This window comes from Condylostylus longicornis, unplaced genomic scaffold (assembly GCF_029603195.1).
Source record: "Condylostylus longicornis isolate FDR11 unplaced genomic scaffold, ASM2960319v2 ptg000015l, whole genome shotgun sequence".
Taxonomy (NCBI): Eukaryota; Metazoa; Arthropoda; class Insecta; order Diptera; family Dolichopodidae; genus Condylostylus; species Condylostylus longicornis.
In genome coordinates this window covers 1070601-1142689 of record NW_026577984.1, presented here as the reverse complement: position 1 = coordinate 1142689, position 72089 = coordinate 1070601, and the positions used below count along the sequence as shown (strand labels likewise).

General features: G+C 25.4%; 1 protein-coding gene across 1 annotated transcript; it reads left to right on the top strand.

The window, feature by feature from the left end:
* The first annotated feature begins 36156 nt into the window (after window positions 1–36156).
* On the top strand, window positions 36157–71558 carry LOC129605836 (probable cyclin-dependent serine/threonine-protein kinase DDB_G0292550). The gene is made up of 5 exons (XM_055515811.1): window positions 36157–36474; window positions 36799–37592; window positions 61007–61164; window positions 66068–66327; window positions 71461–71558. Exons 1-5 carry the CDS (start codon window positions 36194–36196, stop codon window positions 71486–71488), a joined length of 1521 nt encoding a protein of 506 aa, XP_055371786.1. The 5' UTR covers window positions 36157–36193; the 3' UTR covers window positions 71489–71558.
* Window positions 71559–72089: the final 531 nt, after the last annotated feature.

Here is a 72089-nt window from a genome sequence, read left to right as displayed (position 1 = left end):
ATAATAAAAATTTTTTTTTTCCTATTCATCTCTTATTCTCCGTAATTTCTAATTCTTTTCTTCTTGATAATTTAATTCCTTATTTTTATGTTGAACTCTTAAATTTGGCTAACAGACATATATAATTTTTATAGTTTTCATTTTCTTTCTTTTGTAATTTCTTGTAATTTGTGGGAATTCTTGCTATTCCAGTTATAGTGTAATAAAAATTTTAAAGTGAATCAGGATAGAAGAAACAAAACATGAGTAAAAATGAAAATTATACTTTGTATTGTAAATTGTAAATATTCATAACACATAGACAACAACTGCATTAAAATTCAAATATAACGCCTTAAGATATGTAATTTCTTAATGTAATGTATATGTAATTTTCTGATAAATCTTAAATCGCAATTGTGTTACGTGTTATACTTATGATAATAATCTTCTTGTGAGATTGATTATTATGGTATTGATGTTATATTGAATTTATTCTAGGCAAAAAATGCAGGTCGAAATTTGATCGCCGGTATTCATCAATATTTAGAAAAATTTTTTTTAACATTGAGAATAATTAACAATATTAATTATTTATATTATGAATAAAATAATTGCATATTTATAGGCGCATCAATTTTTCAATAATATGTTCGTTGAAACGGAATAAAACAGTCATGGACTAGGAAATAATTGGAGTGCACGTTCGCCATAGTCTCACATTTCTTTGGTTAGTTTAGCCGTGAACATTTCTGTGGTGATACATGCTTTTGTTCCCATCAACACAGTGAAAATGAATATATATGGACACTATGTATCGTGCGCCGACCGCAGGTGGAAAGTCATTTACAATATACACATACAAAAACACAAAATACGACCTTACGAAATCAGATGGGATAGTTAGCATGCGCTTAACTAAGAATGACCTTTAACACGACGTGTCGCAACTACCGGAAAATTGACAAGCAGCAGACTATTTTCTGCAATATCTCTGCAAGCTTCCCAATTTTTCATTTACTAACAACTCCCAAGTACTCCTTGTAGTATAGTACTTCAGAGTGCAATATACCTTTAAAAGCAACTTGGTCTTTACTGCATTCTATTTTTAAATGTTTGCGATGAAAATATGGAGAATATTTTTTTGGAGCAATACTCGTATATGGTAGTTCTGTTATTATATTTAATTTTTATGGAAGCAAGTTATGAATAAAGAAAAGAACTGCCAAAATGTAAAGTATTGGTATAAATGTTTTTCACAAATGTTTTTTTCTCAACAAAATCCAATTATTATGTGATTATAGAAAATTGCATATTATGTAAAATATCCGTATAAAATTTTCATGTTGGAATTGTTGCACATATTAGAAATATTTTGCTACTATTATATAACAGTTAAATGATTTTAAAACATTTAATGATGAAAAACGTTATTAACCTGTTTTTCCTATTTTTAAACATTATTAAATTGCTAAAACGTCTTACTCATTTTGTTTTTCTATTCAAGATACTTAAACAGTTCTCTTATTAGTTGTAATTTAAAAAAAAAACAGGTGAATTGATAATGATATTTAATTATTTTGTAATTGGAAAAATACAGTAAAATATTGGTTTTTTTTAAGAGTAAGTGTAAATATTTATTGTTATTTTTTACAATACATAATGTGATCTGTGAAAAGTTTTCGATGAGAAAATAGTTGGTGAAATTTGAACTTTAACTCGATTTAAAGAAACAGTACATAAGAATATTTGGGTATTTTAAAATAGTTGTAACAAAGTTTGAACCCTATCACCCGCTTTCCAGGTTATTTTCCGTTTATGTGAATTTTTTGTACTGTATTTTAATATAAAAAATTCAATTTATGTACAACAATTATTTAAGTAAGAAATTTAAATTATAGCATTTGAATCGGTACTGAAAATATCTTTAAATTGAATTACTAGGATTTATGATAACAATTGATAGAAGAAAAGTTCTAAATTTCTGATAGTACTTCAGAATTTTATGATTTTATAAAGTTTATTTATTAATTTAATTATATTGGCTTAAATCAAGCTATTTACAAAAAATTAATTGAAAAATATTTCTCTTTTGTTCAGTAAAAAGTTAAACTTGAAAATTAAAGAGAAAAATCCTTGCTACAAAAAAAATAGTAGCCAGCAAAAAGTAATTCTTATTAATTAATGGAGGTCAAAAAATTATTGAAGTGAAATATTCTTTATATGGTAGATGAAATATAATATTGCAATAATATAAAAGTAATAATTATAAAAATTAATATAATATTGCAAAGAGGGTATTCTTAAGCTGAGTTTTCGTTAATGTTAAATCATTATAAGAAAAGCAATATTGTTAACAGAAGCGAACATCCTAAAAATAGGCAAATTAAATTAAAGAATTTAGTAAAATACCGTCTAGAGTTAAGTCAGAGTGGAATATTGAATCATTTAAAAAAGAAATAAAAAATTTCTTAAAAAATAGTACCTAATATACATATTTCAATTCTATGTTCAAACTTTAAACTCTCAACTTTGAGTTTATAAATTGAATAAATAAATTAAAATAAAAATTTAATTTTTGCCATTCAATGCTGGGGGATATTAAAATTACTATTAATACGAAAACGACTGACACCATTCAATCAGGAATCTATGATATCCTTGGCATATGCAAAGTCCAAACAAGCTATAAACACCTGCAAATGAATAAGGTAGCAGTAACAATTCGAAAGTCTATTCCGATCTATTTCCGTATGGTGTGAGAATAATAGGATTTTACCACCGAAAGTCCCGAAGAGCGTTCTTTAAGAAATTTTGTTGAATTACTTCTAATCTATTAATATATAGTTATAATATGAAAGAGTTCAAACCTGAGTTGCAAACTCAAAATGTGGCCGAACCGAAACAACAAACAAGGTTTTTATGACATAATTCTTGATAAACTGCTTTGGATAACGCTTAACGAAACCCAAAACGGAATTAGCATAACTAATTATGGCGTTGTGATATTAATCAAAAGTCAACTTATCGCCAAATAAAGTGACAAGATCTTTAACGCAAACAACTCTGTCAAGTTTTTCTTTATTCAAGATATAGACCAAGGCTATAGATTGATGAGTGCAACTTACTAGATTTCAGGGCTTAATGATTTCAACTGAATTTAAATTTTTACTTTCATCTTTCGCATTCTTTTTTATTACTAACAAATTCTCATAAAAACTTAAATGAAAATAAGTCTTGCTTTACTGAAACTAAAATATTATTTGAACACGTAATAAATTGTTTCAGTGATTTTCTTGGTTTCACTCAAAATTTTGGCAATAGTGATATTTTTAATAAACAGAATCAAGACGCGTGCATATTTTAATTTTTTCCTATTTTAATATTTATGTAAATAAAACTTAATTTCTGGCCGTAATTTTAAAATTATTACCAGAAGGCATTGCTTTTATTCAATAGTAACTGATTTATATGGCAATTAAATAAGACAAAGTCCTAAATTTTCTTTCTTTAATATAAACTTTTTTTAAATAATTGAGGTAAAATTAAAAAAAGTTCATTTAATATAAAAAAAAAATTTAACCGTTCCATAAATTTGAACGCCCTTTTACACGCATTCATAATTTTTTTTTTTTTATTAAACATTTTAATTTTTCTTCTTTGTAACATAATTATTACCTGTGATATTAAACACGTATATATACAAATAATTTAATAATAAAATAAAATTGGAATATAAATCAATTCTCATATGATAATAATTTGAATTCAAGAGAGAAAGTCAATTTTAAATTCGTATTTATAAGGTGTATACAAATTACATTATCAACGTAAAATATTTAATCGAAAATTTCTTTTAATTTAACTTTGATTTGGAGCCAAAGACTAACAAAATTTTGTTTAATTTGCTTTTAGTTATGGTTTCATTTGGCATTTTCTCTCAGTCTTAATTTTCCTCTTATTTATTCCATTTTGTTTTTTTTTTTCTCTGTTTTATTCCACCATCATGACGGAGATGATTTATGATCAGGTGTAATTACACTCAAATACAATATATTACACTTATGAAAAATATTATGTAGACACTTACTCGCTAATAAATTGTTTTAATAATTTTTCTTTTCCTCATATATGTTTTCCTATATAATGCACAAATCCATTTAGATGTATAGTTTTTCGAAAGTTTAAAAATATTGTTCTACTTAAAATTGTGAATACTTGTACACATGTATGCGTATGTATATATAGTATGGTTATTATTTTGCAGAAATTATTCCCCTTTTCTTGATTTGTTATTAAATGGTTTTAGTAAATTTCTTATTTTTACGAAGATAAATTACTATTTACTTTGCAAATGTGTTTGATTATTTAGTTATACAGTTGACTGGAGTGTATAGTTAAAAAAAAAAAAACAAATAAACAAATTGCGTGAAATATGCAGGTATATTATTTGATATTGTTGTAATTGTAAAAGTACAATTCGTTTTTCATTATTTTAATTTGCTAGAGATTCAAAAACATATAATTATATTAAGTGCTGCCACTCCATAATCTAAATTATTTTTAAATAATATATACATTGTATGAATATATGTGCACTTACATGAATAAAACTATCGAACGAGAAGTCACTTTACGTTAACGTAATAACGGTAGCATTTTCTGGTTCTCGATAACTTAGTTTATTTGTTATTCCTTCCGTTTCAACCTAATGAAATCTTAATCAAATAATATTCAGAATTCAGTCAATAACCATTCAGAAAACTTGTCATGAGAAATACCTTCCGTAGTTTTATAAAACCTGCCTCGCACGTTATTGAAAAATATAAACTTATAATATTTTTTAAATTTTCCAATTATAATTTTCAAATACATGGTAATTAAGTAATCAGCCCCGCCATTTTGGTCCGAATGGTTCAAGTAAGACCTATTTAAAATTTAATTTTAATTTAAGAATTACCTCTGGGTTAATGGGTTAATTATACCCTGCACTTCGTGAAGGGTATATTAACTTTGGTATGGAGTTTGTAAATACTTGAAGGAGTCACCTGCGGTATGGACATATATATATATTCTTGCTCAGCGTAAAATTCTGCGTTGATTTAGACATGTCCGTCCGTCCGTCCGATCGCACGATAACTCAAAAACGAATAATGCAATCGACACCAAACTTTCACAAGTTGCTTTTTTTGTGCCAAGGACAAACCCTATTGTTATTGGACCAATTCGGACAACGGGTTCGGGTAGCTGCCATACAACTCAAAGAGTTTATTTTAATTATTTCAAAAACTAATAAAGGTACAAATATAAAATTTTGTATACATGTGTCCAATTATATTCTACATATGCTCTAAAAATTCTAATGAGATAGGTGCACCGGTTCGGGTGGCTGCCATACAACTCCAAAAGCAAATTTTTTATACTCGGCAAAATAATAAAGTCAGATTCATGAAACTTGGCAGTCGTGTGTCCAATTATAGATCAGATATACCTGCGAAGTTTTAGTGGAATTGCTTGACAGGTTCGGGTACCTGCCATACAACTCCAAAAGCTAATTTTAAATATTTGGAAAAATAATAAAGCCAGATTCATAAAACTTGGCAGTTGTGTGTCCAATTATAGGTCAAAGATATTTCTGAAGTTTTGGTGAAATTGCTTGACAGGTTCGAGTGGCTCCCATACAAGTCCAAAAGCTTATTTTAAATATTTGGAAAAAAAATAAAGTCAGATTCATGAAACTTGGTAGTTGTGTGTTCAGTTATAGGTCGGACATATCCGTGAAGTTTCTATAGAATGGTTTCACAGGTTTGAGTAATTGCTATACAACAACGAAAGGTGCAGGGTATAATTCAATCGGTTTATACCGACTGAAACGTTTTTACTTGTTTTAAATTCAAAAGTGCGTAATTTTAAATTCGAATTCCAAATCAATGATAATCTGAACAGACAGACACTGCAATATTTATTTTTGTGTGTTTAATTTTAAATATAAAATTCGAAAAAATTAATTTAAATGAAATTGTATATTTTTCGTGATTATATTTATTTTTTTGTTTTTCAATGTTATACCTAGAAATATTTAATTAAATAAAAGATAAAATTATATACCAATTTTAAATTCATTTTAAATGTTAAATTTTCAATTTTTTTATACACAAGTATGTGTGTATGTGTAGTCGAATATAATTAAATTGTAAATAAACATATAGGTATAAAAAGTAAATATGAAATTGGATTTTTAGAAATCTAACAATTTAATCAAAACTAATAGATTTTTAAGGTATATGTGGGTTAATTAACAGTTTTAAATAATTTAAAAGCAATAGGGAACATTAATAATTCATCAATTATTATTCCTTATATCTGATTCATATAGGTATGTATACATAAATAATTTATTAATACTTAATTTTGTAAATGAAAAATAATCATTTACAAAATTGTACTTAATTTTTTTCTAAAGGAAAATTAAATACCGTTACTGTTATAAATTAACATTTTAAAATGAAAAGAATATTTTGTATACAGCTATAGTGCATAGTTCTCTATATTCATAATTACGTTCTTCAAATACGAAAAATTGATTTTTAACTATTCTTTAAGTGCCGTGAAAAATCAATTATTAGGATTACCGCATATTTGAATTAAAGTAAATCTTCTTCTTTAGCTGCCTATCCTTTAGGATGTTAGCGAATCACATTAATCTATCACCGCATATTTTTGATTATGTCGTTGTATTCTTCTCTGTTAGCTGCTGTTTGTAATAGTTGGGCGATTGTTCTTAGACCAGTCCAGTTTCTAATATTTCGAAGCCAGGATATTTCTTTTCTACCTATGCCACGTCTACCTTCAATTTTGCCTTGGATAATCAGTTGTAGTATTTCATATTTGTTATTGCGCATAATATGTCCAAGGTATGCTGATTTACGACACTTGATAATTTGTAGTAACTCGCGTTGAATTTGCAGCCTGTTCAGCACTTCAGTGTTTCGAACCCTGTCGACCCAAGATATTTTTAAAATTCGTCTGTAACACCACATTTCAAACGCCTCGATCTTATTCATATCTGATACTTTCAAAGTCCAAGTCTCCATGCCATATAAAAGTACTGACCAAACGTAACACTTTATTAACCTTAATCTTAGGCTAAGATCAAATTCCCTGTTACATAGAACGCTTTTATATCTGCAGAAGGCATCTCTTGCCATTTCTATTCTGCATTTGATTTCTAATGAAGTGTTCCATTTTTCATCTAGCCAATATCCTAGATATTTAAATCGGGTTACTCGCTCTACGTCTAAGCCATTCAGTGTTAGTTTGACCGTATTATCATACGTATTTTTTCTGCTTACTATCATGAACTTTGTTTTAGTAATGTTCATGTTTAGGCCAAATAATTTACTATGGTGGTTGACTTTTTCTAGCAGTAACTGAAGATCCTGTAAATTATCAGATAGTAGAGTTGTGTCATCGGCGTATCTTATGTTGTTGATAGTGACACCGTTAACTTTTATACCTTCTTCCATATTAGCCTCCCGAAATATAAATTCAGAATAACAGTTGAAAAGCAGTGGTGACAAAATACATCCCTGTCGAACTCCTCGCTGGATTTCAATTTGTCTTGTTGTTGTATTTTCCATGCGGATTTCAGAAGTTTGGTGCCAGTATAGATTCTGAATACACTGAATATCTTTTTCATCTATGTCCATTGTTTTCAGAATATCGATTAATTTATTATGTTGCACCCTATCGAAAGCTTTCTCGTAGTCAATGAAACATAGGAATACATCTTTCTGTACATCCCTGCAGTTTTGTACCAAAACCTGTATTGAAAAAAGAGCTTCTCTGGTACCCATGCCATCTCTGAAGCCAAATTGCGTGTTGCCCATACATAGTTCCAGTTTTTTGTACAGTCTGCTGTGTATTATTTTCAAAAATATTTTCAATGTGTGGCTCATCAAACTAATTATTCTGTATTCATTGCAAGTTCTGGCATTACTCTTTTTCGGTAAGGTTATAAAAGTAGATTTAAGCCAATCTGAAGGATAGATACCTGTATCATATATTTGATTAAATATCCTTTCGAAAATTTCAATATTTTGTTCTTCAATTAATTTTAATACTTCGGCTGGAACTTCATCAGGACCAACAGCTTTATTGTTTTTTAAATTTCTGATGGCGTGCTGGATTTCAACTTTGGTGATCGGTGGACCCGTTAAGTCTTGGTTTGATAAATGTTCTGGAATTGAAGACCTTTCATTGTCAGAAAACAACTCGCGAATGTAGTTTTCCCATATTGTTTTCTTCAGATCGGGATCAGTCACTATTTCGTTTTGATTATCTACCAAAGCAGAATGATTTACTTTACGATGCGCTCCTGTTATTTCTTTAAACTTTTTATGCAAGTTAAAGTCATCGTGTACTCTTTGCAATCTTTCCAGTTCTTTGCACTCTCTAGTGAGCCATTCTTTTTTTGCGGTCCTAATTTTTGCCCTAATTACTTTCTTTGTATTTTGCGACGTCTCGGTTTTTACATTTACGCCTGCTGCTCATTAACTCAAAAATTTCCTCCGTCATCCATTTTTGCTTTGCAATAAAACGTTTCGGCCCAATTTTATCATTTTTTACCCCATTTAAGATATCTTTTGTCTGCTGCCATAATTCTAGACCATCCATATTTCTCTTAGAATTAACAACTTGAAGTTTATTATTAATTTCTGATGCAATTCCCGATTTAATGGATTGGTTTTTCAGCTTATCAAAATCTATGTTATTTTTGCGGGCAGGTTTTCGAGCTTTTGCTAGCTTTATTTTCAATTTTGCTACAAGAAGGTTGTGGTCCGATGGTACGTCAGCCCCCGGCATAGTACTAACTTTCGTGACTGATGTGCTAAACCTCTTGTTAATTAGTATGTAATCTATTTGATTGCGTACCGTGTTTTGATCATTATCTTGAGGTGACACCCATGTATATAACCTTCTCAGTGGTAAATCGAACAAGGTGTTAGTTATTTTCATGCCTCTTTCTTGACAAAACTGAATTAATCTATCTCCTCTCGAATTTCGGGTACCTAGACCAAATGATCCTGTTACATCACAAACTTTATCGTTGCCAACTTTCGCATTGAAGTCTCCCATAATGATGTTTATTTCATGGGGTTTGGTTGATTTTAATAGTTTTTCTATTTCACCATATAATTCTTCTACTTCATCATCTGAGTGATCTATTGATGGGGCATAAATTTGGATAATATTGATTATTAGCGGTTTGGCGTTAATTTTTATTAGCATAGCTCTATCGGAATTAGGAAGAAACGCTATTACCTTATCAGCTACGTGTTGAGATAATAATACACCTACTCCTTTTCTATGATTTGGCTCTTTGTTACCTGAGAAAAATACTTTTACATTTTCGGAACAAAATTCGCCTGATCCTTTCCACCAAGTTTCGCTAATACCGAGTATGTCTATCTTACATTTTTTCATTTCGACTATAGTGTTTGCTAATTTCCCTGATTCATATAAACTTCTCACATTCCACGTTCCTATTTTAATATGTTGATTTGTTTTACTTCCGGGGATTCTTAGCACCCTCGTATTGCCGGAAACTGAGGGCCGTATGTTATGTGTGTGATTCATGTGATTTGTTTCTAGGGATATTACTCTAGTGGTCTCCCGTTGCCTTCTAGAGGGTTTTTGGTAGTTTTCCTTCTTTTTCACTCAGCCGCCCTTTAAGGGAGACAGACGCTGTTTGTAGCCGCCTACTGTAGGACAAACGCTACGATGAGTAATTCTGGACCTTTAAATCAAAATGTTGAAGTAGCTCGCAGAAACCGCCAGTTTTGTTAGTTCACTGACCCATCTACACCACCAGGGTTAGTTACCTGATCTTTCGAAAGGGTTGCTCAGCTGTAAATGATCAAAGTAAATGATAAAACTAATTTTTATAAAAGTAGATACTGTAGAATTATAACTTTGACGACAAGAAAAATCATCATCGTAACCATATAAGAATAATAAAAAATAAGAGAAAAGCAGAAATATATAATTTTAAAATAGATTTGTGTGTTGCTATCTGTGCAGTTCTATATCTCAGGTTCATTTAAATTGACATTTACGAAAATTTATATCTAGGTCTTATAAATTATTGAATATTTTTGGGAATATCGAAATTCGCTAGGAGTCAATTTTAAATTTTTCACTATATCTTGAATACAGAAATTAATTGACGGAATTTCTTAAAATTTAATACACGAGTTATGGTTAATGATGAAATTAACTGCGCAACTTTACAAGGAAATCAGACAATTTGTACAAAAAAATCTATCGGATCAAATTTTTTTGTACAAATTGTTACAATTTTCTTGTTAACAATCATATTTGTTTGTCATGAGTCTATTGAATTCAATTTATTAAATTTAGGTAAAAATATTTTAAGCTATGTACTTTTTAATAAATATGTAAAAGAATGTATACGTTATTAGCAAACGTTTACAAACGTTACATAAATGAAAGTATGCGTTTTTTTTGTATATATTTTTGACATTAATTCTACAGGTAACATTTTCCCTTTCTTAATTATTATTATTAACCAACGATAAAACTAGAAGTTAACTGATAAAATTTTTTTATAAAATTCATAGTTTTCGGACGCTTCAGTTGAATTATGAATTTTAAAAATTTAACTTTAAACATTACATATTATAGTACATTCGACCACCCTAACAGTTTTAGAAATAGTAATTTGCTGTTTACGTAATTGCATAAGTAAAAACATGGCAATCAATAGCCTTAATCAAAAATTTTTTTTTATTCTATAATTCTTATATTATACATATTATAAGTAGTATAATATAAGTAGACATTATAAGTAGACTTGTGAAATTCATTTAATCGTGCTCACAAAATTAGAATTAATTTGCAATAAAAATATAATATTATTATGTTTATAAAATATATTAAATACAATATGTATACGTATACACATATAATACATACAAACATGGGTAATAAATATAATGCTAGCTTACATAATTTTATATTCAATTACCAGAGTGCACAAAAAAAATCTGCTTTGAAATTTTTAACATTATATTCATTAATGTTAATGTTATGTTATATGCTTGTAGAGTGTAACGTTACAGAGTATATACTAAAATAATATATGTATATATTTGTATAACTATATTGTGTATACTTTGATTTGATGTGTGCAACATTCAATCAATTGAATTTTAAATATTAATTTTACATTATTTGTAAAGTAAACTGAGCAGCTTTTATTAATCATGATTCAATAATATAAAATGCTTTTCAACTGCAACTTATAATTTTGTTCTCTTTTTTCTTTCTTTTTCACTCTTTATATTTCAATTTAAATTATTTTAAATTATGGAGTAAACAATTTATACAATAAATTGTTAAGCACTTTTGAAAAAAAAAAAAACAATACTTTAAAATTGCTTTACTGTTATTTTCTGCCTTAACTTTAAAGTTAATTTCAACGGTATTGTATTTATACAATATCAAAATATACAATTGCAATTTAAAGTTAATTTGCAAATTACATAATTCCTATTAAATTATCTACGTAAATACAATAAGACTGACCGATACTGCTTATAAATTGCTTAAACAGCAATTCAAAAGAAAAAAAATAAAATAAAAGAAGACAATAAAAAGCTTTTAATGGATTTGAAATATGCACGAAATTTAACAGAATTAGGACACTTTAGCTGTTAAACAATCTTATATATGTACTTCTTATTACCATAGTCCATTCAGAATACCCTTCGAAAACATTACTTTGAGAATATCTCAACTGCAACTGAATGATATTTTTTTACTACGTTCTCATCATAATCAGAATTTTTTCAAAAATTTTGGCTCTTATGTCAGTTATTTCGGCTCTTTCAGGGTGTATTAAGGGCATATTATTCTTAAGTTTACATTACGGAACGAATTTGTTTTGTCATTCATATTATATGATTTAAACTTATCTTAAAGCTTAACCAATTTTATTACATAATTTATGCAAAAAATTGCAAAAATTAGTGATTTATAACTAAAAATTTATAAAATGAAAAAATGAATCCATCTTTCAAACTGACATTTTAAAAGATAATAAAGATATTTTTCGAGGTGTGTTGCTCTTTTTCCTTCACACTCAAAACGTTTTTTAAAAAAATACGTAGTTGAATGCTTTGTACCAAATTTCTTAAGTAAAAGCACAGTTGTTATATATGTATACATGGAAATCATCATTTTTTTACAAACTCAAAATTTGCGGCCCCACCAAAATATCAACAAATTTTAGATTCTTTTCTCCTAATCGTTTCTGGTTTTCAATTTCGTATATTCACTTTTACAATGTACTGTGTGTCGACCATCTGTTATCCTATTAATTACTGGCAATAAACAAATTTTATTATTTTCTATGACTAACAATTATTTGATTGAAAGTATAAAAAAATAACAAAAACAATTTTTTAAATTTGATTTAAATTTTGATCAAAAAGTCAAATCAAGCCAGTTTACATTAAAAAACTAATTTAACTTTTAATTTTTTTTTTTTTTTTTTGCCTTACAAGTCTTTTTTACCACATAATTTCAAAGCTTTTTGTGAACTATACAAATCAAAAATTTATAAAAGAATTTTTGATTATAATAAGTTGTAACGATAAAAAAATAATTTTTTTTTTGTTTTTCTTCTCTCTCTTTAAGTAATATTTATAATGAAAACTATTGAAAAAAAATTAACCATGTAATAAGCGATAAAAATATCAATACTTCACCTAATGTAGTGCAACATTAAAAGTAATACGAAAGAGAAAAAAACAGTTAAAGCCAATAAAGGTGAATTAAAAATTGGCTTTAAGTAAAGTGTGACCTTATTGTTGACTACAAAAAAAAATTGTAAATGAAAATAACAAAATCATAAGAAAAAATTCAAAACACAATAGTTGTGCGACTCAGCGGGGACTTGAACCAATTAATTTAAAGTTAATTTTACTATTTTTTTTTTTTTTTGCTCTGAGTTTCTTTTGGCAATTTAAAAACTTAAATGAGCTCGTTATTAATGGTAGTGGTATTTTTTTTGTCTTTTTTTTTGTGATTTTAGAAATTAAAAATTTTTGGGAGAAAAGAAGAAAACAAAAATGCCAAATTATAAAATTAAAATTTTATTAAGTTTATTGTGATCTCGTTAAGAGTTTACAGCTTTTTTTTTTGTGCTTTTTTTTATATAAAAATGTATCTGTGTCAAATATAATTGTACTAAAATGGATGTTAATCAATAGGTCAATTATTTATGAAAAAAAATTTTTAACAAAATGGAGAAAAGAGCAATTTGTATAAAAATTTGTTTTGAATAGAATTGAAAATCGCCATATTGTCAATAAAATCAAAATTGAAGAATTTTTTGGGTTTTTTTTTACTTTTTTTTTTTTTAAATTTACATAAATAGCTTTTTTTGTTAATATTAATTGCAATTATTTTAAGAGTAATTTTCATCCCTCATGTTTGAAATGAAGCTCACGACCCTAAGAAAAAAAGAGTCATAAATGTCAAATTTTTGATAGTTACATAAATGCCACATTTTTAATTAAATTTTACTTCTATACAATGAAATAAGCTTCTATATAAAAAATTTTAGTGGTAATTCTAGAAACAAATATTTTTTCATATTAGCAGACTACCATAAGAGATACTCGAATTATCGTTATAATTTTTTAAACTAATTCACTTTAATCTTTTTGTGCTTCATTTATCGAGTAAATTATATGTGATTACATTGCTTAAAATGTGATTATAGCATATTGTATATTCATTTAACGTAAACGTTTAAAAGCAACTGTCATCTTAAATTAAAGCCTGAAGAATTTTGGAGAATAGCGCAGTCATTTCGGAGAAACCTAACTACCTAATTGGGGAAAGACGTCGAATTAGTATAATTTTTCAAATAAATAAAATTTTTTTTTGACCATTCCTTCACCAGGTTAATTAGTGCCTACTAGCATTACCTTATAGTAGGATCTCTATTACGAAAATGTTTATTTATTTTTTATTTTATATTATCTGAAAATTTTTTAAAGCAGCCGTCAGTTTTAGAGAAAATGCCAACAAATCCGATTCACAGTTGCATACACGACATAGTCAAGTAGTTTTTACTAAGGAGTTTAACACAATGACTCCTTAGTAAGAATTATGTATGAAATGCCTTATTATACTGTCTTCGTTTGAATGATACATTAAATTTTACATGACTTTGTTGATATGTAACAGAAGTGCCTGTACATTTTCAATAGCATTCTTACTCTACAATTTATTTCGTATAACTCAATTTTAAATCGTATAACTCGTATAGGATAGGTAAGTTAATAATTCTTTATGATTTCAATTCATTTGCGAATAATAACATTTCTCAATTTTTTTCATTTAATATTAAAAATTAATTATGCTCCAGATGCTAGAATACCTACATAACTACTTATTCATATTCAGCGACAAAATAATAAAGAAAAATTATTTTCTCAAGGACCTCGTTAATTCTTTGAACTAAGTTTATATATACATTTCAAAATGGTCATTATTAAATAATAATAAAGAAATATTTTACAGACAATTCATATACTTTATATAACATAAATTTGACCCTTTGTACGCTACACTTATGAAATGCATATAAAGCGCTTGTCAAAACTAAGTATAATGTGCATCTAGATATGTATTACTTACGTACATTTCTTTCTTATTTAATGATATTTTTTAAGGATATTTGCAACAAAAAAAATACAAATTAGCAAAAGATTTAAATTTAACAGAATAAATGAGAAATTTGCCATCTGTAAGGGTGTTGACAAGGGTCTTGAGAATTATTATGATTTTAATTTTACACAAGAATCACAAAAGATGCACAATATGAGACAAAATATTAACAAAAGAATTTTTTTTTAACAAAAACTCATCTAAAATTTATTTTCTGCTACAATTTTGCTTTCAAAAGTCAAATAGATAAAAGACGAAAGAATTTTTATTATGTCTCTTTTATATGTATACATAAGTACGAGTATAAATAGTGACCCTCGTAGTTTTGATTTCCTTCACATTGTAAAGATGTTAAATGGAAAAAAATTTGAATTATAATGCTACTTTCAATTATACACTTATTTTATTTGTGCCTGTTACTGCTGATACAGTAAAAATTAATTGTAATTTATATGCTGATCATTTGGACATTAAAAGTTCTCAATTATTTCTAAGAACTTTAGGAACATGTGTGTAGATAAACTAAATTTGGTATTTAGGAAAAATCGCAATTATTGATTAAGCAAGCCAGACTTTGTTTTCAATTTATAGAGCTTACATTAATGCAGCTTAACAATTAATTTTAATGTAACCGAAAACATTTAGTTACTTGTAATATTTGCGTATTAACAGACATATTGAAAATTTATGAAGATGCGCAAGTGTGCAATAGTAGCAACAGCTGAGAAGTTTTAAAATTTCGACATAGTCTGTTAACAGGCTGTTCGAAATAACGGCTAAGCTGTGAATATGCATTCTAAATGTTTATAAAAATTTATTTAATTTTAAAAAAAATTGCTTAAACCTTAATTACCCGTTTTCCGTATAAAATTTATCAATTATAAAATATACGTGCGTTTGTAAATCATTATGCTAATTATGATTTACAGACATATATTGTCGTTAAGTGTTAAGCACTTTTTTACATACTATTGAAATTTAACCTCTATTGAAATAATTCGAAGAAAAGTTCCGTCGGAAACCTTATCGTCTTGTTTATTACTTATAAAGTAAATGAATTTAATTTTATATAAGGTACTCAATATTCATTAATTCAAAAAAATTTTCTTGCCTGCAAATAAAAAATTATTTTGTGATAATTGATAATGATTATTTGAAACAGAGGTCGGCAACCTTTTTCGGACGGCGGGATTTATTCAAAATAAAATTTTTTGTGCAGGTCGCACATTCAAATTGAGATTCATAGTTATCATACTCATTTTTGCATTTCCTGACGACGAAAACTGATTTCTTTAAAACCACATTGCATTAAATACTTGGTTTTCATCATTAATTTTCCATTTCTATGGTATTTTGTTAATTATTCTCATAGGATAAAATATGAATTATGAATTATATTACCAACAAATAAAAAATACCATGTACTTCTCATAATCTGTTGTAGGGAAACGTTATACGGTTCTAAGTTTCCACGTATTCAATGCGCAAACATATTTGAAATATATACATCAACAAATTATCGAAATGAAAGAGAGCTACGCTTTCTGTTGGAGAACGAGTATAAAGCTTCCGCAAGTTTATTGCATTTTTTTAAAAATATTTTACTCGTTTAGCGGCCCACACAAAAATTTTAAAGGCCGCATCCAGCCCGCTGTTAATTAGAATGTTAATTAAACTTCAAAGACACTTTATTTCAACAGTTTTTCTGTCATTTTATACTCTGAATCAAAAGATTTTTAAATTATTATGTATAAATATTTTTTTCTTAGCTCATATTACAAAAAATATCAGGAGATGATCACTAATTAGCTTTTGCTATTTATATTTTGATTTTTACATCTAACAGACACAAGATTAATAATGAATGTAATTGAGGTTCTAATTTTCATTTACTTAACAGTATTATATTTTGTCTATGCATTACGAAAATTCAAAGAAAATAAATAATAATTAAATAAGTTTAATTTTTTTAATACTACAGTGTAAATGAAAAATTAAATAATTGAGAAACTGAGCAATTTTATTCAAGGCAATTATGGAAACTATTCTTTCATACAATATTAAATTTATGAAGACTATAAACAAAATATTTAGTTTACCTTCATTGGTGTTGCTAAAAATTAAATTTTTTTAATTTTTTAACACCCCATAAGCATATACGTGTATGTCATTACGTATTAATTCAAAATTTTTACAAATAGAAACAAAATTATAAGCGAGACAAAAAAAATGAAGGCTAAATATCAGGGAATTTGTTAAATGTCACGATTGACTTTAAAACTTATTTGAAAAACCCAATGGAAAGATTTCTTATTTATTTAGATTGCATTGATAACAGGTATAATTAGAACAATTTTTAATTCTATAAGAAAAAAATTTTGTGTTATAACAGTTAACAAATGATTTTTTTTACGGAGAATTAATTATTGTTATAATTTTACGTAATTTAAGATTTACACTTATTAAATGTTATTAATTACTAATTTTCACTATAATTTGCTAATTGTTTTGATCTAAAAGATTGAAAATTAGAAAATTAATTGTAAATAATGAATAAAAGTTTTAAATCAATTATATAAAATAATTATAGTAAGATTCATTTTAATAAAGATTAATTGACATAAAAATAGTTATACTATTGCGCCGTAACTACATAGAAAAAAGCGTAGAAGTGTTATTGTAGAAAAAAACATACGTGAATCGGACTTTTACTTGCGAAACGTTTTAATTGAATATGTTCAAATGTTATTTAAGTTTAATATTTCCAACTTGTTTAGGTTCATAGTTATAACAGTGATATGAGAGTATTGCTTTGTGTTTTCTATCACAAACTTTCCTTACATTCTAGAGCATATTACTTGTTAAGTAATTTGAAATAGCTCCATTATTTAATTAATCTAATTTATATTGATTCTGCTGAATAGCACTTAGGCTTAATGTTATTTTATATATTTTAGAAAATATAGTGTAACAATTACTTCTACTACATTGTATTCTATATTAGCCGTATTGAAATTTTCCAAATATTGAGCAAATCCTTGCATTAAAATATGAATTAAATTTTATTTTAAATATTAAAAATTGAACAAATTTTTAACACTTCTGTTAACAAAATCATTTTTTTTTGTTATCAAACACAGTTTTATTTTTCTACTCCACAAACAATATTCTCTCTCAATTACCTTTAACATTTTCATGCAATAATTTTCATCGACAACTACATATATGATAAAAAAAAATTATTTATACTTACCTATACATACATTTATGGAATGGTGATGCAGTGAGGTGATGAAGTACTGATGAGATGATGCTGTTATAACAAAAACATAGCAATAAAAGACTGCAAATAATACAAAAAATATAAAATTTTTGTTGCATAAAGAGAAGTATGGCAAAAATAGATATACAAACAACAGCACTAAAAAGTGACTTAACTCAATTATCACTTATAGTTTAGTTCACTAATATTTTCGAAAAGGAAGCAGTTGTTTTGTATCTCATTTAAACGGAAAATCATTTTCATTTTCCTTTTTATGTTGTTTTGCCACAATATATAAGAGCATAACACAAACGAATGATACACATATATTTTACTATTGATTTTTTATTACTATTGTATTTGTTATTGCTGTCATTGCTTTTGCTTAATGTTTTGTTGGTAAATATTGTATTGAATTGAAATTGCTGATGCTGCTGTTATGAATGTATTACATTTTATTTTATACATATAGGCTAATAATATTAATATGTTATATACGCATATAATGAATGTATGTAACAATATATATATTTTTTGCTCAGTCAGAAGGAGGGATTTATTGACGCTGATAATTGTCTTTATTTGTTTAATAAATGAAGGTTTTTATAGCAGTTGTCGTTAGTTTTTTTTTTTGTAATTTTTTGCTGCCAAAAATAAAAGAAGAAAAAAATGTAAAAGCAAAATAATAAAGATTAATTCCACATTTTACTATAAGTGGTTTGGTACGGTCGTTCATCTTCTTTCGAAGTTAATAAACGTTATTTTGAATCGTAGTATATATAGTTGTAAATAATAGGATATCATCATGAGAAGTATATTGAAGCCTAATGCTTTTTTATTTCAAACAATTCTGTTTTTTTCTTTTCACTTTTTTTTCTGTTATATTTTATTATAGATATTATAAATAATGAAGTGAAAATTGTTAAATGATGTTTACATATAGATGGATGTGTGTGTGACTGTAGTACATTCATATTTACACAAATATACTATATACATACACAATATGCTGTAATGTCGACAGTTAATTGTTAACGATGGCTACTTTTTATAAGGAAAAAAAAAAGATTTGTTGTTCTAAAATTTTAAAAATTAAATAGACTTTTTTCAGCATTATTCTCATTTATATACAATAAATGTTTTATACATTTATTCACATTCACATGTATGTATATCCGTAATGCTATAAATATTTCAGTTAACTGATATACATATATATGTACATATTATTTTAATCTATAAATCGTGAATTTTTTTTATTTAAATAAAGATTCTTATTGATATAATTGCTTAGATTAAAAAATTAGATTTATACATTAGGGGCAGATTTATTTAAAATACATTTTTTGTTGAGAACATATATATATATACATATATATATATCACATCTTACATATAAATACGTGATATGTACATATATACTACATTTATATTGGATTTAAATATAATTCAAATGAAATGAACCAAATGAGGGAAGAAATCTTCATTTAAAATATAAATTATTGGTTATTAATATTAGATTTTTACACTTTTTATAATATACATTGTTATTTTATATGTATGAATGTGTGTAATAACCATTACTTTTAAAAATTAAAAAAAAGGGGGATGAAAAATGAAATGTTATTAAAAAGGTATTAAAGAAACACACAAAATATCTGATATCAAATTTATTAAAAGAACTTCAAAAATATTGTAAATTTTGTAGCATGCGGTAAAATAAAAAATCAGAAATTATTGCGAAAATTCATAAAAAAAAATTAGAAATTCGTTTTCGGAAATACAAATTTTTTCAATAAATTTGAAATTATCGGAAAATGCGGCTTTGATTCAATGTTACCAAAAGTGAAGACTTATCTTCAAAATGAAGGCTTTTTGGTCATATTTTTGTGCAAAACTTCAAAATAAGATTTTTAAAATTTTCAAATTTTACATACAAAAATATCCTCAAAATTAAGATTTTTAATGATACTGCAGTTTTTTTTTTCATTTTTTTGCATATTTTCCAAATTTTTCAAAAAAAAAAACATTTTGACAAAAAAATCAATTTAATAGGTAACGCAGGGAAACGCTACATCCATGATAGAAAAATTTTTATATTCTCCACTGCAATTAATGAATTTTATATTAATCTACTTGGCGCATTAACAAAATGCGCATGCGGCTTCACAATCATGTGATAGTGAATCTTATTAGTTTTTCTTTTTGGTGTCTGTTTTGGTTCGAATTGAAATCGTTATATTATGGCTTCCTACTTTTTCAATTTGAACCTTAATTGAAGATGTCGGAGGGTTTGTGAAGATTTTTTTTTTCATCGAATTTTTAAAATTATTTATTTATTATCCTTATTTATATGGCAGCACTACTGTGTCCCAAAACTTAATTCGTCTTTTGATTAAAAATCGAAAATGTGTGTGTGACGAAATGTGTTTATAAGGTGATACGAAACGATTTTAATTTAAATTTGCAAATAAAAATGTTGTCTTAAAAATTTTGTATTTCAAAGTCCAGCCATTTTTTCATGATTTATTAAAATTTTGTATAGTAATTTCACTTTAAAATATTTAATAGTTTTTCCATATAAATCTGATAAAATTTATTAATTAAATAAATCATTTCAAAATTAACTATACATATTTTGAATAAATTTTACCATATAACCTTCTTATATACTAAAATACACATTTTTAGCGAAATAACAACTTATTATAATCAACTAAACTTACATATAACTGCAACTTAACTTATATGACTAGAAAATCAAATAAATAAATAATTTTCTTTTCATTGAATATTTTAAAATACTCATAATTTTCAAAAATTATTAACATCACTGTCATAATAGTAAATATAATAATGTCATGTATATATGGGTATATAAAATTAAATTTTATGATCTAAAAATTATGCATATACAAAAATAAAATAAATAATAATCAAATTAAATTAATTGTTTTCAATCAAAAATATTTTTATAAAATTTTTCATAAGCAATAATTTTTATTTTATTTAAAATTTCCTCATAAATTTAAATACGAAAATTAGCAATGACAAGCAATAAGTATATATATAACAACAACAAAATTAAATGTTTATTTGTATTTATTTTAAAATAAATTATTGTTTATATATGCGCTATTAAAGCCAAAACAAATCAAAATCACTTTAAATTTTTTTAATTTTAAATAAAAATGCCTTGTGTTTCTGTCTATTTTTTTTCTATATTTCTTTAGCTTATTTGAAAATTGTTTAACGCTAATAAATTAATTGTTTAACCTAAAACAGAAAAATTAATTAATTCTAATTTAATAAAGATATGCACGACAAGAAAACAAGAAACAAAATATAAAAAACTCATAAAAATAAAACGCCAACAAACGTTATTACAAAATTTATATAACAATAAAAATATTATATACATACATACATATATAAAAGAAAATATAAACATTTTAAAAAATTAAAAATAAAAATTAATCAAAAATTTAAAAATTTTATTTTAATTCAATTTTTTTTATTTTCTCTATTTTTTTCTTTTTCTTTTTCTAATGGCAACCCACGCAAAATAAATTAGTATAAAAAATAATAATAATCCGCCATTTGAAATTCCGCGTGTGGTTATTAATATTAATAAAATTATTATAAATATTAAAAATAGAGTGACGGTATAAGCACGCTATCATAATCTGTCATTGTATATAAAAATAATTTAATCTTAAAATATGTTCACCTACATAATATATAATTGAGTACATGTATAACATTTACATAACATGCAACTATGCGGGATATATTATATGTTTATTTATAAACTGTAGTGGATTTTTAAAAAATTATAGGTATATAAAATTAAATTAAGATGACTTTGAATTAATTAAGCTTTCTATCTCTTTTCTTATTTCTTTATCAAGATTAAAAATCGCATTGCATACTTTAAGGCGCAAATTAATGCTGAATATTGTTGTTCGACTGAAGCGATTTTCACCAAAATATTTATATATTCTTTGTTTATTTTAGGAATAATACGATTTAGTTAGTTGTGGAATATGTCAGGTCTTAAAAACTGGATCTTTACGAAAGGCTGATTGTGTGTGTTGTTAAGAAGACATTTAGAGAATTTTCTTGAAATTTTATATAATATAATAACATTTTCTAATAAAGCGTCAAATCACACAAATTTTGTAGGAAATCAGATGACAACAAAATTATAAGTGATTGAAAGGCAAATAGTAAGATAGGCAGTTATCGAAAGAATTTTTTTTATGTTCTTTGTCTGTTGTACACTGAGTTTTTTTCTATTTCAATTCATATATTTAAAAAGCGTAAAAATTCGAGTCCATTTCATACATTTACGTCATCTTGACATAAAATTGGTAGCTTACCTATGTACTTGTTCCGCTTGTTCTTCTTGTAGTATAAAAACTAAAAAATAAATCTTAAAGCCAGGCGAGTCTGTTTCTAAAATACACAAAAAAAATAATTTTGTTGTAAAAAATAAATAATTATCACATAAACGTAAATATAAAAACTATAATCAATTTAATCAATAATAGAAAATCAATTTTCTTTATCATAATTTGCAATTAGTCTTATAAGAGTCAATATCATAAAATACGATAATTTTATTTATATGCAAAAAAATTTGAATATTGATAATGGCATATAATAAGATCAGAATTGTATTATTCAACAATAATAGAAATCGAGATATTTGACGTTTGATTTTTTTATAAAATTAAAACGTAAACACAAATATTGGTTTTGAATTGCAAATTTTTAGAGCAAATAAAAATGGTATTAAAATTTGTTTATTAAAACTTTGAGTTAACAAAACAGTTCTTAAAATTATAGATAGCTTTAAGAGCTCCACACTTAATTTCTATAAATACTGTTTTAAAGACTTAGGACCTGATCGTCTTTCTCGTTATTTTACTGGGAAAGTCAAAAGAAAATGAATAACTATCATATACTTTTATAATCTAATTTTTGAGTGAGAAGAATAATTCGGTATTGCGTGCCTCTTTTTTTTCTAAAATGCATACAAAATTTATTCCCTTTGTTTTTGCAAGTGAGACGTTCAGTCGATAATTTGAAAAAATCCAATTAAAAAATGAGTAATCTTATTGGAAAAGTGAAACATCCATTAGAAAATACAGAGAATTCTGATTCAAAAGTGAATAAAAAGTGAGTAAAAAAGCTAGATTTTTGGGCTGTTCGAAAATTCTAAGTTCGAAAATTGAAGTATCGGAAAACCTGTAAATAATAATAAAACATGTATTCGGAAAATATGTTATACACGCATGTTAGAAAGCCTTCTAAAGCGGATAAAATTATCAATGACAAATTTTAAAATTTTTTTAATTTTCACAGAACTACTTACATAACAATATTTTGTACAGTAATTCAACTAAAGTATCCTCCTGTTTTGGAATGTATTTCATTCATTAAAGTCGGATTAAAACTCAATAATATTCTATATATTATTTTCCAATAAATATTTTGTAAATTTCTCTTCATTCCTTTCGGGTTAAAATTATTTAAAATACTTTTGTTTTTGTCATATCAATTTAAAAATTTAAATACTTCAAATAATTTCGATGCTCCAAGTTTTTCAAAAATTTTTAGTAGTCAATAAAAATATTTAAACATATCGACCCGTTAAACAATTTGTTACTCGTATTTATTTCAAAAAAAAAATTTTTATTATTAACTTTGATTTTTTGTCTTCTATTTTTAAGAATTTTTGCATAATTAAGCAATAACAACAAATGATAAAATCATAAAATCTGATCAATATTTAAATTTTAAATTTTATTGTTATTTTCTTATAGAGTTACAAAGCCATTTAATAGTAAAAACACGAAAACATGTGAAAGAGAGAGAGTGAGAGAGGAAAGGGAAAAAAAGATAATTTTCTACTATCACAAATTTTATTGAGACATTTTGGAATTTTTGGAACAGATTTTACAAGATTTTGGATACTTGATATTTCATTTCATCGACTTATAAATGTCATCATCAAAATATTTGGTGTTTTATTTTGTTTTTTTCATTTTTTTGATTATTTATTTTTTTTTTACTATAGTAATTTAGTTTTTTGTTTTATTAAAATCATCGAAAATGCATATCAAGTTACAATCATTAAAAATAATAAAAATATATTATGTAGGTTTATGTATATGTATGTATACATAATTAATAAATTTTATGACTATATTCAAAATTAATTGGATTGTATTGAAATAAAATTTAGAAAACGTGTTCAATATATACACATATACAATACAGGTACACTACATACATACATAAATATGTAATATTAAATTATTATAAAAAAAGTAATAATACCTTAAGTATCTGTTTTAATCCGTAAAGAGAATTGACAAAAGTGTATTGCAGTACAGCACGAAATTTGAACTATTCCGGAATTAAAATTTGTGTGCGCTGTATTCGATTTTAAATTTTGATTTGAATATATTTAATTCTTGTTCTAATTTTGTTCGAATTCCTAAAATTCTTAAAAATTTTTTTGAAATTTGAACAAATTTTTATAAACTTATTGAGCAATCACTAGTGAAAAGGCAAATTTACGCATTTAAACCATAAGAAGATTAAATAAAATTGAAAAGTTTTAAAAGTTCATGACCATTTTACACAGAAATCAGGTATTTGAGGTGTCTTTCAAGTGCAATTACAATATGGTGTTGTTTTGCTACAATTTAAAAATTGTGTTCATTATTATTTTGGCACTCAATACTTTTTTTACTTTCAAAAAATAAATGCAATGAAAAATGGTTTGTTACCTCACTACCAGGATTATAAGAATATTTTATTAAGATTTACAATTGTGAAGTAAGAAAAAGTTTCCAACAATGAAATCGGGGTTTTTTTACGCCTATAAAATAGGTATTTGTTTAAAGTTAAAAACTGGCTATAAAATTATTTTTTTATTAATTTTTGTAAACCCTACCGAACTGTAATAAATAAATGTAGAAAATTTTAAAATCATATTTTTCATGATTTAATTTAGTTTTAGCGGATATGAAATAATTTTAGTGAATCTCGGTAAAGTGCAAACTCTCAAATTTCATAAAATTTATCTCAAGTTAAAAAATTTTCGAGTTAAATCTTGTTTAGAACATTTAGAGATTTGATTGTTCCGAAATAATAATATTCCCAGTTAATAAACAAACTTGTGAGACAAGACAACACTTTTCTATTCTCATCTTTTTTTCAAATCAGACTGAACTAAGATGAAAATTGAAAACCGAAATTTTTGAATTATTATTAAACATTTAGAGAGTTGAGTGGAATATGAGAAGTTTTAATCGATTTTTGTTTTCCTCGTTTTTGCTATTGAAAAAAAGGAAATTTAACAAAGAGAAAGAGAGAAAAAAAGTAATGAGACAAGTTTTAACGTCAAATAAGGCCATAAATATCGCGTATTCGTTTCAAAAGTTGATGTTTTAATTTTTTTTTTTATTATATTGGATTTTTTTTTCTTGTTTCCGAGATTGATTACGATAATGTGAACGAATTCGTTATTATCGTATTAAATTAAAGTGTATAACATTATGCTAATAATCTACATAATTTGAACATACATACAAACATATAGTCATCAAACATGTATTAACATACATTCATACGTAGGTATCAAATCGACTTGAATGAAAATATCAAATTTCATTTTAAATACAAATAAAAATAGTTTTTAAATAAAAATAAATAATATTGTATATTATTATTAATCAAAAACAAAAGAAACAAAAGAAAAAGTGTCATTGATTGAATGCCTTAAAAAACATTTAACGCTCCGGGAATTTAAAATCAAAAATAACTTTTGTTTTACCTTTCCAGTTTTTTGATTGAAATGCAAATTAAATTTATTCATTTTAGTTAATTATATTCTAATTAAAATATTCAAATAATAATAATTGTGTGGGAATTGTGTTATTTATTTGATTTTTTTTCTTTGTTTTAAATTCAGGAAATTAAATATTTTGAAATATCAAAATATTTCAATCAGAAGATTAATCCATATTAGAAAATCAGATTATATTCATAATAGAAAAGCTTAATGAATATTAAATATCGCACTGATACAAAATAGTTATAAATCTATTATGGACGGTAAAGTAGAAATTATGAAAACTATTCTCAGACAGAAATTATAGACGATATTATCACCGATATTCTCAGCTTTTTAAAAGTATTCCGGCCACTGTACCTACAGATACCTTTAAATAACTCGTGTAGATAAATCCCCTGCACATTCGAAATTCACCATTCAATGTTCCATTCCTCGTTAGCATTAAAATTCGGTACCCGCTTTGCTAGTTGTTATACACATCATGTAATCTGTCTCTGAGGTTCATACCATATTTTTCCAAGATCCTACTGTTCTGTATTTTCTCTGTTTATTAGAAAATCCACCGTATGAAGTCTCAAAGAGCAATTAGAAGTCATCTCCGTTATAGACAGCTCATGTGTGTTCAGGTTAAATGCAAGCCGCAGTCTCTGATATGGGTTTGAACACGCTGCATAAGTTTTTCCGAAATGCAGGATTTCTTGTATCAAACTGCAATACTATACCATTGCATAGGCCCTCATAAAAAGACAAAATTTTTGTATGGAGACAACGTTCACAGCTCACCAGCTTCCGAATTACAGAAACTTAAAGTTGATCTCGACCGATTTTTTTACTTTTTGAAATTTTAAGTGTTACTTCGTGCCTGTGTCATTCAGCATTACTAAATATGATCTGGAAACTTCAGAATAAGGACTTTCTCATGAATACATTAATTATAATCTGTTTAGATTTTGGAAGCACGACACTCTAAAGTTCGAAAAATTTCATTTTTAACTTTTCATTTTTAAAAAAGTTTAATTTTTAAGATGGTGCATCGTTGGAACTTAATGTAGCTTCACAGTTCACAGCAGTCATACTAACTGAGTTTTAATTTGGTATAGGAGCCATCTTCCTGTAATTTCCTGCCAACAGGTTCTGTAATATTGTATACCAACAGGAATACATTTTTACTGGAAATAATGTTTTCTCATAGAACTTATTGGCAGAGCTCAAAAGAAATTTAAGAAAAAAAACTGATAGAAGTTTTTTATATAAATTGTGTTGATAATCTTTGTATTTGAAGTAAAAAAAAATAAACATATTTTTATATATTTAACAAATTCTCAGATTAATTAAAAAGTGATTAAATTATGAACTAATGCATAATCAATCAAAATATTAACTTGTCATTTTAATAGAAAAAATTTTTATATACAAACAATAAATTCAATTGGATATTTTATTTTGCGTTATTTTCATCTAAAAGAATTAATAATTACCTATTTATAAATTTATTCACAAACACACATTTACAATGTTATACATGTATGAATGCTCATTATGAATGTATTACAACAATTTTCCTAACAATTAATTTTAATTTTGGAAACTATTAATGGTATAATTATTGTAATTTAATGATAAATTAATGATATATTCTTATTAATACCAAATTTATAAAATTTATATTTTGAATGTTAAGTGTGACACAATCAAGGAAAAATTTTTAAATTATCCATTCATTAAAAACTTAACAAAAAAAAAATAATTCACAAATATTTTTGAATGTGTCATTAATCAAAATTGTTGAATTTTTTTTTAATAATGTTGTTAATTTATTTGCAACAACATAATTAAATTTGTATACTTAATTGTACTCAATTTAAATAATTTATTCAATTTGAAAACATGGAAGAATAATTCGAAATTTTTTCAAAAATATTTGATTACAAGCATCAGAGAGTATTAAAAATCCGAATATTATGTAATAATTACATTAAACTTTAATCATTTTAAAATTAAATATTAAATTAACTAATGTATAATGTAAATAAATGTATAGGTAATTAACTTAATTAAAAATCATTATTTAATTTTGAAATAGGCAAAAACCGGAAATTATTAAATTTAAATTGTTTGGAAAAAAATTAAATTTTTCAATTAAATAATATTTAAAATACGAATAAAGCTTATACGAATGAAAAATTTATTTGTTTTCGAAATTATTTATGAATAAGAAAAAAATAATTAATTTTGTAATTACGAACAAAAGTTATTAATTTTAACGATTTTGCAGTGAGTATTTTAGTAATTACAATAAATTTGAATATGTTTTGCCATTACATCTTTTGACATTTTACAATATGGTGGTTTTAAATCAAAGTTTGGCACCTTAAAATCAATAAATCTGTGACTATACTTTATTAAAATTATACAGACTATACTTTATTAAAATTATATATTTGTGTATAGCAAAATATTGCGCTTGAATTAGAAAATAATAAAATAGCACATTTTACATTATTTTAAATACGCTCATATCAAAAACACATTCTTGCGACTATTTATTTTAAATGCATCAGCATCGAAATGCAAATGTTTTTAATTTTTAAGTAGACTTCTGCACTTTAATTCAATTCACAAGTGAAACTAATTGAAAAATTTGAATCAGTATTATAAAAATAGATGTGTTTCAAGTCAATTCTTTTGCATTTTCTTAGAGATTAATTCTAAGACTTTGAGCATTTTATTTTCAGGTATAAATCAAATCTTAATTCCAGTAAATATAGCCTTGCATTGTTTATACTTTCGGAAATCTAAATCTTACTATACAAATGATTTATTAAGCGATCTTCAAATATTGACTGTAATATATTCTTAACACATTTTAGTAGACTTTTACTTGCAATATATACCACATACATATTTGCATTTTTATGAAGGAAAAATGTGAAAACAATTGAACAGTAAAACCAATGTAACTGAAAAATATTGTGTAAAATTAAAAGTACAGTGATGTGCTTATAACGCAATAGTTAGTGTATTAATTTTTATTATGTTGAGAAAAATCTTCTATGTCTCTTATTTATCGAACTATTTTCGAATGTACACATATTAGTAACTAGTAATTCTTATTTCTTAAGTAACAATTGCGTGGTTCAACTACAACCTGAATAATAATTTTCATAATGAACTTCAAAAATACGAGATAAAAGAAATTTTCTTAATTCATTATAACCATTTTGAAACTATAATTTCAAATTTTGATTAGATAACTCAATTTTTATATATATGTCTATAATACGTACACAACCAGATTCATTTCAATAAAATTTTAAGCTAAATTATTATTGTACATACCTAAAAACCAATAAAGGTAAATGAACGCATACAAATAATAATAATAATTTGTGTATCAGGAAAAATTATTTTTTAAATAATTATTATGACAAGAAATAAAAAAGTGTAATATAAAAATAATAACAATGATTGAAAGAAAATAAAACAGAAAAAGAAAATTAAGCCATTTCGGAAAAAATATGGCAATTATTAAATGAATTTAGCACCCATGAGTGAATGGTTATTAAGTATATTGTATAAATTACATATAAAACCAAAAACAAAGAAAAGAATAAAATAGTTGTATGTGGTAAAAATATTATCATATATGTAAATACATTCATACAGAAATCTTTAACATATGTATAGGCGCATTTTGATATGAACACAATAATTACATGCACATGTGTATTTACTTCTTCTTATTGGAAAGCATCTTATTAATGAGTTTAAATAAAATTTTCATATCATTAAATTTAAGATATGTACACATTATTCCATATCTTAATAATATTCTCAAATACCATCACTATTATCATCCAGTACCAAACCCAATTTATTTTTTATAACAAACAAAAAACTTGGAAAAAGAAAATTTTTATTTTATTTCTCACTAGTTATTTTTTCTTATTTTCTATATTTTAAAATGAATATCTACTTAAAATATAAGTGTATTATAATTTTCTTAAAATCTATATAAAGAAAATCTACTTTATACTTTATTTTTTATTATAAATTGGTAAACATTTTTAATATTCCCTTATTAAGGCAAAATGTGTATGTAAAAGAAAATAAATTTGATTGAGACTATTGTTATACATATGCAAAAATACATACATGTATGTATAAATAATATATTATATATTTAAACTTTTAAACACATAAAAGAAGAATAGGAAATTTCGTATATTTTTACAAAACTTTAATAATATGCTTAAAAGTAAGTATTCAACACTAATACAATATTTTATATAATAGATTTTCCTTTAAAAGAAAAATTTTCCACTACTACCAACACGATTTTTATATACACGCCAACCAATTTATAAAAATATAAAAAAAACTCGTACAATTTCATCTTGCAATGCAATACGAGTAATTTGTTTTTCCATTCTCTTATGTCAATTCTCTCTCAATATTTTTAATTACATTTGTTTTGATGCTCGTTAAGTAGTATTTGTGAGTATATCAAATTCTTACATTTTCTTTTTTCAATTTTGAAATATTCATCGTTTTTTATAAGAGATCTCAATAAAATCATTGGTTTTTATACAGCCGGCATAACACTGATTTTTCTTCATTCTACATTAATTGTGCACATTTTGAATTTTTTCTTTTCTAAATGCACACAGCTCTTCAAAAAAAAAAAAAATTCTCACTACATATTTTTGTAAAAAAACTATTTCAAAATCCATATATAAGTGTATACCTACATATTACATATTAATATACAAATTACAAGGTACAATCCAATCAAAAATATATAAGAAAATTTGTGAACGCCTTCTTTCAAAATGGGGAAAAACTGGTTTTCCCCTAATGGCTTTTTAAATAATTATACGTGTATCTCTTTTTAATACATAAAATAGATTGATCATGGATGTGTGCGAATGTATGATGTAGGTGTGTGTTGCATATGAGAGTGTGTGTGTAAATGATAAATTTTTTAGTTTGCTTAACAATTTAATATTAAAGAAATAGTAGCCCATAGGGTTAAATTTCGATTTATATAAAAATTCACACACACACTATTTTGAATTACTTTATAATCGAATTTGAGATTTTGCGTAATACATTCAAATAAACGGTTAAAAGGTTTTCTTTCTAATGCGGTAAAAAGTGTTACCGGTAAAATTTTTATTTCATACTTAGGTTAGATATGATTACCTATACTTAGATTATCAAAAAAAATGGATTTTTTTTTTTAATTAGGGAAAATTTTTTTAGTGGAAAATATTGAAATTTTTATGTTCTGATGTGAAATATTATAAAATAATAATTAATATTAAAAATTTATTTTTGAATATTTACTTTTAGAAAACATTTTTTGTACTAGAAAGTAAAAATATTTATATTATTGTTGTTAATATAGTAATTTGCTAATTCCTAACTGTTTTAGACTGTGAGGCATTTCAACATTTTTAAAACACACAAACATTTACTTTTAGCTGAATTATCTTAAATGAAATGATATTATTGAGACTGTAAAACTATGTACTTCCATCATCAAATGCTTAGATGACTTGACACATTGAAAATAAATTTTAAAAATCTTTAATACATTTTATCGGCCAACTTTTACACCTAAACGAGAGAATATTTCGCGCAGATCAGTTTTCTATTTTGAAACCATATGAACTCTCGACTCTCTTTTCCATATTAATGGAACCTAAGTATGATTTTTGTGAAACAGTACTTAATTTTTCTATTACACATATTTTTTTACTTTAATATTTATCACCTTTTTTGTCAGATAATATTAATACGTCAGAGAATACCTGAAAACGCCATGCTTTAAATAAATCATTGTAAAAACATTAAACATATCATACCTTATTAAAAAATTTCAGTTTATTCTAGGGATATTAAAAAATTTAAAATTTTAAGTGGAATTCTAATTTGATAGCAATCTAATTTAACATATAGGTAAAGAAAATTAGCGCTGGAATAAAAATTAAATAATTAATTAAGGGTTAAAATTTCAGTTTCAACCAAAGTTTGTTTCATTTAGTAATGAACCTGGCCAGCTGAAATGGCAAAATAATTCTAGCTGCAATAAAATATCACCATTTTTCAATAAATTATCAAGTTTTTTTTTGGCATAAGCACATTATACATAAGATGTTTCTTATAGTTAGTAATAATAAAAATTAAATATTAAATGAAATATAATCGTGAAAAATACAAAGGATCTGCGTACTTAATTATAAAATATAACATCTATTATAAAATAAGTATATACTTAATTAAGTAAAGCAATTTAAGAAACAAAATTGGAGCCAAAATAAATAATTTCTTTGTGTACCTATTTTATAAAGCTGTAATAAAATAAAATAATACAGTATATAATAACAACAAAGAAATTTAACAAAAGAAAACAAAAATAATTTATTACAGAAATTACAATTCATTTGAACCTTTCAATTAAATACAAGAGTAGGACAAATATGTATGTACCCATAGTTATATAACTCTATTTATTTATATACTATTTACATAATTACTTACTCATAATCAAAATATTCTCTATACGTATTATTATTTTATCTTTTTTTTATTACACTAAATATATGAAATTAAATAAAACTCCACCTTATTTTCTTGCAAAAACAAAAAGCTTAAAAAAAAGAGTTTCTTAAAAACTTTATAAACAAGCTTATTTACAGTCATCTTATATATTTGCAAATAATTTAAATTAAATATGTATAATATATTTACCACTACAGACGCATTCATACAAAATATCTACCCCATAAAAAACAAAAAAACGAAAAACAAAATATCAAATTCAATGGCTTAAGTTTTTTTATAGTCATAATTATATATATGAATGAATACAATATAACTATGTACGAATTTGTGCAATTTATTGACATTTAAATTCATATTAGATTACAAACATCAATACATATAAATATTTATATATCCATATTTACTTGAATTCAATATTCATGCAAATAGTGAATGTTAAATTGCCCTAATTTGGAGAAATAAAAACGCCCTATACACCAGATAAATTTAATCTGCAAAAAAAAACCCATATTTTAAATTAAAAAAAAAAAAATAAAAATTGCAATAGTATTGGCAGCCATATCTATAAAATATTATTATAATTTTGAATTGCGATAATATTGCATGTGTATTTCATCGAATAATATAATACAGTGACGGGTGACGTATACTATAAACTTCTCGCAATCTCATAATTGGAGTAATTACAAGCACTCTTTGTTTACATAAATGCCAAAAAAAAATTAAAGAGAAAAGAAACAAAAATTTGAGAGAATTTAAATTTTTTTTTAAAATTATAATCAAACAACAGTAATTGGCGTGCGGGTTGATAAAATTCTATTACTTTAATTAATTATCTGGTTAATTAGATGAGATAAAAATTAAAAATATTTATTGCTTAATTATTGTTATTATTGATATAAAGGTGAAGAATCGAATTAAATTAATAATTATTTTAAGATTTTTATTTTCAAAATATTAATACTTAATTTTGAAGTTCCCAAAATCATAATTCAGTTCTTCGAAATCTCGTTTAATTAAATTCTTTATATTTTATTCTCAATATACGTTTTATCATTGTGTTAGTTCGTCATTTATAATTCTCTCTTTTCTCTCATTTTATTCCTATTATTTTTAATGGTGTTAGTTTTGTTTTGCTGAAATAAATATAAATTGTACAACTTTTATTAAAACATCTGGTAATCCTAAAATGATGCTTTTGAACTCTTTTATTAGTTTTGCATGTATTTCTTATTTTCCTTTTTTTTTTTAATTTAAAAACAAAAAAGAAACGTAATAAAATAAAATGACAAAAGCAAAACAAAAAAAAATTAATATTTTTAAACAAAATAAAAACTTTTGTTGCCATTTTTATTAAGTTCTGAGCATTCAGTGAACAAAGTAGTGTAAATTTCTCTCATTCGTGTACACAACACATTCGCAAGGATTTCTGCTTATTTTTTTTCGTTTGTTTGTTTGTTGATACACGGAACAATTAAAAAAAACACGTATAGTTTTTTACTTACTATTTTAAATCCTTTTTTTTTTATCAATAATTTTTTTTCATCTTTAAAAAAATCAAAAATAAATTTTAGTTTCTCTTTTTTTTTTTTACAAATTGCAAAGATTTAAAAATCGTTTAATCTTTATAGCGATTTTCTTCCTATACAAAGATTTTCTTTTCGTTTCGTTTTTGTTGTGTGTGCTATCTTAGTCGGAATTGGAAAATTAAAAGAAATATTAAGGAGAAAGAAGAGATTCTAATAAATGTATAACAAAAGCATACAGGATTAATATGAAAGAAGAAGAGTATAAAAAATATAATAAACAAAAAATAATATAATTTTCTTTTTTTGAATTATAAAAATGTAAAGTAAATAATAAGAAAAGAAACAGGAAATGTATTATTATTACTGGTATTTTATACAAATATAAATACATACATAGAAAATTCGGTATTGTATAAGCAAAATATTAAATTTAAAAATGTATAACCTACTCCCTAAAAGTATACATTAAGATGAATTTGCATTTATATTAATACAAAAATCTGTGTGAGTGTTTAATAAGAAAAAGAACAATAAAAAATTTTATAAACATATAATATAAAAGTTACAAAAGAATAGAGCTATATTATGTGTTTATATATACATATGTGTATATAATATGAGAACATTCATTATATAAAAACTAATTAGAATTGGTGTTAGATAATTAAAGATTCAATCTTTTATATATATTAAAACAATCACATACAAATATTATGTATACATATATGTATTAAATATATATATATAGCTAGATATTATACAATCAAACAATATCTGTACATATATATATATGTATGTGTTTAAACCTTTGTATATTGTTCAATAAAATAACAAAAAAAGAAACATAATTCAATAGAATAATTTTGATTTTGATTAAGTTAAACTTCTACTAATACAAAAGAAAGAAAAAGGAAGAAAATTGAATAATAATTAAGAAAACATTTTACATATACATATACACAATGTGATTTTTGAGTATCTTATGCCATGAATAATTTAATTTATAAATGATTTTATATAAATCTAAATGTTTATTTAATTAGATAATTAATTAAGATATAATAAGAAGAATAAGGTTATACAATTTAATTTATCTATATCAGTGAAGACCGATTTGGTTTTTGCATGTATACATATGTATGTATGTACTTAATTAAATTATAACATTACGTTTACTTAGTTTCGGAATATTAAAAAAATTATTTAATTTGACAAAACAAATATGAAAATTTCAATAAATTCTAGTCAGTCGGAAATTTTTGGATTTTTTTTAAATTAAAAATATTTTAAAATTTTTTAATAGGTTCTCAAAATAATTAATTTCAATTTTTGAGCCATGTTTTTTTTTAAGAATTTTTAAAAATTTTAAATAAAATTTTATAATATATCGATAATTGTGTTTTGAATTTTGTTTTGGATTTAATAATTTCTAGTAATTTAAAAATTTATGATTTCATATGTAGCCATAGTAAGTCTCGCAGTAGCGAAATTTTAATCTCTAATAAATTTCGAGCGAATTCCGAAAAAATAATTGAGTATAGCTAATTATAAATTGTGCTTTATTAAACTGAAGAAAACTATAAAACTAAAGAGTTTTACTATTAATACTTAAAGTAAACGCTTTAAGGTATAATCAAAAATTTGACCAATAACGTGTTCTCTGAAACAAATTTCAAGACTTATTGATTGAAAAATCCGTTTTTAAAACCAAAATTAAATGAATATTAAAAATACTTAGTGAATCTTATTTATAATTATAATTTATACTATAATTTAGTTACTATTGAACAAACTTCTGATATTCAGTTTATCCCGTCGGATAACATTCCAATCATTTTGTTATTTTTTATATGATGCCATATAAAAACAAAATTACTTCACAGTTTTTCCTGAATATATTCAGAATCTAAAAAGATCGAAAATTTCAAATTATTTAATTTTATTTTTCATTATTAAAAAAATTTACCTTTTTATTTTTTGTAAAATTGAAGTATGTGAATTGTTCAAAATATGTAATTGAAAATATTATGACTGAATATTTTTTTATAAAAATAATGGCTTTTCTTTACAGAACATTATCAAATACGATTGCATTTAACAAAAAATTTTAAATATAAAACAAATTAAATAAAATGTATATTAAAAAATTAAATCAAATAACGATCCATACAAATCAACATTATAATTAAATATAATAAGTTTTATTTTTACAAAATGATGCCAACAATGGCACCAAATCATCTTTTTACAACACTAAATGGAACATCTAATATGTCATCTTCACAAAAATTACATTTAAAACCAAAATTAGGATTTAGTATTGATTCAATTGTAGGGGATAAAACTAACAATACACAACATCAATCAAAAATTAAAAATTCACCGGCAACAACAATTGTTGTTGATTTATCACCATCATCACCAACCATCAGCAATAGAAGTAATAAATCAGATGATTGTAACAGTCCAATTCAAATACGTTCAGATAGTCCAATGTTTAGTGATAATTTAAATTGTAAAAATTTATTAGAATTAAAAATGAATTCAGTATTAACAAATAATTTAGAAACAAAATTTAATAGAAACTATTTAAATACAATTAATAATATTAATTTATTCTCAAATAAAAACTTTAATAATAGTTCCTTAAATTCACAAAACTTAATAGAAAAAAATAATTTAAATGAATTTCGAAATTTTGCGGCAACAACAACAACAACGAATACATTAAATAAATTTAATTATGAAAATTCGAGTAATTTAAAATTTCCTAATGCAAATGAATTTGATAATGAATTTAATAAAAAATATAATCGAAGTATTAGTTCTCCACCTTTAAATTTAATTCAAAATGGACCACAACTTTCACCGAATGATTCTATTAAAAGTGTTAATGATGATAATAGATTATCATCACCATCAATTTCTACATCTCCATTAAATAATCATATTTTATCTGAAATTAATGAAAGATCTAAATCAAGAAATGATAATAAAAATTTATCAAATTCTACACCGGATTTACAAATAATCAATTCACCAAATTCATCTATTATCACAAATAGTAATAATGATATTAATAATAGCAATACTAATAATAATTTATCAGATGATTTAGATAATAAAAGACCAATATTAGTACCTGGTATTTCTGCAAATAATAATGGAAATTTAATAAGACCATTTCCAATTCAACCATCTAATACACAAAATGGTTCATTGCAATTAAATTCATTATCAAATCAAGATTTGAAAACTATGTCATCTGGTGGAGGTTCAACGTATGCTACTAGCGGAGGATCCTCTAATATAATACTACCATCACATCAACCACCATCACATCCACATCCATCGCATATTTCACATTCTGAATTAGTAGGACAAACACCGCATCATTTATTAGCTGCACAATTTCAAATGGCAGCAGCATTAGCACATCATGGACAAGCTGCTGCTGTTGCAGCAGCATCTGCTGGCCATCCTGGATTTCCACCAGGTCCACCAATTTATCATCCACAATTCAATAATTCGAGTATGATACGTGATAGTTATCCATTATATCCTTGGTTATTAAGTCGTCATGGTCGCATTTTTCCACACCGATTTCCAGGACGTAAGTCAATGATTTTTTTTATAAACTAATAATGACATATTCAGTTTTTTAATTTTTTTTATTTTTAAATTATATTGACATTTCTATTATATTAGAAATTTTTGTGTATACATTTTTTATTATTTATATATTTTGGGTATTATTCTGTATCGCTTGACGCTTCTGATTAAAAAACTTAAGTAACAAAACTGTAAAAATAAAACACATTGTATACAATAATAATGTGATCCTAAAAAAATGAACTGAAATCGATTGACTTCTGTTTTCATTTTGCTTAACACGCTTCGTGTTATGTTGTTATTTATATGTTATTTTTTTCACTATTCTCAAATTTTAATTGAATTTGTTAGAGAAACAGAAAAAAATGAGATATTTGACATTTGACAAGGGTTCGCGCCTATATTTATGTAAGTATTTAAAACATTTTTTTTAATGAATTTTTGATTTCTTTTGATACCTATGCATGTATATAGTAAAATTCTTCTTAAATAAGAACAAAAAAACTATACGAAAAAAAGGGATCGTTTGAGGGATCAATTCGTTTTTATATTCGTGTACCTAAATTTTAACAATTAATCCAATATTTAATTTAAATCGATATGATTTGGGCTCACACCCAATCAAAAAATAAATATTTGAAATTTTACTTTTCTTTTGTTTTCACTTACTCTTCAGAAATTAAGGGATTTTATTTGGAAAAAATTTTAGTTTTTTTTTATCATTTTAGAGCGAAGATAAATTAAGAGATGTTTAAGATTCAGCCCTATAAAATTTAATGTTAATTAACTTATAAAATTCACTTTTTATAAAAAATCGTGTTTTTAAGAATAATTTTTTGTGTCTTTTTTTAATTAAAATAATTTCATGATAAAATGAAAAAATTTAATTACCAAGCATAATCAATGATTAAAGATGTTTCTTATTTGACAAGGATTTTCGGAAGAATACATATATGAGTTTACAAACCACTCATAACAGCAGTACATCGTTGTCAAACTAAATTTGTTCTAAATTTCGAATTTCTATAGGTGTAGATATTTTTTTTTTATTAAAACTAGGATATTTTAAAAATTCACGAAAGTTGTGCATAATCAGCAACAATTTTACCTAATTTTTAAGTTAGTCTATATCATATTTATTTCTGTTAAAACTTATTCCAAACGTCTGCCTGTAAACAAATTTCAAAACCTGGCAAAAGTGGCTTGTTTTTCGGTTGCCAAAATTTATTTAATTTCATATGAGTAGAATTTCTGTAGGCTCGTCACTCACCGAATAAAACTCAATGACGCAAGAAACCGGTTCATATGGTTGTCTTCGATACCAAGGACCAGCTCTATGCTCCTGCCAAGAACGAAATAGAATAAAACAAATATTAGTAGAATATATTTTAATTTTATTTGCCAAATATTATGAAGGCACCTTCGGCTAGCAGCGGTGAAATAAAAGACAATAATTTTATTCAAGTCTTTATTCTTTGGTAACTCTCTTCGAATACTAACTTCATTATTATAATTAATGTGCAATATAGTATACAAAAATATATTGAGAGAAATTATGCTTAAATGTGGTGAATAAGGTGTTGTACTGTTACAAAACAAGAGAATCTTTATTTTGATTCTTTCCATAAATTTTGTTGAGTTCTTGGGTTCATACCGGTTGAATCATTATATCGCATGTAATATATTCAACAGTTCATTTGTTAATGTAAAAGTGATATTATTACAAAGCAATAAAATATGGATACGAATCTTCACCACAGATACGTTACCTTCAACAAAGATAAATAGAGATAAAATAGCCAATAAAATTATTTATGTTATTTCGTAAACTTGTGGCGGAGGGTAAGAGGAATTGAGTAGGTAGGATAGAGTAGATGATCTTGACCGGGAGAATGTAATACCGGAAACAATATTGCAACATTTTTAAAACTTTAACATAAATGACTATGGCTGTAAAAATATTTTCATAAATGAAATCATGAGAATTTTGTAAGGGTATTAATTCTGTAGGATCACTTTGCCATGATTTGGTTTGATTTAAATTCAGACCAGTTTAGTTAATTTGACTTTTTTAAAATAATTATGACTTTAAACCTAAAGCAACATAACATCATTTATGTGATGTTATGAATTTGTACATGCTTTACATTTTCAAGTTGGTTGAATATAGAATTTCATCAAATTTTATATTAAAACCATATTTTAAAAAATTTTCGGCTTAATTAAATAATTATTAAAGTACATATACCATATATTATTACAAATGTGTACAAATTATGTAAAACATTCTAATGAAATTAATATATCTCAAGCTTTAAAACTATTAAAAATGTTATTAATATATTTAATTATTTTTATAACATTATAAATTTACATTTATACGCACTAAATGTTTAAAAGAATTATGTCTCTCTAATTTCCAAACTTGAACAAAATATTTTATACTCAGCATTTACTCATTTATATAAAAACTATTACCAAAAACATTACCGACGCTATAATATGCAGGAAATCGGAATACATATGAACAAAATTTTGATATCCAATATGCAGAATGTTATTGTAAGGGTTTCAGTGTCAAAACATGTTTCCGAATTTCAAAATTAAAATTTTTTTTTGTCGGAATCGAAATTCGAACTTATTCTAAACTGAAAATTATTAATAATCTCATTCTTTCTTTCATTTAGCTTCCCCAAACCAATAAAGTAGTTTGAGACGGTAAAAAGTTTATTTAAAGAATTGTAAATCATTTGACATCTAGCACATACAATCTGGATAAGCACATACAAGCTGTATAACAAATTAAAAATAATTTTTAATCAAAGGTTGCTTTATTCGTATAATCGATTACTATAGATGCTGAACTAATTATTTAAAAAAAAAAAATTTTTTTAATTTATTACATTTAATTTTGTCGCCTTTAATTACAAAAAAAAAATTATCCACCTTGTATTTTTCAGTCGCAAATGACTACATTTATTAGGCGATAATTAAAATGTACTGATTATAATTGCTGTTCCACAAAATGATTAACACTTAATTAAACTTATAAATTCTAATCAAATTATTTGTTTTGAATATAGCTATTAACATATCTATGCTTACATTTAATGTTTATATACATTTTATTTTTAATCCGATTTCTAGTCAACCATACAATCACATATAAATATTTATGCGTTTAGACATGTTTTAATAACATTTTGATTTGTGCATTTTTATAAGCACGTTTCTATGAACATACATATTATATAAGGATGTATTAAGTATATCGTTAAATATGTATTATATGTAGGTGTAATAACATTATTCGATATGATAGTTAACAGAAATAATTTATTTACTTAATGTAAAAACCACTCTATAATCCATATAAAACGTTTAAAATAATATAAAATTGTACAAACATGTGTACACATTTATATACTGATATTAACGTATACATTTATATATATAACATTATGTTTAGTTCGTTAAAGAAGGAACGAAAATAAAAGAAACACGAAACATAAGGAATGCTATGAAAGAGAAGAAAACGAAAAGAAAAACTTGATTGTAATCGAAATCGATGCTGACATGCTGGAAGGCATTGTCGATCCTAGTTACATTTTTGTGAATTCGCACATTTAATGGCAATTATAACAAACATTTTTATAAATACAAACATACATAAATGTATGTTCGATGCTGACACACATGGGTATTTCAGTGCAATATTATACTTACATACTTATAGTATGTAGTTTGAACTTTTAGAGCATGTTATAATTTCAGTTAATTTGCGAAATAAAAAATACAACAGCAATTATGTGTACCTACATACATACAATATATTGTGACAGCATTTTTTTGTAAATTTGTACATTATGCACTTATGTATATGTAACATATCTGTTATTATTTTATACACACATGTATGTATGTATGGATATGAGTGGTAAGGTGAGAATTTGTTTGGGGTCATTACAATATATACTGTATATTTTTGTTTTTTTGTGACATGTCAGCTTCAAATTCATTTATGACAGTACAAATAAATGCCAAAAGAAATTAAATGAGTATTATTAGCCTTGAATTTTTTTTGTTTATAATTTAATCGAAAAATATTTATTAAAAATTTTTGGTTGTAGGTACACAGAAAATTACTGTTCCAAATAGAATAAGATAAATTGTTAATGGGTACGTTTTTTCGCTTATTCAAATTTCCTATTATTTTACATTTATAAAACTATATTAAAAAGCAAATTTTCGAAAACACTAAAATAAATTCGAAAGCTATTTGACTATTATATGTAGAATTCGTATATAGTTCTTAATTGTGAAAAGCTATACCAACTATAGTAAAATATTTTCATCAAATTAATATTGATGTGGTTTGATTGCTATAATATCTGTCAAAAGCCACAAAATTTTAAATTTACATTCTACGTAAATAAAGGATGTATGTATGTATAACTTAAGAATGTTTAAAATTATACTAAAGCAAGTATTTGCTTTATTATGCTGAACACATGCGTATATGAAGCACATACGTAATAAGAGAATAAGTTGATAATAAAAATTTTGTTCAAAAATATAAGAAATGACAAAATCATATTGTAAAATAAAAGTATACTGAAATAGTTCATTCTTATATGGTATATTGCAATGCTCATACTCCGAGTCAATTCTCAATTTGGTCAACAAAATTGATTTTGACATGTAGCGCTGAATCTACCGTATATATGAGCAATTTATTGCGTACGACGGTGAGAAGTAGAGGGGAACACACTTTTTTGAAACCGCGTAGGGCACCAAACAAGTCAGAACCGGTCCTCTACGCATGATTACTTAAACAAAAGAATATTAGGCTCATATTTGAAGTTGCAAATAATTTATGATACGCGTCAATAATATTTTAACATTTTACCTGTGACAATATCTTTCACTTTATTAAGATGAAATGTGATATTATATTGGTAACAGTTTAAATTTGTGATGTACAATAATTTTATCCTAATGTACCAGTTTTGTTAATATATACTTGTGCCGGGATTTGTACGAATGGAAGATTGTGATGATAACACTTAATTTCTATAATTTCAATGAATTTTAGAGGGTATAGAATGACACAACAAGGCTTTGTAGTAATTCATTGCAAGTAAAAAATGTGCGTAACATATTTAACAAAATATTAAATAAAATCGTTATATTGCTCATATAATGAAATCAACAAGTATAAACGTTATGGCTTACTTCCAAAATGAAAGGATGAATTACTAGAAAGCGGTAGGTCACTGGTTCGAGTCCAGTTCGAGGAGAAAAATTTTTTTAATGAATAATTTTTCTGCCTTTAACTCGTTCCTTTGATTACGTCATCCATCTGTTCTGCAGTTGCATGAAGAAATTTCCATTAAGATAAATTAGTAGTGTAATAGGCACATTCTTATTGATTCCGCAACTATGATGTTGTATTAGTAAAATTCATAATATAATTAGTGGAATAGGCACTATCCTATAAATATATATGTTCTTGTTATTGTGTGTTTCAATGGATTGTATGTAGCAATCAATGTAAACAAAAAACAAATACTTAGTAATCATGTGAATTACAGTATAAAGCAATGTAGAGAACATTTCGTCGGCAATTTCTTCATGCCTCTGTAGCTCAGTTGGTAGAGCGTCCGCCTAGAAAGCGGTAGGTCACTGGTTCGAGTCCAGTTCGAGGAGAAAAATTTTTTTAATGAATAATTTTTCTGCCTTTAACTCGTTCCTTTGATTACGTCATCCATCTGTTCTGCAGTTGCATGAAGAAATTTCCATTAAGATAAATTAGTAGTGTAATAGGCACATTCTTATTGATTCCGCAACTATGATGTTGTATTAGTAAAATTCATAATAGGATGAATTACACTTTTCTTATTTAAGACTGAATATATCCCATAAATCTTAATTCTTACCAGAATCTCAAAATATGTTAACAGAAAAAAAATTTGCGTAAAATTTAAAAATTTAGCATTTTCAACATTTTTTTTATTTTAATTTCGAAAGCCATGCAAGATCGAAGCCGCGTATAAATAAATTAATATCTAAAATAGTTTCTCTTACAATTGGAAACTTGAGGTATGAGGTAGCGCAAACACCAAAATACACAGAAGCTTAAAGCTGATGACCTCCAAACTTTACAGCTCAAAAACTATTCTTTGAATATAATTCGACTAATATTGGCAACTGAAATTACGATGAAATTTTTATTAAAAATTTGAAATTAATTTTATTTTATTTAATTATGTTTTCTTTTTGAAAATTCAGATGTTTATAGAGAAACGAAACGCACGGTACGTACACCTTTATAACCAACAACAATTAATATCTTGTTAATGTGTTTTTAATTGTGTATGCTAAAATGAAAATTATTTTAAACAAATTCTGTGTATACAAACTTTCTGGTTAGTTAAGTTTTCCAAACAAAAAAAAAATGAGAAAAAAAAAGAGAAAAGAAAATAAAAAATAAATATTTCATGATAAAAAAAATAAATGGAATGCTTGTTAACATGTAGACCAAAATAGTTGTTTTACAAAAAAAAAAATATATAAATTAAAAAGTTAAAAGTATAGTAGTATGTAGATAAAATAAAATAAGATAAATTCAGTTAGATTAATTCATCTAAATTGATATATAACAGATGATAAACATATTATGATAATAGTTATATTGTTGGCTCTTAAACGGGTAATTTTCAATTCATTCATGATTGAATTTTAAATGATGACTGAATTTTTATTATAATAATTAAATAGTTTCAGTTAATACAAAAGTAGATATACATATAATTTTTTTTTCTTTATAATTTTATTGTTAATTGTTATCTAAATAATATAAATGCAAGTATATGCATAATATATTACTATATAACAAGCATTATTATCTGTAGTATAATAACATTATAATTATGTTTTAATTATTTAAATGAATGGGTTTTAAAAAACGATTCTATATAATTTATAAGAATAACTGGCGAATGTATAATGAGGTAAATTCAAATTTTTTTAATTTATTCTTTGTTGAAGGAATAAGATATATATTTTTAAGTATATTTTAAAATTTAAATTAGATTTTTCTGTAATTTCTCTAAACACGTAACATATATAATGTTCCCAATCATCTTTACGGTTTATGTTTATTTAAAGTTTTTAAGATTAAGAAATTGTTCTGATGAAAATTAATCTAAATAATCTATATAGTGAAAATATAAAAATTGAAGTTTCTCTATAATATAAATCAAACTAACTATAGTTTCGACAGCTTATCGGCCATGTTTGCATATTTGTTTGTATATTATAAAACATATGAATCTTTAAATTATGACGATAATTACTCACATATTTGTTCATGGTATACACATACTCACAAAACGTACTGTATATATTATAATTATAATGTCTATTCATCAAATTTTAATTGATTGAAAAATACCATTTTTATTATTTAATTTCTTTTTAAATTTCTTTTTAAATTTTCGATCCATAATAATCCACTAATCAATATTATAATTACAAATTCTCAATAATAAATATGTAGAAATAAGTATGGTTTCTTATTATTGTTTGAATCGTGAGAAATCCTGTGATCATTTACAACTTTTTTTTTATAATTTATATATATTTATTTATTATAAAACTTGCAATTTCTTCTCATTTTTTACTCCTTTATTATAAGGTTATTAAATACATTTATGTTTATAATGTATATATATAACGTACAATAAGTTAAAAAAAAATTAATATAACCTCTTAATGTTTACTTACATTTATATGTAAGTAGCAGTACAATGCCACATAATATAATTAAATGATGAGAAAATTTTCATATTTAGTAAAAGAGTTGATGTGTTGTACAAACAATAATTCATTTAAATTAAAAATCTATATATGAGTATTAAATATAATTATTATTTATTTATTTATTTATTTATTTTTTTGTTTTTGAATCCAACCTTAAATCAAAATAAAATCATTGATTGCCAATTAAGTCTCTTAAAAGTTTTTTTTTATATAAAGAGCTCACAATACTCATTAGTCTATTTTTTTTCAATACTGATATTTTATGTACGTACACATTTATGTACTTGTATTTATATGCATAAATATTCAACTAATGTCAAGTTAATTACGAGCAACTATAAAAAGTTTTTCATTTATATTCCCATTTGTTAATATTTAATATAGAAATCTTTATAGATGTTGTTATATTGTCGATGAATATTTCTTGTATTTATAAATTTTATATGTTCCCACCAATGTACAATTCGAAATAATTATGATATCGTTATATGTAAGTATGTATTTCCAAACTATAGGTTAAGCTTTGAAGTTGTATTAAAAAATTCAAAGGCATTTGTTCCCCTCATATTTAAATTAAATTCCAATCATTCAATATTTGATATGGTATAGTGTACATGAATGTAATTATATATACAAGTATTCGTAATTATATTATATACATACATATTATTATTATATATTTACAAGTTAGTAATTATAATATAAAAGAATGATAATAAAACTCCCTCTATATTGTTAACATATTGAAAACTACTTTTTGATGAGTTTAATTTAAATTTATAATAATATTATGATACAAAAATATATTATGTATATGCGTAGTATTAACATCATAATATTAAAAAGAGAACTTATATTCGCTCACCGTCCTCATTTACAATATATAGCATTAAGACAATGTGAAAAAAAAAAAAACAATTTAAAGTAGCTAAATAATATAAGGTAACTAACTCTCTCTTGTTCTTGCAATTTGCTTATCAATATAGCGTATAGCGCTAATAATTACTGGGATGAAATCATAATATTGTATTTTTCATCATCTTATTATTTTTTTACCGTTTTTCACTGAATTTATAATCATTTTTACTCATATTATTTTTCATTATAAGTATATGTATAGTTACATCTTGTTAGGTACTCATGTATGCATAATATATGATTATTTAAATTAATTGTAATTATACATATGTGTTGATAAATAATATTAATAAATATTATTTACGTACGAATAAAAATTCGATTATAAGTCAATTATTGGTATAACAAAAAAATACATACCAGCTTGTAAATTACCATAATATTATGGTAGTTATATACGATATACATGAATTAAAAACGAATTAAAATTTTAATATCGAGGTTAATTTAATGAAAAGTGCTCATCTATATTTTTTTCTTATATAGTGTTTATGTGCAATATCTACACGTTCTAGTTGATATATAGTAATCTGCGCAATTTTATACATGGCAACGTTTATAATATAATATACATTTACAAACATTTGCAATTATTTGATTAATTCTTGATAATTTGTGTCAAGTTACTAACATACAGATCTCTTTTAGGATGAATAAGCATATAAACTGCAATAATCTAACCAATTCATCAATAGTAAGTCGTAAGACTTTTAGCACTAAAAAAGGCAAGCGCTTCCTTAACAAAATTTGTGAAAACCTGTTGGACTCCAGAAAATATTGAATTATATAAATTCTAGAAAACCTATTGAAATATTAATAACCTCATCAAAGAAACAACATATACCTCGCCCCTTTCCAGTAGTAGCACATATACTAGATGAAAATTATTCATCTAGTATATGTGCTTCTACTTTCCATAAAGAACGGACACTCGCATAGAAAATGCAAGTTTCCATTACTATCATTAAATCTAAATGGCCCAAATCATACCACTGTTCGCTAGTAATAACCGTACCTGCACAGATAAACCACCCGTTGAAGAGGGTCTCGCTTCTCCTTCTACATGGCCTCACAATAAAATATCCCTCAGTAAAGATGCTAGAGCCCCATTGATCCACAAAGATGATTTCCTAAATTTAACCACAACGAATTCGGCTAATCTAAGTATTGCAAAAATTTCCATTTAAAAATCTCCACATCTATCACACAACCTTGTCGATGTTCTCAATCCAAGATCCTTTGAATATTGGCATTATTCATTAATAATTGGAAATGAAAAAATGCTGTAGAACTTGAATAAAAGTAAAAAAATAATATAGAGTTAAGAAAAAAACATTAAAATGTAAAAAAGAACTTTAAGCACTTAATAAATTTTAATTAATAATTTCATGCCAGGTTTTTTTCCAAAACCCAAAAAAACCGAGCAAAATACCCTTTATAACAATCATTGGCAATCAAAAATAATTTGAACTGATTTCTGTTAATTTCAATACAATTAAATCTGAAACAATGTGAGCGTGCAGATTTAATCGCCACTAAAAATTAAGTAATTTGTTTAATTTATTTTTATTATTAACAATTTATACCGTAAAATTTTCTTTTCTAAAGTTAACTCTTAAATCTTTTGTTAATCAATATTCTTTGATTGAGAGGGCAATTATAGATACTTACAACAGAACAGACCTTATAATTTTTTCCTTTTCAATTTGAATCTATAGAAGCTACATAGCATCAATAATGAAAAATTATTCGATTAAACGTTTAACATGAACGTTATAATTATTTAATATTTGGAAATACAATAATATGGTTACACAAAAATTGTTACAATAAGTTTGTCACCCTTTGGGCGTTTCATGTTTCTATTATTCTGTATTAAATATAAAGGTAATAATTTTTTAAAATAATAATTATTTGTGCGTGTTAAATAAAATAAAGCGCCAAATATTAAGGTAGAAGGTAACCGCCTTCTTAAAAATGTTAAGGGTTAAAGGAGCAAAAAAATATTTAGTATTTATACAAAATATTAAATTTCTAATATCGGAAAAGTAATAGCTGTAACTGCGACTTATAAACGCGAATTAGCTAAATTTAATCATAAATGGTAAAATTTATGACAATATTTCACATTAGATATTTTAAGATCAAATTTGTTAGTGGTAGGTCTGAGTCCCTGTGAACAACGAGATTTTTTTTGCGTTAATACCACTAGTTTACTTAAAATATTGCAGATTTTTACCTTAGCATTCAAAACTAATAATTAGTTCTCCTCTCCATTGTTAAAATCCTTCTATTCTGTTCCAGACTAAGAATTTTATAAGTGTTATAATATGTAAGTAGTTTAGTGAAGCACTAAAATTCTTATTTGTATTGATCCTTTACAAGAGTGAATTATTTGAGGAACTAAAATTTAAGCTTCATTTGATTCATATTGAAGTTCGAACCAGTTTTTATTAAAATAAGCTCATTCGATTACAAGCAGTTATATTAGAAGCTGTTTTATTGCTGCTGCTTACCAAAATATTTTGCATTATATATTTGAATATTTCTCGAAAAATCAGAAATAGTTGTTAATTTATTTTAATTTACGTACATTTTCAATGCTGTGGTACAATGAATATTTATTTGCAATGAAATAGATATTTATGAGAACTATGAGAACGATTGGCAATCCTATACGTTAACTCATTTTTTTTTAAATTAAAATAAATATGTCAATACATAGGTATACGTTTATTTGGTATTATTGTATAAATACCAAATAATTTGGTATATAATTTTATTTTAAAAGCAACTATACCATTGTAATTTTTAAAAATTTTCTTTTCCTCAAAAATATCTTTAATTGAATGAATTAAATTACATGTAACATGATTTCACTTTTACATTATACAAACCTTTACATAATATAATTTTCTTTTATCCTATTATACACTTTTCAATTTAAATTTCTTAATTTATATGAAACATTATTCTTAATATGCAATCATTACCACCAACACTTAACATAAAGGATACATAGAATATACAATTGAATATAACGTGTGCCAGGGCTGCAAAAACACACTTTAACCAATTCGAACAATATGTTAAAAATTATTATTATCGTTATTGTTATTATACATTATTGTATACAAAAATATATTCAAAACCATTACTTACAATCGCACAGTTAATAACTATACATTTTTTTTTTTGTTATTGTTCAACAATGGAATTTTTAAGTGACGAAGACTGACTTCAGTTAGCAAAATATAGCTGTATATATTATAAAAGAAGTAAAGAGAAAAAAATTAGGAAGCCTTGTTGGTTTGAAATTCAATGCAAAAAATATAATAAAGCGTTGCATGTCTTGCATAATTTAGCTGTACTATTTATAATTAAATGAAAAAGAAAAAAAAATTGCACAATGAGTACAAAAAACCAAATCGAATGGAAGTTAAAGAAAAGTGAAGAGAAAAAAAAAGAAGTTAAAATTAAGTTACTATTATGTAATAATAAACGAGTAGCATTTCATTAACCATATTTAAAATTCAATTTATGTTCATATAAGTTTAATTTCTTCTCTTTTAAGTCTTCCTGAATTCTATTTTAAATTTTCTTTGCAATTCTGAGTGCAATTCCATATAATTACGTATAGGTGTCTCATTCTTTTATGAAAGTTATATGAATACTTAAAGGTGGGTTTTTTTCTTTTCTATTAACAAAAAAACAAAATAATAAAAAAATTCATAAATTTGACCTTAAATCGAATCCAATCTTAACATTGCTATAGAAACGACAATATGGTCGATATATTATAGACAGAAATTATAAGAAAATATGCTAACTTAATTTTTGATAAAAAAATTATATATGAGACTGAGCTTGAATGAAAATTCAAAATTAAACCAGGATTAGAGGGACATAATTGTTATAAAATATGCAACTATAATTAAACTAAAATCAACTAAATTTTAAAATATTTTTCACTAAAATAATGTGGTAGACATATCGAACATTTGTGAGAGTAATGAATAAGTTAAAATTCAGAGTCGCGAACTTGCTTTTATTACTATTGTATTTTAATATATAAAGCTTACCTGTAGCAAAATAATACAGAAAATTTGTTCATATACTTATAGAATTGTTCTATATACCAACGCTCTTTAGCTTTTGATAGTAATTTACGCTTGGCTATAAATACTTTAAGTTCTGAAAGTCGAACTTATATATTTGAATTGTGCCGTTATCCTTTTTGTCGTTAATTTGTATTTGGAAGATGTCGATTCTTTAATAATGTTATTTTTGGGCTATTACTATAATATCTACAGTAATTATATAATTTATTATAAAACGTGATCTTGTATATTACAGTTTTTGTGAAATGCATATCTAACGTATGTTCTTGGTAAATACACGACTTTTAGCCAAATCGCGATTTATGTGTATATATTTCTTACAAAATAGAGTACTTAGTGTTACAGGTCTAACATCAAGCAAAAATTCAAACTAGCTTGGCACCCATTGTTATTTAGATAAAATAGTAGAGTATTTTTTTTTTTAATTTTATTATTTTAAGTAATAACGTTGATTAGTTTTTATTTTACATTAGAATTCTTGCATTTAAATTAAATTTATTAAAATATTTCCCTTGAAATATCAATAAAAAAAATTTCGATTTCTCAAGTTTAATTACAAATTCATAAAATAAAAAATTTTTTAATCATATTTTACATATAGTTAATAAATCAAAAGTTCACTGACTTTAAAGTTCGTATATAAGGTATAGGCTTTAATAACCCAGAATTAACAAATCTTTAAGTACCTATACATACGAGTACCTACATAATAATAAATTTATAATAGTTCTTCTCTTTTAAACGCACGCGGACACCATAATATATTAAAGGCACCACGATCGGTAATAATTTAATACGATATGACGGTAATTTTTAATAATTCACTTTAAAATGGTCAAATGGTATATATTTTGTGTTTAAGAGTTTGAATGCATTTTGCATTAAAAAAATATCACGTACAATTTAATATTAATCAGAAATGACATTAAAAATAAAAATAATCCTAAATAAATAAAATAAAAAAAAAATAAGAAAATTTATGAAAATTTTGCAAAATTTATTTGCATTATTAAATGTCTGCGACACACCATAATTAAGTAATCATCTGTACGCAATATTGGCGCTTAATTGTCTTGTCAATTAAATTTCTATGTTTATACATTTTATGACACATCCGTTAGAGACTACAAATGCAAAATTGATAGCGTAATGACAAAAAATATGCAGCAATGAAAGAATAAAGAAAATAAAAATAAAAAAATTCTTTCACTACGTTTTTTTCATGTTCCGTTCTTAGAAAATTATTTAAATAGAATAACTATGATTTTTCCATTATTTATTAAAAAATATTTTTTTAAAATGAAAATTTTAAAACTGTCCATTGAAGTGTACGAAATGCAATGACAGTAAAGTCTAGTTTAGATTAAAATCAAAATGCTTTAGGCGCCTATTTTAGTAATTAAATGAAGAAATTTATTAAAGTGGGCACAACTAATAAATTTTTTTTGTATGAAAGTTAAAATAATAATAGTAGTTATTAACGATTCTTAGTAATTAATTGATTTTTCCATAAGGTTTTTCCACCTAAAATAAATATAGCGGCCAGAAAATCAAAGCATATCGACGGCTCATTATATATGATAGTTAGCATTGTAATTTTTTATTTGTGTGGGTTATGTGATTTCCCCAAATTTTGGATATCCAGTTTTCGGTGCGAACACACTTTTCCACATAAGGAAAGCGTAAATAAACTACTTTAAGGGAGATGTCGATTTTTCGGTTTGTGTGTGGACTTTTACACGGTACATTTAGAGCCTGATTGTGTATCTCGCTTTTTTACTCACTTTTTATTCACTTTCAAATCAGAATTCTCAGTATTTTCTAATCGATGTTTCACTTTTCCAATAAGATTATTCATTTTTTTAATTGGATTTTTGCAAATTACCGACTGAACGTCTCACTTTCAAAATTAAAGGTAATAAATTTTGCATACATTTTATAAAAAAACGAGACACGCAATACCAAATAATTCTTCTCACTCAAAAATTAGATTACAGAGTAACTATCATTAGATATGTAGTAGGCTCTTAAATTTGGAGTGTTAGAACAAAGCACCAGTAAATTTTTTGGAAAGATCAGGGCTCGGAGGCCAAATTGGGCCGATTTTAAATTTTTACCATATCTACGGAATGGATTGGTGGAATTTCTTGAAACTTGATCTATAAGTTCTGGTTGTTACCAAAACTAACTGATGAACTTTTCAGCGAGCACATAGCGAAATTCTATTAAGAGCCAAATTTACATTTTTCTAGGTATGTATGTTATCTAAAAGCTTTCTAATTTCCTTAAAATTGAAAGGAAGTGTTCGAAATACATTTTAATAAACTTCTGTAGCTCTTTCACTAAACTAGGCAATATACATTGCGGTCGGTTATGTGCTGATCACATCAGATTTATTTTTTTAAATATTTGTATCTTTAATGAAAAAAGTTAAGATCGGTAACAACTTTGCATATTAAACATAACTTTTGCGATAATATGTCATCAAACTGTACAGGCAATGTAACATTTATTCTTACAACATTAATGTATTAGGGACCATAATCTCAAATGAGGATCGACCAGTTTTTACTAATTATCTTGAATTTTTTGTATGGGATCCATACACTTCTCATTTTATACGTTTTTGTGTTGCAACAATTTTTTATTTTGACCTATCGCATTTTTGATACTTATTTTGGTATTCTACTGTAATCAAAATTAAATAAATAAATTCATTTAATTATCATTATTCATTTTTTCTCTTAATTTATTATTCGAACGTATACATATTAATTATAAAACAAAAACAATATTAAAAAGAAATTATTTTTGCAAATTTATATTTTATGTTATAAATTCCTCGGTATATGTGCGCTAATGTGTACGTACATATGTATGTGTGGACACAAAAATATAATATTTTGTATAATGCTAAATGATATGAATGCAAAATGATTTCGTTAATAACTATTCTGTAATGTATCTTTGCAATTATCATCAATTTGCAAAATCAAAAACAGTTAAACAGCTGTCTGTCTACTACCTCATATGGTAAATTATTTTACAGTTTTATAAAAAATAATATAATTTATAAAATGAATAGCTTACTAATACTTACATAGGCACAAAAGTATCGTGCGTGTGTGTTTATGTACAGAGTGTAACCTAAGAAATTTTGATTTCTAAAGTTTTCCAACAATATTCAATTTCAATTTCGAGAATGTTGAAAATTCCATTCAACATCAGTTAAAGGAACGATTACGAACGTCTATTGAAAATATAATTTTGCCAACTAGTAGAATTGAAAATTATTGTCTGTCGAATTTTTGAGCTGAAACTTAGGATATGACTATAAGCCCTAGTAAAGAAATTTTACTAGAATCCAGTGACTTAAATCTAGTTATGGCAACCCAATTTCTAATATTTTCTGGTTTGGAGAACCCACGTGCTCTTAATTGAGACGGAAAACGTTATTGATATATTTTAAACAATTTCATTAATTCTAGAAAAAATTGTGGATCTTAAAATTATTCTTGGTGATATCAAAAACGCTGGTTATATTAAATTGGGTGTTTCATCTTGTACCTATATACATATGTACATATGTTATATTAATATTTTGTATGTTAATTTCAAGTTTACTTATACATAAGTATTTGTTTTCATTCATAAGAGATGCCGTTCGCTCGTAAAGCGCTTATAAATACAATGCTATTATTTATGCATAAATGTATTAAATAATTTATAAAACAACTTGCAAATATATGTGTATTACGAGTATACTATGAATATTATACTATGTATGATATAAAATTTACGTTTATAACTAAAACTATATATTTATACTTTTTTTAAAAATACCTGTTTTATTATTCAAAACGTACACCAAGCAGTTAAAATCGAGTTAAAGTGTGCATATAATTTTAGATTTTAACTGAATTTTGCCAGTTTTAATACTTACAGTAATGGAAATAAAATATTATACTTATACATTCTTTTAAACGCATGTCTAAAATACAGACTGTATGATTTAAAGAGGAAAAATTAAATATTATTAAATAATTCGCGCAATAAAAATTTATTTAGTGTTGTTGTTTTTTATTCCCCTTTTTGTTTGTTGTTTTAATTTATTTATTTCTTCTCTTTTTATTTTTATTTTAATAAATGTCAACCAGACGTTTTTCAATTGTAAATGCGACATGAATGCCATCTAAGCGTTTTTTGTTTTTACGATTTTTATTTGTATGTTTTGGCGTTTTGGTGTTGTCTTCAACTTTTTTTTAGTATTTTTTTGTATTAAAGGTATAATAATGATAGGCACCTCGTTTTTATTATAATTTAATAAAGAGAGTATAGTTACACTATTGATGGTTAAACAGTAGTCAATCGTTTTAATCGTAATTTGAATATTGACGAGACTAAAAGCCAAAAAAAAACGAAAAAGCAAATAATAAACAGATAAGTAAATTGGCTTCTAACTTTTATGTTCATATTATAATAATTTTTTAATGGTAAAAGTTACCGCCATCGTTGTCAATTGATTCATTCTATAATAGATTTGTGTTTTCTGCGTTCCTTGTTTTATTTTCTTCTTTTTGTTTTCTTAGAATGTGTGTGGGCGGCGGCGATGAAAATGTTGTGTTGAATATTTAAATATAATAATTTCCAATTGATTTTGCAAATTTTTCATTTGATTTTAATTCATTTTTCTAACTATATATACCTAGCAATAAGCATGCGTAAGTATATACAATTTTAGCCAGTTTGAATAATTTACTTATAATTTAAATAAAACGAAAAAAAATAGGCGTTAATTTAAAGTTAACTACAAGAATTTCGAAACAAGTAAAAACGTTTCATTTGGTATAAACCGACTCAATAATACCCTGCACTTTGACAATTTGAGTTTACAAATTTATTTTTGAAATATTTAGAAATAACTTTAATTGCTAAATGGCAATTACTTGAACCTGTCAAGCCACTCAACAGAAACTTCACGGATTCACGGATAACTTATAAGTGGACACACGACGGCCGAGTTTCATGAATCTAACCTTAACATTTTTCCAAATATTTAAATTTTTTTTTTGCAGTTGTATGGCAGCTACCCGAACCTGTCAAGTTATTCCACCAAAATTTCAGAAATATATCTGACCTGAAGTTAGACATGTTTGCTGAGTTTCATGAATCTAGCTTTATTATTTTTTCAAATATTTAAAATTAATTTTCATTGTTGTATGGCAGCTACCCGAACCAGTGCAGCCATTCCATTAAAATTTTCAGCACATATGTGAAGTGTAATTGGATACATGTTTGAAAAATTTGATATTAATATCTCTTATACTTTTTGAAATATTTAAAAAAACCTCTGTGAGTTGTATGGCAACTACCCGAACCCGTTGTCCGAATTGGTCCAATTACAAAAGCAGCCGTCGTTGGGAATTTAGGGAAAATTCCATTCCTATAACAACTTCAACATAGTAGATTTTATGTTTTAATATTTCAAATGTAGGGGCTGTATATTCAAATTGTTACAAGTTATACATATACGTAACACCAACAAGAAAACTTTTATGATCCCATATAAAATTCTGAATCAATCAGACTTGTAGGTCTGGTCTATCCGTTTATCTATTGTTGAAGCTCTTCTTTGAAAACGCAAAAAAAAAATTCACCACAGATTTTTATTGATCAAACATCAGTGTTGAACATGATCAAAATCGTGCTACTATAAACGATAACAGCCGTACAAATTTCTGATATATGCAAATTTCTGGAAAAAAAAGCCCTCCAAAATTTCTACAACTTTTGTTGGATAATATCCCTTCGCCAAACTCTCAGGTTCTCAGTTAGGGTTTTAAAGTTTTACACTTAAAAATTATGAATAAACATAAATTAATTTATAACTAATACAAAATTATAAAATAAAAACAAATATTAAGAAATATTTTATGAATTTTGACTTCCCATGTTGCAATGTTACGCAAACTGTTTCAGCTAAATCTAAATATTAAATTAAAATATTTTATTAACTATCACTCGACTCTTATTATGCATTGCATACAACTAATCTTAACAACAACTATAACTATCTTAAATAATAAGAATCGCAAAAAATATATTTAAAATGCTAATTCTTATAGATTATTCTATTTAGCACCTTTTTATAATTATGTATAACAGGTCTCTAATTATTTTCTTATAGTTGAACAATGTAAATGTAAAAATTTCATGTTAACAATTTCCATTTAAAATATATTTTTGTATGAATAAATAATATATACTTAAATACTAAGAATGAATATTCATAAATTAAGTTTATTATATTAAAATGTTAAAAAATATCATTAGGTTAGAAATTAAAATTCTTTATCATCACAGTATATTTTATGAATAATTTAGAAATGGCGTATAAATAGCGTCTTTTTCATATTAATAAATGAAAACTTGAATTTAAATTGAAATTTATTTTAATGAGTATTTAAAAAAGTATTATAAATATTACACATGCTTAATTAAATGTGCGTGTGCTTAAAAAACATTTAAAATTGTTCACTATTTTACGGTGATTTAATTATTTATTAATTAGATTTAATTAATTTTTTAATGAGCTTTTTTTTATCTTACTCATGCATTAAAATAAATGCACATATGAATTTTATGCACAAAAATCGATAATTTTATATCAACTGAATTGAATATTCGAAAATAATAAATGTATGTGCGCATATATGAATTCATAAAAAATATGTACAGCATGTTTATTAATAAATAATATTATTAGCAATATAAAAATTCCTAATTCATAATAATGTACAGAGTGAGTAGGCAGCTCAGCAGTTATAACATTCCAAGTGCACATATAACTACACTTGTTGCACATTAAAAATGAGCACATATAGCTACATATAATACTTTAAAAAAGTTTTAAGTGTTTGAATTTATTTATCTTCATCGCAAATAGTATTCAATTTTATAACTCATAATCTAGAATAAAGGAATTTTCATAAATTAAAATGAAAATATCTGAAAATATCTATATGAAGCAGTACAATATGCACAAGGTGATTTTATATTATAACAAAGTTGAGTATCATTGCAAAACTTCAGTGTCCATTTTGTATATAAGCTCAATATGACTCCCTGTTCCATTGATTGTAGATTATTATTGATTTGAATTTAAAATAAAAAGTTGATAACGAAGATGCTCTATGTATATTATATTATAGAACTTCTCAAACAAAAATGATATTCTAATTATTGGTATTATAATTGACAATCTATTTTCCTAGTTTATAACTCGGCAAATTAAAAATATGAAAGTTACCGAGTTATACATTGATGATTTTTGAAGAACCCTTCTTCAAGTTTCAGCTTTTTAAAGTAAGTAGAATAATTTTCTATAAAATTACTGTCATACAAGTACTACACAAATCAAAAACTCGCACCAAACTCAAATATTTAAATGTTTCTTAATAACATTCTTACAGAGGTTTTTAGTAAGAATATAATGATTTTCAATTATTTATTTATAGCAATTAAGACTTAATTAATTAATTAAATAATTCAAGAGTAATATAATTTTTATTTCAGAAAATAAATGTAAAATAATTATTTACTAATTACGAAATTTACACCCATATACGTACACCCATAATTGTCAGTTAATTATTTATTTTTATAGTTGCACATATTTATTTTATTACTCGCATTTGGCATACAGAATTGATTTTAAAAATAATGAAATCATAAAGTAAAATTGATTAATTTTAAATTCTATTTAATATAATCGTTTATCATATATTATTTTTTTTTGTGATATGTTTGTTTGTATAATATTATTCCAATTAAATTTGAAAAAATGTGCTTATTAGTTTCTCTCCGTTCAGATATTTGTCCTTTATGGATCTGTTTATTGAAATTCTATGTCACAGTCAGCTTTTTGATAATAATTTACTGTACCGTCTTAATATTATTGTCTACAAGGACCCCTTTATTGTGTCAACATCTTCAAATTCTGTAAACGATATATGATTAGGACTTTTCTCTCCCTTCGTTTAGGGGCTTAGGCAAAATATTAGTGTGGCAAAATAAATGCTAAAATTCAACTGTTTCTTAAACAATTTTTTTTTACTATGCCAAGTTATATATATCTACCATTTTAACGGATTATCGATACTAAAAATTGTTCCTATCTTCTTCTCGACATGGCTCTTTGCCTCATCAAATTATTGAAATTTATATTTCGGCAATTCTGATGTAATTTTTCTCAATTTTTTATTGTTTTCTTTGTCGAAGATCTTAACATTTATCAAAAAAGCTGGTTTTAATTAACAATATGTTAATATTTACTACCTTTTTAATTATCGGTATGATTTGTTTTTAAATTATAAGTACATACATACATGTAGCTTAATTCTATTAAAGATTTTATAAACATTTGTATTAACTCATTAATATAACAAGTATTTTCTAATTAAAATTATTTTCACGAATGACTAAAGTTACCGTTTATTAGTCGCCTATACCTATATAACTTTGAATTTGAATTAGTTATTAATGGAAATTGCAGGCAAATTATTAAGCATGCACAATTTCACATTTGTATTATTTTAATCTTGTAATAAACCTGGACAGTTTGCGGTTTTATAAAAATAAAACGAGAAAGAATAGCGCTGACCGTGTCAACTCTGTGATACCCGTATGAATTTGTTACTCTAAATATGCCATAGATGACCATGGGAAATACTATGACTTTTAGTTTCCGTATTACTATATTAGTTTATGCAAAATTTCAGTATTGTGTATTCAATATTTCTAAGATATGGCTAAACTACTTTTGAAGTTGTATGGCAGCTACCAGAAGGAGCCAAGAAATTTCAACGACTTTTATCAAACACATTAGCCCTACTAATATACTTACTTGTGCCAAATTTCAACACCATAGCTTTTATAGTTTCTAAGATAAAATCAAATAAATTTTGAAGTTCTATGGCAGCTACCCGAACCAGTACTCCGATCATATCCAATTTAAATAGGGTTCTAGCACTAACTATATTAACTGATTTGTGAAAATTTGCTGAACTTAGCTCAATTAGTTTTTGAGTTATCGTTGGGACGGTCGGACGAACAGACAAAGCTAAATCAACTCAGAATTCGACGCTGATCAAAAACATACACTTGAGTCTATATCTAAGACCGTTATTTCTTAGCGTTACAAACCCTTCGAACCCTTAGCATACATACGTTCTTACGGGTATAAAGATTATCCCTTGCGCCTCAATTCAATTAAAAGGAGTTGGTATTGCAGTAAGAAAGCATTTAATTTGAATTAGCCATATTATGAAATAATAATAACATATTTAAGTACTTCAAGGTAAGTTAAATGCTTTTAGCATGTTATTTATTCCATTGCGGGTATAGCTCGTTCTTAAGCTGATGAACATCGAAAAATTCATAAAAAATTTCGCTGTTGTAGCGTAAGGGTCAAATGTGTTTTAGAAAATTCTTAGATGTTAATTTATTTTATAATCTTAAATTTGTTGTAAAGAGTTGACATGAAAGTATATAGTGGCTTTAAACAATATAAAGTAATACTTAACATAATTTAATTTCTATTATACTGTCTATAATATTGAATTATCAATCAAATATTAAAATTTTAGAAAAATTAATTTTTTTAAACTTTAAAAAAAATTGAAATGATCTTCATAACATTATTATACTATTAACATGGAAACAAATTCTTTACTCATAATATGAAAATCGTTTATGGATCCAACCAACATTATTCAAATTAACTTTGCTAACGAACATAACCTACAAACATTATGTACGTATATGTTCGACTATTTAATTAAATATTTACTTTCTTTACGATGGTTATGACACTAATGAATGGGTTGAAAAACAATTTTGCAAAAAAAAAAATTTTTTTTTAATGTACTCTTCATAAGCTTGTACCTAATTTGAAAAGATCATAAATTTTAAAGTTATGTTTTAAAAACTAATTAAAAATCTGTAATAATTCCATAGAGAAAAAAAATGAAAACAAAATAAAATCTAGCCTAGTCATACAAGTTTTCTTTTATCATATCCTACTATCTTATAATTTATGTAGTTTACATACTGTCAAGTTGACACTGTTTTAATGTGTTCATGTTTCTCTTTAATATATGCAATTTAAAAACAAAATATGAATTTATGAGCAGATGTTTTATAAATAAATTATATTGCTGAGGAAAATTTACATTTAATTTTAATTTTAAATTAAAAATTGATAAAGCAAGTCCTGTATTATGTATGTATGGATAATTAAAAGTAGATTTAAAGTCAATTAGATGAAGTTTTGAATCAACATGATTACATAATTATAATATTGGGAAAAAATATAAAATTATCACTATATAAAAATGCTGAGCCCAGAAAATAATCGATAAAATTTCTCAGCATTTTAAAGAAAATAATTAGTTTATTTAACAGTTTGAAATATTACCTATACCACTTAAATTAAAGTAGCTTATAGGATTTTTGCTTAGACAACAATTTAATTTGTAATTTTTATTTTCAGATTTTTTATTGCAACCTTTTCGGAAACCAAAGAGAGTTAGAACAGCATTTTCACCAACTCAACTTCTAAAATTAGAGCATGCATTTGAAAATAATCATTATGTTGTAGGTGCTGAACGTAAATCTTTAGCTCAATCACTTAGCTTAACAGAGACACAAGTAAGTGAAAAAAAAAATCCTATATATTCGTAAATATTCGTAAATATATAATTCCCATCATCACAAATAGAGGGCTTAGTAGTTATTAACTCATGCTCTTTAAAAATTTAAATAATCTAATATTAATACTTGTTATTAAAAACTGCCCAAGATCCTAAAAGTATACCCAAACATTTGCACAAACTCATGTTAATTAGTAAGGCAGAAAGCCATTATTTCGCATATATTCGTAGTGTCGTCATTAATTTCAACTGTACATTAAATTTTTTCTTGTTTTTGATTTGATTTCGCCTTCCATGTTCCAACCAATCAATTATTGTATTTGTATAGTTCTAAATCTACAAAAATTTATATCTTAATTTGTATTATTAAAACCAATTTTTTTTTTGTTTTCAAAAACAGTATCTCAAGGGCAATATTTCAATTACACATTTAATTCAAATCAAAGCTGTATAATTTAAAATGAAATATATATATACTCGTATACGAATCTTATATATATACACAAGCAAAAATTTACAATTGTTTAATTTTTCTTTACTCATACACACACATTAAAAAAAAATACTTCCTTATGAATAACTTTAACAAAGTATAGTTAATCCCCTTCAATTGTATTATAAAGTCATTAAAGAATTGAAAAAAAAAGAACTCCCATATTTTATTTTTATACGGAACACATTATATACAATTATGCCCCATAAATTACATTTTTACCGTCATTTTATTTACTGATTATAAGTAGTTAGTAAAATGATAAGAATCACTTACGTAAACTAATTTTTTACTTTAAATTATTTAAAACTCTATTATAAGTTTATAGTATAATGTTAAATAAGTACTTTTATATAATTATACAAGGTGTTTCATCAATGAAAACATATATAGTGCAATTATAAACCTGAAATTTTACTCTACTGAAATTATGACCGCCTGTGTGAGTCCGTAGTTTCGCAACATTTCCCTTGTCTTTCGGTTGAGGAACCCACAATTTCTGCACGTTTTCCCACTATCCAGGCCCATCCTCTTAGGGTTACTTCTAATCCTATGCAATACCTCGTCACGGCACCAGTGAAAATTCTCACCCGGTTCCTGCCTAAGCTTATAATTTTCCGAAGCACCTCCGATCGTTATCTTCCAGAAGCTTCTTGACCTATCGAAGCCCGGAAAACTTCAACGATCTGAACACCGCACAGTTTGACCTTGTTGCATCTGCCCAATTCGGAGGACACTGAAAATGTAAGTCACTGTCGTGTCCCTCCGCCTAAAGAAACTGAGGTGTGTTCCCATGGGATGGAAGAATTTAGTTCTTGGCCAAATACCGCTGCACACGTCCCCAAACAGGTCTTTTATCCGTCCGTGTACTATACTATGACTCAAGCAGGCAATCCAGGAACTCGCGAAACCTCACCGATGAGACGATCCTGTTCCGATCATTCCTACGCTATTATCTCCAAAAGTGGGATTAGTCCCAAAATCACCTCTATTGCCGCGGTTGGACGCATCCTAATAACCCTAGTAAGTCAAATGCATGCAAGTCTCTGTAAACGTTCCAGGTCCCTTCTTGTTGTTTCAAGTGCTATTCTTTTCCACCAAGCCACCATTCTTATATCAGGAGCGTCACCATCGTCATAGTATACATCCATTTCATGATAGACGGGGAGCTTTATCATGTTCTCCCCGAGATGGCCCTTCATATCATGAACCTGGATAGCCTTCGCCTTTGCCTATTATCAAATACCAGAATTATACGCAAATGCTTTATGCAAAACGCTAATTGTTGTTTGTCATCTTATTATTGGCTTAATTTTCAATTATTTGCCAATTAATATTAATTTAACTATTCAACTATTCTAAATTTTTATTTATTTATTTATCCCAAAATTATTTACAATTATTTACATAGGCATTAATTTTTTGTACAGAGATTTAGACTTATTATAAGAGTCTTTACAGCTGTCAATATATAATTTTTAATATTAAGTTTCTTTTATTTAATTATACTTTTTAAGGCAAACTATTCTAAATGAAACTAATATTTTATTGGTGACACATCTTGTACATATAATGTGATTACAATTTATTTTTCTATTATTTTTTCAAAAATATTTTCTTTATTTTAAATAACTTAATTTAATTTCATATCAAATAAATAATTTAAGTTAGAAAATTTAATAATATACTCTTATAGCCAGAACAATTTGCAAAAATAATAAGAAAATTAAGTTTTTAACAAAGCCATTGTTATTTTTCACATTTTTATATCCTATACACCTTAGTGGAGAATATATTAATTTTGATATGAAGTTTTTCACTACTTGAATTTGAACATGTCCGTTCGTCTTTTCTTCGTTTTTATACCCGTACGAACGTATGTTCGAAGGGTATACTAAATTTGCCTTACCGTTTGTAACGCTAAGAAATAACGGTCTTAGATATAGACTCAAGTGTATGTTTTTGATCAGCGTCAAATTCTGAGTTGATTTAGCTTTGTCTGTCCGTCCGTCCGTCCGTCCGTCCGTCGGTCCGTCCGTCCGTCCGTCCGTCCCAACGATAACTCAAAAACTAATTGAGCTAAGTTCACCAAATTTTCACAAATGATTTATTGTAGTAAGTGCCAGAACCCTATTTAAATTGGACATGATCGGGGCACCGGTTCGGGTAGCTGCCATACAACTTAAAAATTTATTTTGCTATATCTCAGAAACTATAAAAGCTGTGGTATTGAAATTTCACAGAAACGAATATATTAGTAGGGCCAATGTGTCTCATAAAGGTCGTTGAAATTACTTGGCTCCTTCTGGTACCTGCCATACAACTTCAAGAGTTATTTGGCTGTATCTCAGAAACTATATAAGCTATGGTATTGAAATTTCACACAAACGAATATATTAGTAGGGCCAATGTGTCTCATAAAAGTCGTTGAAATTACTTGGCTCCTTCTGGTACCTGCCATACAACTTCAAGAGTTATTTGGCTGTATCTCAGAAACTATATAAGCTATGGTATTGAAATTTCACACAAACAAATATATTAGTAGGGCCAATGTGTATGATAAGAATCGTTGAAATTACTTGGCTCCTTCTGGTACGTGCCATACAACTTAAATAGTAGTTTGGCACACACAGTATTTTGAAAAACACATAGTACTGAAATTTTGCATACATTAATATGGTAATACGGCAACTTAAGGTCTTCGTCTGTCGCATAGTCAGTTATGGCATCTTTATTTGCACATAGGATAACAAATTCGTACGGGTATCACAGAGTTGACAAGGTCAACTCTATTTTTTTTCTCGTTTTCTATTATTTTTGTTGTATTATATTGTAATTGGATTAATTCGACTGGTTAGCAACCATACAACTTAAAGAAATTCTATAATAATTTCAAAACCTGATAAAGATATTAATTTGAAATTTTGTAAACAAAATTGATTTAAATTTGTCCAATAATATATCGATAGTATTAATGGAACGGCTCAACTACTTCAGGTGACTGCCATGAAACCCCAAAAATTAATTTTAAATATTTTATAAACCAGTTTTTGTAGTCAGATTCTGAGGCATAATTCAATGAGTTAGGATCGATTAAATCGTTTTCATTTGTTTTCACCGTTTAAGTTCTTACTATTTAGGTGAGCCGTTTAAAAGCTTCACATTTTTGATTTATTTAAATTTTATGTAGAACAATTCTTATGACTACATTAAATATTATTAGAAATTTTTTATATTATGTAAACTGCAATTTGAAATTTTGATCATACGACGACAACCATTATTTAAACTTTAAGTGGATTTCATTTTTAACTTACATATGTACATAGATTTACATACATATGTATGTATATTTTGTGATCATTTTAGTAATGCTCTTTTTCGCCCTGGTTTCATTTTTATTTTATTTTTTCTAGTTTCAAAGACTTTTTAATTTCTGTTATACTAACTTACATATATGAAAATCATTCAACACAATCTGAAAAATGTTTGCATGTCATTAAGCAGTTAATAAAAACGCTTCCATGTTTTATTTTAAATATGTATATAAGAATGTATGCATTTGTATACAAACGTATATATTTGACATATAAATATGAGAAAAAATAAGGCCCCCTTTTTATTTAATTTTTATTATAATTTAGATTTGTAAGTAAATTGTCAAAATAATAAGAAGTTGAAAAAATGACAACATTCAGTAATTTTTATAAGTATTTTGTATATGCACTTTAAATGAGGGTTCCTCTATCTCTTTATATTCTTACTGTTAATGAATTTACATACATATGCACATTGCATGTATTACATTCAACTTCCATAATAAACTTGTTATAAGTATTCCTAATATTTAAGGAAAAAAAAACACAAAAATAAAATGTAGTCAACTCGTTCATTCAACATTTTCTTAAGATTTTAGATAATGAAGAACAGGAACTAAAAATTGTACAATACATACATATATATTTATAACTGACTGTTAATAGTTATAAATTAAATAAATAAACACATAAATATAGATAATATTAAATTACTCACATGCATATTTTCTCTTTGGAATTCTCAAATTAAATGGGCAGGAATGAAATTTTCTGTTATGTAGTTAAACCGAATGTGCCTTACATGCACTCTGTAAGGAATAATTCTGGAATTTTTTGTTTATGTAAAATCCAGTTAGATATATAGGATTTAAATTTACTGATTGATTTTAATTATTCAATGAATTGAATGACTCAATGTTAATTTGTAAATGATTTCAGATAAAAAATGATTAAAGAAAATTTTAATTAATATTTTGTAAAATAAGTTCAATTTTTCCAATATCGTAAATTAAAAATAAATAACTTTTCACAATTTAAAAATCGAATACCAAAATTATTATATAATTTAATTTTTCAATTTCTCAAATAAGGTAAAAGTTTGGTTTCAAAATCGACGAACTAAACATAAAAGAATGCAACAAGAAGATAATTCAAAAGGTGGTTGTGGTGGTACAGGCGGTGATAATAGTAGTGGCAGAGCTAATTCACCAAATTCACCAGGTTACGAAGAGGAAGATGAAGATGATGATGAATTAATTGATATGGAAATGGATGATTGTCCAAGTGATCATGAAATGGAACAAATGTATCATCAATTTAATGCACAATATAATGCAGTTAAGGGAGAAATGTAGGTAAGAGTGGTTTTTATATATGAAAATGATAAAAAACCGCTTTTTATTTTATTATTATTAAAAACTTTTATTTAAATTTTATGATTGATACAAAGTTCTGTTTATAACATCAAACCTTGATTTTAATGATTCGAATCATACAAAAATATATTGAGTCAAAACCTTGAGCAATAACATAGACCCATGTAATCGTAAAATTATTTAAGTTTTTATTAAATTCTTGGATAAACTTAGAAACTGTTGACATTTACGACAAAATTTAGAGTTTAATTTGATGAAAGTCGTATATGTAACATTGTTTGAAATCAGAGTTTGTTTTGACGGAAAATTGTGAAAATTACTCTACTTTTATTAGGCTAATAGTTTTGAAAACTAAAAAGGCGAGAATTAAATTTTTGCGAAACTTCTGAACAGCGATCACTTTTTTTTATTTTGTTAAAATTTTCGCAGAAATTGTTAAGTTGTCACCTTAAATTTCAGTTTCATCCGAATATTTCTTATTGATATGTCACCAAGCTTTGTCGTAGATTCAATCATAGATTTTGTCGTATATGTAAAAAGTACGTAATTGTAAAAATCTTAAAATGTTGATTCGCCGAAATACATTTACAAAATTTTGGAATACGAATATGTAGGCCATAAACCAATTTTTTTCCTATATTTATTTTTCTAAATCACTTATACGACAAATAAATTATTATTTCATTCATCACAAATCAAAAACATTTTATATAATTTATCGAAAATCAATTTTCAATTAAGTTCATTTCAGTAAACATTTCATGTAGTGTATATTTTTCAATCAATATAATTTAATAAAAATGATTTAATGATTATCTTATTAATTCAAAATATTTATAAAATAATAAAAAAAATTAAAATTGAAAAAAAATCTTAATTTACCATTTCATTTTCTATAAAGCGCCAATACGAGTATGTTTTATACAAACAAAACACATACAATGAAAAAATTAATTCAGCGAATTCATTATTAATTACTTAATTATAACTTTAGATCAAGGTTCTAAAATGAATTAATAACCTTGATGAAAAAACAATAATTTCTAAATAATTTATTTATTTACAAATTGAATGTGATTGATTAATATAGATCTTGAAGCATGTAATTGGAAACTATTAATTATAATTAATTAGTCACGGTTAAAATTGAACGTTTTCTGTTTTAATTTTTCCTAGCAATTTGATTTTTTAAATTCAATAAAATCATATAGAAAATTTTATTTTATAGTTTATAATGTCGAAAAAGGTTAAAATAATTTTCTTAAATGATTTAAAAATCAATTATGAAAATATTAAAAGCAAAAAAAAAGCTATCAAAATTTATTGGAAAAAAAATCTAAAATGTGAAAAATAAAAAATAAAATTTAAAACATTTTAAAATTATTGTTTAAATATCAAATTACATAGAGTCATAAAAGTTATATTGCACACAATACATACGAGTACATACAAACAACATGCATGCACACACACTACTCGTACATATATCAATAAAATGAAATTAAAATAACTGAGGTTTTTGAATTCTGTAAAAGGCGTACTCATTTTAAGACTAACTATGATTGTTGAAATTAATTGTTTGAAAAGCTCAACCGATTGAAAATTAGGTTTATGGAACAAAATTGAATAAAGCAAAATGAAATATAAATTATAGTAAGTGTGAAATATTACAGCTGACCAAATTTTTCCACTTTCAAGTCAATTTTCTATTGCATTGTACTCAATTGTATTAACAACAGCTGTTGAAAAAGATTAAATTATACCAAAGGAATGAACCAAATCATGGAATTTTGAGATTTTCTATATTTTCAATATACCAGTAAAAAATGGTTCTTAAAGTAAACGAACATGAAATAAAACTGAATCAATTGCTTAAATGAACGGGAACAGCTTAATCAAAAACACAATATAAGTCTACAATATGAGCCAACCTTCTGTATCCAGAATTTCAAAATCAAAAACTTTTTTTTTTGGCACTGAATTTTGCATTTTTCTGAAGAGTTCGAAAATTAAAACTGTTGAGATTTTATGAAATAGATCGTCATTTCTATTTAAGGATGAAGAAGAAACAAAAACAAAATCAATGGGTTCTGTTTCTGACGGTACGCTCGGATTTGTTTTTTATTGTCCCCCTGCATCCGTTATAGTTAACAAATAGTGTTTTCCCCTGTCATATGAATGATAAATTAAATGAAGATGTTATCTTTTATTGAAAACAATAAACCTCAATTACTTAACCTTTACAAGACTTAATTATTAACCACTTATATCACCTTAAGAATAAATTAACCTTAGATTAGTTACTTTGCGATTAACTTTAATTAAATAAAGTGATATAAATTCGATCATGTACTATAATATGTATAAACTGTCTAACTATAACCAAGTACAATTATTGTTATCAAAAAAATAAATTACGAAGATGTGGAAAATTACATTTCATATTAACATAGATTGTGTATGACAGTAGAATTCGAGAGGCTGCATCAACATAACGTAAGATAGATTGTATTTTAGGTCTAAAATTTTTGCTAACGTTCTATGGTATTTATATCACTACACCTGAATTTTATTGTACTACTATAATAATTAGCAATTATTTATGCAAACACTGTTCATAGACTCACAATATTATTCTTAACTTATTACACAATTCAAGTGCTATTAACTAATAATGAAATTATCAATAATTTATAACTAAACGATGTCAGCAGATAATAAAATTAAAAAAAAAACTATTGTAATTATTTTTTAATTTACTTTGATTAGTCACTTTAAAAACTGATAAATTAAAATAAAAAAAAATAAAATTAAATTAATGGCTAAAATTTCATTGTAAATTTGTTTTAATATTATATTAGAAGCAAGATTTAATTTTTATTACGAAAATTATAGTTTTTCGAAACGTTCTAAACAATCATAAAATTTTAAACTTAACAAAATAATTTAACCTTGTATTAATTAGAAATATATGCAATAATTATATTTTATAGAGAAATAATTGAAAAAAATTACATTTCACGTTCCTTTAAATAATAAACTAAAAATAAAAAAACTGATGTGGTCAGCACGTCACAAAAATTATGCATAAGATCATGAAAACGTCCTTTAAATATTTTTTCCAAATTTTAAAGACCTTTTAGATTTGTACGTTTGTAAAACACAATAGTGCACCAAAACAAAATATAAGGATCTATTGTACTCCCTGGGTGCGAAGCACGGCCGCGCTCTAGATCCACCATCCTGATGTACTTCAGCAATTTTGAAGCGCGGACAACCGCAACTCCGCCGCCGTTAAAGAAAATTCCTTCAGTGTTCTCTTCCCCTGCGCGCAAGAGCATACTGTCCCAGAAAGTGTACACAATGATCTAAAGCTTCTGCGCTTAGTCTGCGGATTTCCTTGCTATGGGCTGTTAATTTCACCCTATACTCTTTCCAAGTGCCATTCCGCTTATCTCAGTTAAAAAGGCTGCGGAACACAACCCTGATTCTCTCCAACCACAGGATCCAACAAGGTATATACGTAGAATCTCTTGGCACACCAATGGGGGCAGTTTGATTCGAAAGCCAAAACCCATACACCTTTTCTTTTAAATAACCCCAAAGAAAACAGTCTGGTGCTGTTAAATCTGGTGAACGCGGAGGCCAACTATGTAAAAATGTCCCGTAAAATAGCCATTGTCTCCCTTGCAGTATGAGCAGTGGCTCCATCTTGCTGAAACCACAACTGTGGATGGTTTTGCACTGCTGGCCTCAAAAAGTTTTCCAGCATAGCTCTATACAGAGCGCCATTAACGGTAACTGCGTCGCCATGTCCATCTGCAAAGAAATATGGGCCAATTATCCTTTCGGATGATATACCGCACCAAACAGTATATTTAAGTGGGTGTAATTGGCGCAGATGTACTGCTCGTGGGTTCTCCGTCGCCCATATTCTGCAGTTTTGCTTATTAACAACACCATTTAATTGGAAGTGAGCTTCATCGCTCAATATCAAATTGTGTATGAAATTTGGATTTTCTTCTGCTTTTTGTTGGAAAGAAATGGCATAATCAAGCCTTTGTTGATAGTCTATCGGCTTCAACTGTTGCACTGAATCTGAATTTTATATGGGAACATGCGTATTGAGGCCAAAATTCTTTAAAGGGATCTTCGTGATAGTCCCAGCTGTGTCGAACGTCTCCTTGTTGATGTTCCTGGATTCTCATCTACACTGTTGACTACACGTTCAACATTTTCCTCCGTTTGGACCGTACGCGGTCTTACTGATCCATTTTCTTCAAAATGTCTTACCAGACGGTTTATTGTTCCTGCAGAGGGCAGATTCGCCGATATGAAACATTGAAACATCGCCGATATGCTCGCCGAGTTAAAGTGAGTGACCTGTGATCTTGATAGTAAAATTCTATGATTTTTGTTCGCTGCTACGTTGTGTACTGCTCCATTATAAATTTGCCAAGCCTTGTTTACAAGCTTCTGAAAAAAAAAAAAAAAAAATAATAAATAAAAAAGTTATTAAGAATTCAAAACATATCGTTCTTTTTGCGCCACCCTGTAGTAGCGGGTGAGGTCTTGCCCATAATCCAATACTAAAATGTTGCTTTTAGTAGAGTTTCACTTTAGTAGAGTTACACACAAATATGAAATTTCAACAAGTTCTGTCTTTGAGTTCCTTAGATATAGTAAAAGGTGTAAAATCGGACCGTGGTTCATTTTGCGAGACCTAATATTCCATAACTAATAAGTTGATCAATGTGTCTCATGCTCGATTAAAACTTTCAGATATGAATTTTTGGTGAAAATCAGTACAGCCGAACTTGAGATACTGATCAGCACAGACAAACCGACAGACATCTTTCTAAAAAAAAGTTTTCTTACCCTCCACTAGCATGAAAAAAACACATTTCCGACGAAAACTCGACATGTAAAATTTGATCCCAGCGCATGACCTAAAGAGGTTTACTTAAGGGTGCCTGATTAAGCTTTTTAATTACGTTATTTTGACAATTATAACTAAATGACTGAAATTCTATAAATTTTTCTTAAATTGAATCAATACAAAACTTAATTTGACAATAACCTAATAAATTTTTTAATTTCTCTTACAGCTATAAAAATTTTGGTGTCTCCTATTAACTTTTACAAGGATATATGGAATGTTTTAAGTATACATTTCTGCAATGTGATGCTATTATACCTACATTCTACAATATCCTTACAAATATTTATTTAAAAATTGTGCCAATAGTTTGAATTAAATATGCCATTATTAAAACTACTATATACAATAAGTTTTATCCTATGTAAATATAATATATATAATATGTATTTAAAATATGAAATAATAAAAGAAAATTTTAAATATTTTTAATTCCATTTTATTAAAAAATTTTTATTTAAAACTTATTTAACAAAATTTTCAAATTCGGCAATCTTATTATTAATTTTTTTTTTTCAATTTGTATGTATAAAAATATTTATAAAATTATTTATAAAAATGCATATTATATAATATTATATTGTATAACACAAAATTATTTTGAAAAATAATTTAATAATAAATTATAAATTTTAAGTATAGTATTTTCATTGTGATCTTATAATTAATTAATATGATATTGTATAATATTAAATGTATTTATTATTGTATAAGTATAAAATGCATTTACAACGAAATGTTTCATAATAATATTCATTGCATGTTTAAAAATTAAAATAAAAAAATAATTAGATTTTA

Excerpts from the sequence above, each read along its gene's own strand:
- LOC129605836 (XM_055515811.1), top strand. The coding sequence starts at position 36,194 with ATGATGCCAACAATGGCACCAAATCATCTTTTTACAACACTAAATGGA. Across the intron at positions 61,165-66,067 it reads TTAGCTTAACAGAGACACAA|GTAAAAGTTTGGTTTCAAAA; the intron begins GTAAGTGAAAAA and ends TTCTCAAATAAG. Across the intron at positions 66,328-71,460 it reads AATGCAGTTAAGGGAGAAAT|CTATAAAAATTTTGGTGTCT; the intron begins GTAGGTAAGAGT and ends TTTCTCTTACAG.